This window comes from Pleurodeles waltl, chromosome 1_1, assembly GCF_031143425.1.
Source record: "Pleurodeles waltl isolate 20211129_DDA chromosome 1_1, aPleWal1.hap1.20221129, whole genome shotgun sequence".
In the NCBI taxonomy this organism is placed as follows: Eukaryota; Metazoa; Chordata; class Amphibia; order Caudata; family Salamandridae; genus Pleurodeles; species Pleurodeles waltl.
Window position 1 is genome coordinate 384,741,284 of NC_090436.1, and position 72,089 is coordinate 384,813,372.

Sequence of the window (72,089 nt, forward strand, 5' to 3'; positions counted from 1 at the left end):
TGTGCTTGGGATTGGGGTGGGAGTTGGGATTTGGTGAAAGAGGAAGGGACCATCCAGAAATGCAACCATTTGTTTCTTTTGGCAACTAAGGCCCTGGATGTCTTTCACAATCGCAGTCTGGTCTACAGAGATGCTGCGTAACATGTCAATCACCTCTTTACCGAGTGCAACTGGAGGGACAGGAGCAGGGGTACCTGTGGAAAGGAAGACCCTAGCCTCTTAAGGGGGTGGGTTTGGCCAACTGGGAGGGGGGCAATAGGGAGGGTGGAGATGGGAATCTTGGGGCCGGACAAGGATGTAGATGGTAAAGGTCCTGTAGGGTCCGCAACCACTAGGGACTGGTTGCTTGTGGAGGCCTCTGAAGAAGATAACGAGGTGGTGGCCTCCTTTCCAGTCCCTTCACCCGTCATACCACTGTGTCCATCGTTGTCTGAGGTCTCACCACCTGACACATAGTGGCCAGCTGCTTCCCCACCTTTGTGGTCAATGTCTCCTCCGCCTGCTCCTGAAGATGCTGAAAAGGCAGATACAACATTCTTATTTGATCTGTGCAAATAAAAATGATCATGAGGTTTTTTAACAAAACATTTTCTAATTTTTAAATTTCATCTGCTTCAAGGCTTTCAAACTTAGGTATACTTTACTATCACCAAATGAATGTAGGGAGCATCTTAAGGACCCACTTGCTCACAGTTTTGTAGTTTACCATCATTTCTCCCATTTAATTTTTGATCATTTCTATTAAACATTTTAAGTTTCTCCTCAAATTGTTTAACACCTCTGAATGGTACAGATTGGTTGTTTTGAATAGTGAACTCATGTCACAAAAATGAATATGTAGCAAACAATCTTTGTAACATGTACATTGTCCATATGCAAAAGTCTCTTCTAATACCTCTTGTAGACGGGTCTCGGAGACCGCGTCTTTCCTACCTCGGATCCGCCATCATTCCGCTGGTTCCCTCGATACGGCGTTACGTTCCCCTAGCAACGAGGGGGCGCTACGCCGCGGCAGCAGCGTCAACTTCCTGGTTACGGAAGTTGAAAAGACGACGGACGGCGCTTCTAAGGCACGGAACACCACGGAGAAGACGCCGACCGCAGGAACACTCGCACCGAAGACAGCAAACCCGAAGGCACAGGAGCCCTTCAGCGGAAGGGAAGCTCAGACGTTGGAGGCGGTAGCCGGAGAGCCACAAGAGATGCGAGAACCCCGCCACGACCCCGGAGGGTCGTGTCTTTCGAAGGTACGGTCCCTCCTAGGGACGAGAGGGTCACGGGGAGTCGCGGGCACTGGGGAAGGGCACCAGGGAGGCGGGGAAAAGAGGGTCACTGAGTCACAGAAAGGGGAGGAAAGAATCAAGGAATTGTATAAACACCAAGAACCCCCACCCTTTTCACTGTGACACATCCCCACCGACCCACCCTGCTTGCTCCTTTCCCCGTTTGAGCACAATAACAACACCCCGACCCCGCAGAGGGACTTACCTGTTTCTTTCTTTCCTCCATGCTCCCGGAACCCGAATGAGAGGCCGCACTTCCCACCGTCAGGACAGACCGGAGAGAAAACCTAAGGAAGAAAGAAGAAAATAATTAGAGGAGGAAGAACCGAGTATAACCAGAAAATTATAAATACCGAACAAAGTGAATACCCTGTGAAAACGAAACAGAGAATAAAAACTATACCATAAGACCCGCACACCACATCTCTGTCTCCGTTCCTATATACGCTCGTATACACTAGCCTACCACACCTCTATTTCGTCAATAATGATTTTGTTACACCGCAGCGCTCGCTGCGGCCGCGGGCTCAGGTTGCTGTGGCGCGGCACGTTAATTTTGCCGCGGCCGACGCCCGGGCCGCGGTAGACGCCGAGGCAGACACCCAGGTCGCGGGGGTCGCCGCGGCTCCGGCGAGGGCCATAAAGGCTCCAGGGAGCCGGTCTGGGGGTCACGGCGCTCGCCGCTCCCCCTTTTTCAAGTTCTGCCTTAAAGGCAGACGCGGCAGAGCCTGAAACCCCGAGGGGGTTTCAGGCATGGCCGCACACAGTGCATTATGCGCTTAACATTTATTTCTCTTGCATGTATTCACCTGCCCACCACCACTTACCGATGTTCCTAGGACAAACCGAACCCTTACACTGGGGGTTCTTTATACTTGCCTTTTTTCTCTTCCCAGCATGCTTACCACTTCCTCTCTACCCAGCATGCATTGTCTAACACACATACCTAATTCATTACTGTTTTCTTTTCCCCAATCCAAGATGGCGGTGTTCTACTTCCTGTTTCCTGTTTCCTGTCCAGGGGTATTTAAGGGGATTCCAACTGCCTGTTCATTGCGTTGCAACACTCCTTGGTGATAGTCACGCTCCTATTTGATATCCTTCTGCGAATCCTGTCTGTTCCTGATTTGCTTTGTTTTCCTGCCTTCCTGAACTGCGGTCCTAATACCCTGGTGTCCTCCTTTTCGTTTCAGGGAGTTCCTGTGGAGGTTTTTTACCCTACTGGGGTTTTTCCTCTGGGACTCCTTCTCGAGGGCACGGACTGTAGTGGTTCGCTCATACCAAACAGCACCGTGGCTACCGGAAGGGGTCGCCCCTACCTCGGCCAGAGCAGAACCCGTCGGAACAAGGACCGTTCCCCTACGCCTCTCCGCTGCGAGGGTAAGACCGTTGAGAACCGCGACAGATTTACCATCCGGACATAACAAAGGACACAAAAATGTTGTTTTTGGGTATGTGTTACTCTGGGCCTGCTTTAGATGTAAGCAGATAAGTTACTCTGTCACAGCGATGATAGATAGCCTGTCCACGGGTATATAAATCACATAGGATATACAGTGATTTATATTTTTGGCAGATGGGCTATCGGTCACTATTGTGACAGAGTAACCCGTCTGCCGAAATCTAAATCAGGCACTCTGTCACCAATGTGTACACATTCCTGTATGTTTAATTGAAAAATGTTTCCTACCAAATTCATGTTTGTAAAAGCAGTCCGGCTTACATATTTTTGATATGATTTTATTAAAAAAGTATGCCATTGTTCTCATGTTCCTAGTCATTTTGGATCACATACATAGTATTGTTTGTTTATTATACCAACTCACCAATGTGAAGTTTGGACCATCCACTATATCATAAGTGCATTGTATGCTGTGTCACCTGTAATACAGCCAAGATAACCTTCTCACAACTGTGATGGAGCATCACACCTGACACAATCTTAAATTGTGGCCTGTTTGGTACAACTGTCCTTCATAACATAGAAACAATTCTGGTGCCTCTTTTTTCTTAGGCAGGCATGTGTCTGCTCAAAACAGTCCTTTGGTAGTGTTCAGAAATCTAGTGGTAACCATTTGCAAAAATTAAATTACAAAATGCATCAGTATACACCTTGTGCAAAATTTACACCTTCCAGAGCTCTTCTTGTGCATTGGCCATGTGGCAAACTTTTTGTTGATGCCATAATTATTTGCTGTAAGAAACAATAGTTATTTAACAATAAGAACTCAAAAAGGAACTTACCCCTTTGATGCTGTTGTTGGGCTCTTAACTGCCCTTCAAGCCAGGGATAGGACACCGCAAGTATGGGGCCATTAAGGAGGTCAGTGCACAGCGCACGCACTTCCCACATGTTGTTTATACTTTGTGGGCTTTAACCCACCCAGAGGCTTCTGATTTTCTGGCTTCATCGTGGCTCTCATATTCTTCCTACCCATTTGTCCACAGCTTGCAGGTGTCATGCCTTTAAGTGTGTTTAGCCCTCTCTGAGAGAGGGGACCAATTACTAGTATTCATCAGCAGGTCCCATTTAAGCAAGTGTTCTTGGGACTACTATTTTAATTGATATTGAGCAATTCATACGAGTACTCGCTCCTAGTGCCATTTCTATGGGTGTTTAAAAACGGAGGTAAAATGTCAGACACTGTTTGCCGAGGGCCATTTACTTTTGTTTGTCTGACTTCAAAGCAAGAGGATTTACGTATCTTGACCATTGATTTATAGTATTTGTGTGATCCCGCCATCTTTCACTAGTCTGCTGTTCATTTTAGTCCCTCTTTAGTTTCATAAACCATCAAACCTTCTATTAAATAGCAGGCTGGAAAGTGCCCGAGCAGAGGCTGACACGTTACATTATTATTAGTCATATGTACAGAAAGTATAAAAATGAGAGATCTATCATGTTCTGGGTATGGATGTACACTTGTACCCAAGCCATCACCCCCAAAAAGACGGGCAGGCGGAGAAAACAAACCAGGCAATGGAGCAATACCTGCGCTGTTTCATACTTGACCTTCCCCGTATCACCCCATGGGACATGCCAATACGTTCCACTGTCCTGGCTCTCCAAGACCACCATACGCACCTCCAACATCTCATCTGTACAGTATTATATAATGTAGGTCAAGCCAATAAAACCTTTCAGACTGAGGCAGACCAAAAGCGTAGACTAGAAAAATTCTATGCTCCTTGTGATAAAGTGTGGTTATCCACCAAAAACTTATTCTTACGTGGAAGGAAAACCCTTTTACCAAAATGTATCAGTTCATACGAAATCACCAACATCATCAACCCAGTGGCTGTTCGCCTGCGACTACCACATCCTAGGAAAATTCACCTAGTGTTTCACGTGTCCTTATTAAAACCTGTCCACCCAGATACCCATTTATTATCACCTCCCCCTGCGATACAAGTTGACGATCATGAGGAGTATGAAGTAGCCGCTATCTTAGACTCTAAATGCTCTTATGGGCAATTCTATTACTTAGTAGAATGTAAGGGGTATGGCCCGGAAAGTCGATCTTGGGAACTTTTGGCCAATGTCCACAATGCGCCCTCCTCATTCGAGCATTTCACATTCGTCAACCCACCAAGCCTCGTCCGGTCTCCCTGGTGTCAGGGGTCATTCTCAGAGGGCCCTGCCCAGACATACAGGCCCTCATTATGAGTCTGGCGGTCATGAGACCTCCAGACTTACGGTGGCAGTCCCGCCACCGACGGGCTGGTGGTGTGGACTGCCATATTATGAGTGTGGTGGTTTGGCCTGTACCAAACCACCACTTTCCCATTCCTACCACCAGGGCAGTCGGACCGCCGGGCCAGAGATAAGCATCTTCAACTGGCGGTCTACCTAAGACTGCTGGCGGTATTACGAGTCCCCTTTCTTCCAGAAGACCCTGGTGGAAAGGCTACCGGCGACAGGAATTTGCATTCCTGTCACTGGTAGATGACTCCCTCACCTCCCATACCTTCAAGAGCCCCCCTTCCCTTACATCATTCCCACCCCCCACCACCTTGCTCACCGTACTTACCCCCGGATACACGCACGCACCCAAACGTACACACTTCCGCATACTGACACACACAAACCCACGCGCACACCCTGACACCTACCCACTCACACTCACAACACTCTTACACTTGTGCATAGTTACACACACACACACACACAACAACCTCCCAAATCCATACACACACTCACATGCTCACACGCGCACACACACAACACCCCCTGTTCCCCTTTCGTACGGTCACCTTACCTGGTCGTCAAGATGGTCGTCCGGGAGGGATCGGGTCCTGGCGATTGCACTGCTGCCAGCACCCCACCAACACAACACCGCCATGCCATTTTTGCGAATTGAAATATCACAGGTGGTGTTTTGTTGGTGTGGCGATTTCGGCAGTGCAACTGCCCCTAGACCGCTGACTGCCAGTATGACTGCTGCCAGTTTTTCTGCCCAGAAAATGGCAGAAAGCCACCAGCAGTCGAAATATGGTGGTCTGAGGACCGCCTTGAAGGAGGTCTGTTGGCGGCCCCCAGCATGGCAGCCAGCAGACTTCCCCGCTGAAGTTGTAATGAGCACCATAGTGCCTACGACCAGTGCCTGTGTTTACAGGAGTCAAATGGCGCACAGTCATTGCCCAACCCGGAGCTTGTGTATGCTTTTTGTAAAGGTTTAATCTGTTTAAAACTAAAGACTATCATTGTATGGGTTATGTATGTATTTGGCATTGTCCTCGCTATTGTTGTCACCAGAAATCATGTGCAGCATGTTTTCTGTGTTGGTTCAGGTAGATTTGTTAGTATTGTTCGACCTTTGCTTTAGCTTGTGCCCCATCTGTCAAACACAGCGCACAAGCCCCTCACATGACTTTCCCTGAGTGCCCGCTGGCAATCCACTATTGAAAGCCGCACAAGAGACCAGATGTGCTCACACAGCTTTTCCTGGAGCCACATGCTGCTGTCAAAGCTGTGTGCTGCACACACATGGAGCTGACTCATCGAAGCTGTGTGTAACCTTAATGAGCTTGGGCCCAGTCCTCAGGATCTTATTTAAACTGCACCTGATGTAACTGTTTTGCTTTGCCTCAGGACACCGTGAGGAAGCAGTTCCTGTTTTCTGCAGCCCTGCAATCAGCATTCCAGCATCCAAGACATCATCAAAGAAAGGACAAAACCAAAGATTTACCTGACAGGGATCTGTTTCCAGCCTGCATCATCACAGGTACCTGCAACAGAAAGGTCACAAGATCAAAGAAAGGACACAAGATTAAAGTTACGAGCTAGAAACAAAAAACAGTCCTGCTATTGTAAAGACATTATTTTCATGCTAGAACACTGGAAGTTAATGCAACCGTTTACTTACTCCTTCACTTACTTGCTAAAGTACAGACACCTAAAGTGATGTGAAGCAACATTGGATTTACTAGGTGACACAGGGAAAAAGACCCTTGTAGTAACACAGACTTCGGGTGAAGAAAACAGTAAGTTTTTATTGTAAAAGTAGACTGCTGCAATGTCGCAGCCACTGCCTCTCAACCTTCCTCTCAACTCGTAATGTCTCGAGCGGGCTCGTAATGTCTCAAGAGTGCTATCAAACGTGAGACGTGAGTTGCGAGGACGCGGGCATAATACTACATTATCCTCTTCCCTTGTAAATGAGCAAACAACATTTTTTTTTTAACATTACACATTTCTTATGAAGCAAGCAATCTACAAGAGAACAATAACAAAATAAAATAAAATAAAATAAAAGAATACAGAACATTGCGACAAACAAAACACAAAATCATAACACAACTAATACATTTCATCAGAAATGCAACACAGTGGATGGATTCACAAGGTTAACGGTATCTCAAGGGTTTCACCCTTTGTCTGCCGCTTCTGCGTACATAACGTTCAAGAATAAATTTATCAACATCGCTTGGATTTGTTTCCTCAGCCACGGGTTAACTGTGAGCATTACCACATATTTTGTCATTTGCCATAGGTTCTGAAAACCTCTTTTCTCCTTTCTTCAGGACCATTGCACACAATTCCCCAACACTCAATTCATGCACTCTACAAGGCCATTAGTTTGAGGATGATATAGTGAACTCTTTATATGTTTGACATCACCTTCTAGTAAAAAATTCTTTAAACTCATGACTAACAAATTGCACACCATTGTCAGAGACAATAGCGCAGCAGCAACTATTATTTTCCTCAGGCTCTCCGAGGGAACAAACCTCTCTACCCTCATCAGAATGTAATTTTCAAGGGATATTTCACTTGATACTTTGACGAAAGTTTGGAACTAAATTGGCACGTTTCTCTCTCTAGGCCACCCTTCTTTTACAAATTTTTTAACCTGAGCCAACACCAAATCTTTCTCTCTTCCACTCACATTCACTTATCACACATACATCTTCTATATCAACAGCTGCAATAAAACAGTTATCAACATCATCCTCCTCTTCATCCTCACCAACACCAGCTTCTTCAAGTGTCGAAAAATCTAGATAAAAAATCTGCTCTGACATTCTTGTTACGTGGAACATAACGGACTTCAAAGTCATATTGCAATAGTTTTGTGACTAATCTAGAAATACGAGGTGTTAACTCTCTGATTTTGTTTCCAGTCAAAATAGAAACAAGGGGACTATGATCTGTGCACAACACAAACTTGTTTCCCCAGACATAAGGTTGAAACTTCCTTATAGCCCACCAATATGCCAACAATTCTTTTTCAATAACAGAAAAGTTTAATTCAGACACTCTCAAAACCCTTGATGCATATCCCAAAGTATTTTCCACACCTTCTTTCGCTTGAATCAACACCGCACCCACACCGAAACTGCTCGGATCCACAGTTATAATACACTGCACATCTGGATCAAAAGGTTTCAAAATACTAGGATCAACTAATTGCGACTTGACCCTCTCAAACGCTTCCTGACAATCCTTACTCCAATCAAAAACAATGTTTTTCTTTAACAAACTTGTCAAAGATTTAGTTTTAGCTGCGTAATCACTCATGAATGCTGAATAAAATTCACTCAAACGATTGAAGGCTTCAACCCTGTTTTGTCAGACGGTGGAGATGCATCCATAATCGCTTTGACTAACCCTGGTTTGGGTTAAATTCCTTGTTCGGAAACAACATGTGCTAAATATTCAACTCTATTATGCAAAAATTGGCATTTCTCACTTCTAAGAACCACTCCTCTTTCCTGCATGATCTTTAACACTCTTCTCACAATGTGATCATGCTCCTCTCTGGATGCTGCATGGATCAAAACATCATCTTGAAATACAGTTACCCCTTTTATGTCCTTTAACATCTGAGACATAACTCATTGAAAAACAGCTGCTGCCGAAGCTAACCCAAAAGGCATCCTGCAATACTGAAATGTACCTAAAGGTGAAACAAAAGCAGTAAGATGCCTTGAAGCTGGATCTAAAACAATCTGTTCGTACGCCGCAGCTAGATCCAGCTTGGAAAACCATTTTGATTCACCAATAGTGGCCAGCATCTCCGTAATTTTGGGTAAAGGATGCAAATCTACCCAAATATTTTTATTCAAACTGCGAAGATCAACACAGACTCTCAAATCGCCATTTTTCTTCCTTGCAACAGCCAAAGGGGACAACTATAAAGAGGAATCTATAGGTTCAATGATACCCTTCATACACAAATCTTTCATCTCCTTTTCCAGTTTGTCCCTCACAATGAATGGTACACTCCTGAATTTATGTTTCACTGGAATGGATCCCTCCTTGACTTTTATCACACAAATAAATCCCTCAATGGTAGCCAATTTTTCCGAAGCCCCGACAGGAAATCCTTTATTAGACTGGCTCCATAATCACTTGATTCTTCAACAGATATCTGTTCCTTAGCGTCTGGCCTCAAGACCACTTGAAACAAACCCTGATGAAACCAACCCAATATGTTTAGATCTTTTATCGCTACGTAAATTTCGCCAAAAAGTTTCCTTCCCTTAAACTCAAGTACATCTTCGAAATACCCTGCCAATTCAATCTTTCTCCCTTCATAGGACACTGGTGCTCTGTCAGGAGCACAGAGAGTTCTCTCTCCCCAAACCTCCTTGCATAGTTCTTGGGTAATCATTGTGATCCGAGCCCCAGAGTATACAAAAGGTTTGACCACTTTGTCACCAACACCAATTTCAACGTAAGGATCTACACACATAGTAGGGTCACCAGTCACTATCTGATCCTCTGTGACAATCTTTACCATGTCCCTGAACTCTTCTTGGATTCTGTCTACATCACCATCATCTACCTCCGTAAATTTGCTACCCATGAACTATTTGTATACCTCCCTGAACTCTGTTGAGAACCAGCAATTATTGTGCCACTCTGACACACTTTGGCAAACTGCCCAACTTTGTTGCACTTCCTGCATATGGCATTCTTAGCAAGACAGCCTCTACCACTCTTAAAATGGTTCAGATTACCACACTGAAAACAAATACTGTTTTGCTTAAAAATTGGAAGAAGTCTTAGTTAATTTTAACATTTTTTCATCTTGAGATTTCACCAATCCTATATTTTCTGTTGTCATGGATTCCAATTCCTTTACCAACAATTTAGAGGTCTCAATGCTCTTTTCCAATCATAATGTCTCATCAAGGGACAGATTTTTCATAGAAAGAAGCTTTTGCTGGATAGTTTTATCCGTGCATTTTGCAATAAATTGGTCCCTGACCAGCTGGTCACTGAACGCTTGAAATTGACAGTCAGCTGCAAGTTTCCTCAATGCTGACACAAAAGTATCCACATCTTCACCAGGATTCTGTTCTCTTTTGAAAAACTTGTGTCTGATAACCACTAAAGTGGGTTGTATGTCAAACCTCAGTTCAATTTTTTTTACTGTTTCGGTATTCTCATCAATCTCTTCTCCTTCATCCAGTGCCAAGGCAGGAAGATGCTTAAAAATGGATCTCCCTTCGAATCCTAGGGAATGCAGTAAAATGATTTGTTTTCCTTTCAGGATGGCAGCGTGATGCACAAATTGCTCCTAGGTACATTTAAAATGCATCAAACCAATTTTTCCAGACAATTGGTGGATTACCAGGTGTCTCCACAAAAGGTGGTGGCGGATTCACAGACTACATTCTGATTCAGAGTTCAAGTGCAGAAGGTATGTACTGTCACTGAGTTTGTACTGCAGAAGATAATGAAGGCTGTTGAAACTCAGTAAACAATTTTTCACTTAATCTTCTTTTACTGTGCTAGCTCCTTGCTGCGCATAAAATAAACCAGAACATGAAGATAAACAAATGTCTGTATTAATATAAGGTCAAAACAGATTGTGCACAGCAAGTACTAATAGTTCTGTTCAGTATAAGCAGCCAAGAAGTTTAAATGGGCTTCCAAAATTATATTACACCTAAAAATAGGGTGCAGTACCTTTTTTTCCATGAGATGGCAATGTTGGACTAAAATCCAGTGTACTTGCTTTACCTTCTTCTTCAAAGCAGCAGAAAACGAAAGTAGGTAACCAATCAGGAGCCTTGGTTGACGTTACCAAATATCAGCAGGACTTCCAGAAAGCCATGATGATGAAAACGGGTCCGACGCAGCGGTCTACACACTAGTTGCCAAATTCCTTGTTGTAATACAAACTTCGGGTGAGGAAAACTGTAAGTTTTTATTGTAAAAGTAGACTGCTGCAATGTCGCAGCCACCGCCTCTCAACCGTACTCTCGACTCGTAATGTCTCGAGTGCGCTCGTAATGACTCGAGCGTGCTATCAAACACAAGACAAGAGTTGCGACTCGTGAGGATGCGGGCATAATACTACAACCCTTTGGCAGGTATTACACCATAACGCAGTTCAGTTTGCATATTACACATGGTCCCAGAAGTCATTGTAGTGATACACTCTGTGAAAGTGTTCAAAGACTAAGACATGTGTTTTCGCTATCAGATAGCAATCGACTGTCCCACATGTCTTCACTCATCTATCAAACAAGCTCTGTTACCATCTCCTCTCCACTTGAGGTACCATGGCATCGCTTTCTGACGTTCAACAAGCAAGTTGCCTAGCAGGTATTTACAGAATAAACCGGACGGGGAGGGATTCATGAGAGTGTAGAGAGGTTGCATCATAGTAGGATACGCATAATACACATTATCTTCCACAGGTCCACAACTTACTAGCGAGGACAGTGTCCATTCCAAAGGTCCTTTTCCCTCTCCTTGATCAAGTCTGTAGCTGTGAAACAAACAAGGTATAGGTAAGGTCGAAAGGAGGAATTGGATTCCATATTGTCTCTGCAAGACCATTGCACCTTCCAAAGGGTAGGAGTTGCAACTAATAACTTGTCATTGCCCCCCTCCCCTACCCACACTGCTATTGCTTTTGACTTGTTGCAGGCAGTAATGCAGCCCTCACAACAAACCTGGATTCACAGCAATCAATTTACAACCAGATGTTTCCTGTCAAGCACATTCCTGCTGTACCTTGTGTTGACCCTCCCACTGCTATAATCTCTGCAACGTCCTGTCTTCAAAACATCTGCAAGAATGGCAAAGCTAGTCAACCATATACTTCAAATGTTTATTAAAGTCCAGTGACAAAGCTGATAGTTCTCCAAATGGCGAGACCGAATGGCTTTGCACATGCTTGTTTCTTAAATGCAGAGATATGTACCCAGCGAGAGGTGGAAGACAACAGACTCAAGTTTTTAGACCATTTCCAGGCCTTGCCACTATGGAAGAACGGGATATTATCCAAAAATTCATATTGAATAGGCAAACTATTCTTGATTTATGTCATCAGGTGTAGCCAGATCTTCTGCCTCAAAATAGGAATCCCACTTCAATAACACCAGTAATCAAATTCATGGCAGTGCTATATGTTAGGGCAGAGGTCTTCAAACTGGGGGGCCTCAAGTGATCCCAGGGGGGCGCCAAACTGTGGCCAAAATAAATATTATACAGATAACATGCCTTTGTTTTAAGCAAAAGCATGTTATTACAGTTTTGAAAAGGTAACAGTACTTAACTGCAATGTTTAAATAGGTTTAGACCTATTTAAACATTGCCATCTTTCTAAAATAATTGTGAAAAATTCTGAGGGGGGCCCAATGATTTTTATTTTTCAACTGGGGGGCGCAGCATTAAAATTTTTAAGACCACTGTGTTAGGGCCACAGGAACATTTTAATACACTGGGCAGTACCTGGTGGCTTGTCACAATCAACTTTCAGTGGTGTGCAATAAGAAGTTTTTTCTTCAGTGATGAGACACATCAACAACTTCATCCAGTTTCCATAGAATGAGCATCTTGCCAATGCGAAGGGAGATTTTTATGCTTATGGGGGCTTGCCACATGTGGTTGGAGCAATTGATGGCACACATATTGCCTTAGTGCCACCACATGACAGAGAACAGGTCTACCGCAATCGGAAGAACTTCCATTCAATCAATGTGCAAGTTTCTGCTTACTTGATTTGTACATCACAAGTGTGTGTGTGTTTACCAGCCTCAACACATGATTTATTTGTACGACGAAACAGCAGCATACCTCTGCAAATGTCACAACTTTGACCTGATAGGGCCTGGCTTGTAGGGAAGTACAATCTGTCAGTATAATTATTTGGTTAATTTCTAGTTTAAGGATCTACAACAGGATTATCTATTTTGGCTCATTTTATTTTTCTAGTTCATATAGGAGACTCAGGTTATCCTAAACGACCATGGTTGTTAGCACCGCTGAGGAATCCAACAATGCCCGGGGATGTGTGCTTCAAAAGGGCCAATAGAAGAACACAGAGGCCAGTGGAGTGGGCTTTGGGGCTCTTTAAGGCCAGATTTAGATTACTGGATAAGACTGGTGGGGCTCTCCTCTACTCACCCGATAAGGTGTGCAAAATCACCATGGCCTGCTGCATATTGCACAACATTGCCCTGTGACGGAACAATCTGTACAATAAAGAGGATGGAGACCATGAAGAGCCACCTGGTGAGGGTGTTGAATTGCCAAATGAAGATGATAGTAGTGAGGAGGAAGGAATTGATGTCAAGATGGTATTGACAACTTCTTCACATGAGTGTGAGTATATCTTGTTACATAAAATGTCTAGACATTTTTTAATATAATGAGTGTATAAGTCTGTGCTGGACATTTTTGTGGAATGGGAAGTTAAGGAAACTCCAGGCCAAAAATGTTTGTTGATCAAAGTGTTGATACATTGACTACTGTGTTAATTTACATTGTTTATCTTTCATTGTTTTTATTAAGAGTGTCTTCATAATGTATCATTTGTAACATGTCTGTTTTGTCATGTAATGTCGATGATTTTTTGTTGTCGTTATGTTTTAGGTTCCTTCACCATGTCAACTTCATTTTGGAAATTTCAAAGTTGTGATATTTGCAGTTATATGCTGTTGTTGCAAAGTACAAAGGGAATATGAGTTGATCCTGTAAAAGACACACACACTTTGGATGTACATATCTTGTACAATGACAACGTGCACAGTGACTGAATTGAAGTTTTTAAGATTGCGTTAAATTCGTTGTTTTGTTGACTGTTGCCACCAAGCCAATATGTGCTGCTTAAATTCCTCTAATCACATGTGTAAGTTGACCCAAAGAATACTCATATCCCTCCACATTGGCAAAATCCTAATTTTGTGTTAAGTGTATGAAGCTGTTGCGCCGCAGGCTGCTGCGGCGCATCCCGGCCACACCACGGGGAAGCCGCGGAAGCCCTTTTCTCCGGCCGCGCGCTGTTCTCAGAGCGCGGTGGGGCCGGAGACCCAGAATTGGGTCGCGGTTCTCGCTGCGCACGGTGCGCGTAGTCCACACTGCTCTAGGGTATCTGGGCCTCCCCCCCTAGCTTTACTCACCTGCCACGCGCCTTAAGACTTTCCTCATTCGACATGCATGGTTTTAAAGCATGCCTTCTCCTTCCCAGCATGCTGTGCACTTCCCTTCTTCCCTGCATGCATCTGTTCCTCATGTACAGGGGTATATTTTTTATCTTTAGTTATGGTTTCTTCCCAAACCAAGATGGTGGTGTAACTTCTTCCTGTTTATCACTTCCTGTCTAGGGGTATATAAGGGGAATCCTTTCTTCTTGTCATTGCGTTGCAACACTTCAGCGGTGGTGGTCACGCTCCGGCTGGTTTTCGTTTGAGATGCCAGTCGTTCTTGTTCTGCCTTCAGTCTTCCAGATTTCCAGGATCTTGAGTTCTAATTCCTTGTGTCCTCCTTCTGTTTCAGGGAGTTCCTGTTGGAGGTTTTTTCCCCATTGGGGTTTTTCCTCTGGGACTCCTTCTGGAGGGCACGGACTGTCGTGGCTTACTATTGTCAACAGCACTGTGGCTACCGGAAGGGGTCGCCCCTACCTCGGCCAGAGCAGGACTTGCAGGAACCGGGGCCGCTCACCATCCCTCGCCAGTGTCGACGGTAAGCCCAGGGTGAATCGTGACAGAAGCTGCTTATCTGTCTCATCATTGTATAAACAACTTTTTGCAGCACACCACTTAAAGTTGGTTGTGACATTCCACCAGATGCTGCCACAGTGTATTGGAATGATCCTGTGGCCACAAAATTTAGTACCACAATCAACTTGACTATTGGCGTTATTGATGTGGGATTCCTATTGTGAGGCAGGAGATCTGGCTCCCGCTGATGACATGAATCAAGTTTGTCTTTTGAATCAGATTTTTAGGATTAAATCCCGTTACTCCATAGTGTCAAGGCTGGAACTGTAAATCTAAAAATGGCACAGAGTATTTGGGTTATGCTGAGGGTGTAAATATTTTTTGACAAACAATTCTTTATTACAATTGTATAAAAAATATGACTTTTAGACTTGTTGAGTTTGTTGTAGGTTAATATTTTTGTAAATGTGAGGAAGATTACCTAAATTCATTGTTTGCATTTAAAATGAATGATGGAATGAAAAATAATTAAAAAATAGTACAAGAAATACAAAACTAGTCTTTGACTTTGTTAGTTTTGAATGTATTTTACAGACTGGCAATAAACAAATCAAACAGTTAATCATGGTGAATGAAACTATTATTGTAGAATCAAAATTGTTCAAAATCCAAGGAACAAAATAGAACTTTCATTGAAAATGTAAATGTTTCCAGAAGGTAGTCCATAGAGTGAGTGGTAGTCACACACTGGAGGAAATTAGATTCTGTGTCTCTTGCTGGTGGTGGAGGTCTTGCCCTCCTCTCCTGGTGGTCCAGATGAACGTCCCCTCCTGGGGGAGGCGGATCCGCAAGTGCAGGGACTGAGTTGGTTGCAGGTGTTTCTTCTTGTGGCAGGGTCTCCCTTTTTGTGGCAGTGGCAGGTGTAGTGGGAGAAGACGAAACTCCACGAGGCACATTCCAAAATAGAAACAAGAGCCCTCACACATCCATTGGATGTATTGCTTAATCATAGGGCATGCTCCTCGTCAGACTGGCGCTGCAATATCTGATGTGTCCCTCAAGGGGGCTCTTTGCTGGAGATCTTAAACAGTAGTGCATGCTGTGATAAACTAGGTGTGGGAAAGAAGCTAAACCTACGTCCTGAGAGGAGCTAAAGAAAAAAGAAGATAAAATTGGCTCGAGACGCTCAAAAAACCTAAACTTTATTGGATAGATGGGGTCTCTGTCAAGGCTAAAAAAGACAAACGGGAGTGAAAAGGAAATAATGTTCCAGCACTCAACCAAAAAAGAAAGAGGGGGGTGGGCAAAATTCGAACTTCTTCTTTGAGCATTCCTGCCATAAACCAACAGGATCACAGGGACCTCATCCAACGGCTGTCAACCTCATGGAGCCTTCCTCGGCTACAACCTGCTGCCTTCCCTCACTGAAGATTTTAGACTTTCATTTTTTTAGACTAAGGGCCACATTAAGAGTTTGGTGGACAGAAAACTCTGTCTGCCAAGCTCCTGACACTGTGGCTTCCGCCTTCACTAGCTCCCTCGCAATGTTTGCAACTGTGCTGGGCAGGGGTCTGTGGGTCTCAGATATGCTGCTATTGACGTTAGGTATTCCTGTCCATGGCCTGGTGAGTAGCATTGTGTGTGTGTGTGTGTTTGTGTGTGTGTCGTGTACGCCAACGGTGGTGTTGGAGCAGCCATTGCCCAAGTGTATCCTTTTTCTCTCCCCCCCCTTTTTGTTTTGTCACCCTGCCCTTCTGTGCATTAGCAATATCTGGCGGAGGAGCAGAGGCACCGGCGACGGAGGGAGCTACATCCCACATGGCCCAGGAGGCCGAATCCACCGACGGTGAGAGCACCAGTAAGACGGAGGGCGAGGGGAGCACCACGGCGGAGACAGGAGGGGACAGTTCAGACAGTGATACCTCCTCCAATGGAGGCTCCCTGGTGGTGGCGGACACCTCTGTGGCCACCCCAACTACAGGTCCAGCTGCCACCCCGTACCAGCACCATCCTCCCGGCAGCCCCTCAGCGTGTTTCCCGTGCCCGCTCACCCAGGAGGGTGGGCATCTCCTTCGCCCCAGGCACCTCAGTCCCTGCCCCAGTCAGCCTCTGCTGCCCTGAGTGAGGAGGCTATTGACCTCCTGCGATCCATCTCTGTTGGGCAGTCACCCATTGTGAATGCCACCCAGGGGCTGGCAGCCCATTTGCAACAAACAAATTCATTCCTGGAGGGCATTCACTCTGGCATGGCGGCCCAACAGAGATCAATCCAGGCTCTGGCCTCCTCTCTGATGGTAGCCATTGTCCCTGTTTCTGGCCTCCCCCTCCAACTTCCTCTACCCAGGCCCATTCCCCTCAACCCCAACCTATCCCAAGCACACAGGCAGACCAGCATGCACCCAGGACAACACACAGGATTGGCCCAGCAAACACAAGCACCACACATCATCCCACAGGCACTCACATAAACACCATCCAGATGCAGACACACCAACATCCACTGCCTCCACTGTGGCCCCCTCCTCCTCGTCCTCCACATCCCTCCCAGTAGCGTCTCCACACCTGCATGCACTACATCCTCATCCACTACCTACATCACCAGCACGCCTATCACTACACATCCCTCACTGGCAGTCACCACCCCCACATCCATGCACACGTGCCCTGTGTCCTCTCCCACTGTGTCTGTGCCCCCTCCTCCCAAAGTACATAAACGCAAGCACTCAGACACCCAACAGCCATACACCTCATAACAGCACCCAGCCCATGCACTTGCACCCAAACACAGCAGACTGACACTTCCTACAACCACTTCCTCTTCCTCCACTCCCAAACATTCACCCCCTTCCCGCCCCAATGTCCCTAAGAAGCTTTTCCTCTCCACCGCTGACCTCTTCCCTACCACTCACCGCCCCCGTCCTTCACGTCAGGACAGGGTGGTCAAAACCCAGGCGAGCACCTCAGCCACCCATTCCACGGCAACAGTAGTGTTGACCGCTACTGCAGGTGGGAGAGGATCCAGGGAACCAGCCAGCAGCACTGAAAGTCTGCCTGCACCAGGTGCATCAAGGAAGGGAAAGGAGGCACCTGCAGCAGCATCTAGGAAGGGCACGGTGGCGCCAGCAGCTGTGACAGGGAAGGGCAAGGAGGTACCAGCAGCTGCGACAGGGAAGGGCAAGGAGGCACCACCAGCAGCGTCTACGAAGGGCAAGGAGGCACCACCAGCTGCGAAAGAGAAGGGCAAGGAGGCAGCACCAGCTGCGAAAGGGAAGGGCAAGGAGCCTGCACCTGCAGGCAGGAAGGACAGGAGGCCTGGTGCTGGGACTCATTCTGAGCCCCTACCACCAACCATGGTGGTTCAGCCGTCCGAGGCTGCCAGGGAAGGGCTGGAGACTCCTCCCACCACTGCCACCGCTGCCAGCAGCAGCAGCCCCAGTGGGCAGCCATCCAAGGCTGCAGGGGAAGGGCTTGAGCCTCCGTCCACCACTGCCAGCACTGCCACCAGCACCACTGCTAGCAGCAGCAGCCCCAGTGGGCAGCCGTCCGAGGCTGCAGGGTAAGGGCTGGAGCCTCCCCCCACCACTGCCAGCACCGCTACCAGTACCACTGCCAGCAGCAGCAGCCCCAGTGGGCAGCCATCCGAGGCTGCAGGGGAAGGGCTGGAGCCTACCCCCACCACTGCCAGCCCCGACACCAGCCTGCCACCACTGAGCAGCCGTCACCGCCAGCGGGCAGTGTGTAGTCCTGCCTCCATGGGCTGCAGTGCATCCTGGCCCCTGCTAATCCTGTAGGTGTGACACCCAGGTGAGAGACCAAGATCTGCATCACAGGGCACAATGCCCCCTCCAGAACCAGTGGAAGAAGCCATCCACTCACCTATCCTTCCCAGGATGAAGCACACTGGGCACAAGGCCCCCTCCAGAACTGGTGGAAGAAGCCATCCAGACACCCCATCCTTCCCAGGATGAAGCACACTGGGCACAAGGCCCCCTCCAGAACAGGTGGAAGAAGCCACCCACTCACCCCATCCTTCCCAGGATGAAGAACACTGTGCACAAGGCCCCCTCCAGAACCGGTGACAGAAGCCATCCACTCACCCCATCCTTCCCAGGATAAAGCAGACTGGGCGCAAGGCCCCCTCCAGAACTAGTGGAGAAGCCATCCGCTAGAGAGACTGTGGCCTTGCACTCCCCAGGCCAAGCAGTTGGCAAACCTCCCACTTGAGAGACTGTGGCTTTGCACTCCCCAGGACCAAGCAGTGGTCAAACCACCCACTTGAGAGACTGTGGCCTTGCACTTCCCAGGACCAAGCAATGGGAAAATCACCCACTTGAGAAACTGTGGCCTTGCACTCCCCAGGACCAAGCAGTGGGCAAACCACCCACTTGAGAGACTGTGGCTTTGCACTCCCCAGGAACGAGCAGTGGGCAAACCACCCACTTGAGAGACTTTGACCTTGCACTCCCCAGGACAGCCCACAGGGCATGTAGCCCCCTCCAGGAATAGTGGCGCTTTACCATCTTCCAGCTGAGGTGCCCCCCCATTCCCCGCCCCCCTGAGGTGTATTTTTGACCTGATGCCCCTGCAGTGTTTGCTCCATGTTGTTGCAGGAGTGAGGTTGGGCCTTGGCCTATGTGATGTGGCCCTGTGGCCCACAGACATTGAGGACTGAGCAGTGTCCCTACATTTGTAAATATGTATATACGTTTGTATTTTAATGCACTTATTCATGTTATTTTATCGTATTACACACACTTTATTCCAATCATTTTGTCCTTGCATTATTCCTGAGTGGTACGGGATGTATATGTAATGTTACTGCATCTGGTTGTGTGTATGGTGTTGGGGGTAGGGATGTTACGTGTGTGTGTTACTCTCTTTTTTCTCCCCCTGTTCTGCTTTCCTTCTTATCTCGTAATCAGAGCTTACAGAACATGTCAAGAATGCCCTTCTGAGTTCAAAGAAGACTTTTATTGTTGTTAATTCTTCTAAAACCACAAGTTCGTGAGAGACGAATTATTAGATTTCAAGCACACGTTCAATGAAAACAAAATATATTTCAATTGCAATGTACACAGCAGGTTATATTTATAAGATATTGAATGCAAAGCAAAACAAATACTTCACCGTGTGAGAAACTATTTACAGCTTCATCTTTCTAGGGTCTGCAAGTTGATGACTCCTGGTCAACTGCGAGAAAGAGATAATCTACCCACACGGGAGGCTGGCAACTGGCGCCAAGTTCCAGTCCGAAGTCAGGCAGATTTGAATCTAATTCTCTGAAGCCCTGAGACATCCGTTACAAAGGTGTGCCCCCTCCTCTCAGACTCGGGAAAACTACGCAAGCCTTTGGAGACTGGCCAGATCTCCTAGACTGCTCCTCTTCGCAAGCTCGAGCAGAGAGAAAAACACCCAATGTACCCTCTCTTATCAGGTCTAGTCTACTGTGAGAAGAAAACAGCTGGGTTCACCTTGTGCAAAAACACAGCTTGGAAAAATACAGCTTGGATTCTCAACTGCAATGTCTAACTCCACGTTAAAGGCAACAGGCAGCTAACCTAAATATCAAATGCAATGTCTAGTGTCATGTCAAAGCCAATAGGCAGCTGAGCTGAATACAAAATGCAATGTATAATATCATGTCAAAGCCAATAGGCAGCTGAGCTGAATACAAAATGTAATGTCTAATATCATGTCAAAGCCAATAGGCAGCTGAGCTGAATACAAAATGCAATGTCTAATATCATGTCAAAGCCCATAGGCGGCTAAACTAAATACAGAAAGTAATGGCTAATGCCATGTCAAAGCCCATAGGCGGCTAAACTGAACAAAACATATAATGTGCTACTGATGAACATTGAGCAACTAATATGCGCAGTGGTGAAACACAAAGTCATTGGTCAAACAAAACTAATTGCACCACACCCCCCTCCCTTGTGTGCTAGGCGGCAGTACTCACCGTGGTCGTCTTCGCCGGTGTTGGTGTTCATAATGCAGGAGAAGGTAGACGAGTATTGGAAAAATGTGCAACTCTGGCTCAATGGCGTCGTGGTTGTTCCCTGAGTCTTCAGAGGTGAGTCCTTTGACTTCTGTGTTCTGTTTCCGCCGTGCTTTTGATGTCGTTGGTACCTCCCCGGAAAAGGTGGCGGATAGGCCTGTCGTAATAGTGTGGGTGGAACATGTCTTCCACCTGGCTGTTGGCGTTTACAGCCATGGTGCATGTTGCTACAACGTGGCGGTCGGTGTGTTAAAGTGGCTGGCTGTCTGAGCGGTTTCCGACGTGGTCATAATTAAATTTTTGTTACCGTCAGCCTGTTGGCGGTATTACCGTCACTTTATCACTGACCGCCAGGGTTGTAATGAGGGCCGTAATGCCTATTAAAATCAGGCTGTGTCAGTAAATGCCTGGGCTACAGCTGAGCTGGTATAAAATGATCTGGGTAACATGCTTTGTACACACTTTGTAGTAAAGGGTCTTTAACTGCAAATAGGGGCTAATCGAAAGTGGTAAAAGCCTAAATGGAAGCTCTGGCAGGCCCCTCCACCCTCCTGTGTTGCTTTCAGAATCAGAGCAGAGAGCCAAGAGCAGAAGCCACATCAAAGGAATGTTTTGTTCAAGAGTCCTAGTCCACCGCACGCCAGGCCGGAGACTATTAGGCTCAAGCCTTCAGTGACTTGCCCAACTCTACTGAAATGTTCTGCAAGAAGTAAGCCCTGGGGATATGCACCTGTTATATCTACAGTTGGCAGGTGGCCCCATCACTCTTGTGACATGTTGAACCAGTTGTAGTTTTTTAACCATTTGCAATTTTCAAAAAGTGTATTTTCATCATATGGATTTAAAGTTAAGTGAAACTACAAACCACAGAATGTAACATGTTTGAGTCAAAAAGGCAGCATTAAGCACATCATGAGGCCGATTCGTAATCAGAATATTCAGCTACCCTAAGGACTTGAAATTTAAAAAAATGAAATTTCAAATGGATCTTTTGTCCAAAGTGGTTAGAGCAATGTATGATTTCCTACAGCAGTGTCTTTACGGCTGCATAGGACTCGAAGCAAAACTCAGTTCAAATTGGCGCCATATGATAATGTCTCCCGAGAGCTATGTAATAAGGCATGTAATGCATGTGTTTTTTAAATTCAGTTAATGTCATTGGTGCCTTACTCTGTTCTTCCAAGAGCATGGGATAAAATATGCACCAAATGAACATCATGCTGGGTGGTGGGGTCAGGAGCTCCTCCTATAGAACTCTGGAGATTGAGTGGAGTCATGGAAGCCCTGCTGCCTGCCACCCCACTGCTTCTGAACTACCCAGGGAGCTTGTTCAGTCTCTCAAGAGGGACCTGGGGCCTCTTGACTCTCTTGGAGATTGGAGATTGGAGTTCTCTCCTTGCAGGCTTGGATTGTCTTCCACTGGTGACAATTGTGGTCATCAGTTGTGGCATGCAAGGTCCACTAAGAGCAAAATTGTCCCTGTACTTACAGCTTTGCCGTGCTGTTGTTGTGTGCTCAGTTTTTGGGCTGTGGTACTTTGGGCATGATTGTCCCATTTCACCAGGCACCCGACCACTGGTTGTATTGTCTCGCTTTGCTGTCATATTTGTAGCATCCTTCACACAGGCTGTTGGTTGCTCCATGTTTGTTCCTCCTGATGTGATGCCCCCTGTCGTGGACCATCTTGTCTCCTGTCGGGCTGTCGGAGTCCAGGACCGGAGGCATTTCAGGAGGCCTTGTGCCTTGAGAGAGGAACTTCCATTTGCTTGGAGGATTTCTTTAGACTGCTCCTTGTTGTCTTGTCAGCACAATCTCATCTGCGCCATATTGTAGGTACACCTATTCACTCAGAATGCACCAGGAGCACATAGACTGTCGCTTTTACAACACAGTGATCCCATTTAGATCTATGATCTCCAACATTGTGGTTTGTTCCAGTGGCGTCCCTCCCTTATTGGCTCCAGGGCTACGCCCTCATTATTTGCTGGCCAAGACCAGAGTGAATCAAGAGTGAATAATAACCTATTATTCACTCTTGGTATAATTAAAAAAATGCAAGCCTACTTCAGGTCCAATAACAGTTTGAGGCAGCTAGTATAACTGTCTGATGACTGACAAAGAGCAGTGAAGGCACCTGCACTAGTCATCAGAGAAACTGTCCAGGGATGATGAAATCCCAGCCCTGCCCTGAGGGCCCTATCACACCTGGGTGCCTCCTTCATTTGTGATGTGCTAAATTGTCACTGCTAGGAAGCCATGCATGCTGCAGGCTTAAGCCCTGCAGTGCCTGCGGCTACATGCCAATCTCCTCACACCTCTCCCTTTCCCAACTTATCACACAGTTGGGAAAGTGTGGGGTGAAAAAGGAGAGAGTGAAATCGCAACTCTGTGACTATGCAAGTTTGAGGTTTCAATTTCATGATCCAGTGCTGGTTGAAGGGGGAAGGAGCTGTGTGGCTACCACAAGGGTAAGTGAAACAGCAGAAGTCCAAATGGGACCTGCGTAGGATGCAAGTTAAGTAAAAAAATAAATTAACGTTGTATGTGTATGGGTGAGAGTGTGTCTGTGACAGATAGTGTGTGTATTTGTGAGAGTGTCTGTGTGTCTATATGTGTGTGTGAGAGTGAAAGTGAGAGTCAGTGAAGGAGTGAATCAGAGTAAACGAAAAAGTGAAAGGAAGAGGGAGTAAAAGTGAGTCAGTGAGCGAAAGAGAATGACAGTGAGTGTTACTGAATGCGTCTGAGTCGGAGTGAGTGAAAGCTTGAGTGAGATTGAGTGAGTCAGAGTAAGAATCAGTGAGACTGAGCCAAAGTAAGTGAGAGAGAATGAGTGGGACTGAGTAAGAGCAAGTGAAACTCAGTGAGTCAGTTTGATTAAGTGAATCCGAATGAATGAGAGTGAGACTGGCAGAGAATGAGTGAGACTGAGTGGGTCAGAGTGAGAATGAGTGTGATTGTGTGAGTCAGTAAGACAGAGTAAAACTAAGTGAAACTGAGTGAGTTACGTCAGGGAATGTGATTGAATGAGGTGGAGTGAAAATAAGTGGGAGAGTAGGACTGACTGCAAATATGCAAGAGAACCACCCAAAATCTCCGAAACTAAGTCAAGCTTGCTCACTGGAGGATTACAACCCACCACTTTTGAGGGTCACCAGCTGCAACTGTCTCTCGTTCCCCTTAATGGGGTTTTGGCATTTCAGTGTTATTTTATTTATTAAAATATTCTTTATTATTCCAAATTGGGCTGGGATTTGTACTGTGTTGTGCTTTAACTTTTGGTACTGTTTTGTATGCTATAGTTCGAATAGTGTGCTGCAGTTCGTTTTTGCTGGCTTTAGGACTATGTGCACTTTACCCCTACTGACCATTGTTCCATCATCCCAGCGCATCTGGATTTTCCAAAGCATTATCCCTGGGCGTCACTTTCTCACTGACCCTGCATCGCAGCAAGAAACCAAGGCTGCATGACAGGAAATCAATGCATAACTACTCCCGCGGGGAGATAATCAATGCATCACCTCCCCTGACAGAAAGGAACCAATGCATCACCTCCCTGGCGCAGTAAGCAACAAATGCATAGCCTTGTTTTTCTGGAGTCTCACCTTCTGTGCGGCCCGCATCGTCTTTGATTTTTTACGCATTCTAGGTACCTTGTGGTAAAAAGATTCAACCATTGATTCCTCTGGATTAATGTCAGGAAAACTATTGCCAGCATTGTTAAGTATTCCCTCAGCAAAAATGATTCCCCTTTTCCTTGTACCCACGTTGGTTGCAGCGGCGTCCTCACTCCCGGTGGCTCTTGCGAAAGCTGTTCTTAGAACTAGCTTTTTCAGGTTTAACTGCCACTCAAGATGGTGGCCACAAATCCTTGTGAGGTCAGCGGTCTAGTGTTTCTACCTAAGTCTCATGCTGAAGCTTCCCTCCAGCTGCTTCTCTCTGGGAGCCCTGCACTTTAACTGTCATCCTGAGGAGAATAAACAGTGTTCCTGAGGCGCTTCGTTTCATAGAGAATTCGTCCAGTTTTGAGTAATTATTTATTTTTCTCGTTACGTGTGCACACCAGCTACTTTTTCCCTTTTGAAGAAGCTGAATTTTTTCCTTCTTCCAACAATTGGCTATCGGATTTCTGAGGAGAATTTGTTTTGGCTTAACAGAACTTCAAGCAACTGCAGTAAGTAATCCTTTAGTATGATTTCCAGACTTGCCAATATATATATATGTACATATATCTTCAAGAACTCTGCTTTGCAGACTTGTCAGTCTTATAGACAAACCTCAGTGCTCAGACTAATTCCTAGAGTCTGTTATTGGGAAAACTGAACCTTGAGAAGTAGTTTTCGTTTCCTGTAAAATAAATTAGTAGTTTGTATATTTGTGAACTTTTGAACTGTTCTTCAGGGAAACTTGGAAACCTCTGACTTCTGGAGAAAAGAAGATATTAAGTTAACATTGTTCTCTTAGAGAGAGGCTAGTCTCTCAAAGGTTCCAGGTTAGGAGAACAATAGAATTGGGTGAATGTGAATGGCTGAACTGTTGAATGCACAGTAGGAATGTACTTATCTATGCTCTTATCACCCGCACTCGACTGCAGGTCCTTCCTTTAAAGAAATCCCAATAGGAAGAAAGGTGCAGGTTTTCAGAGACACACACTGAATAATCTATCTTCAAGTGGGAAACACAGACTGGAACTGGATCTGGATCTGGAGGCTGTCTCTCTTTTTCTATTCCCATTCCCCTTTCCCCCTAGCGGATGCAGGGTTCAGATCATCAGTTAAAGTCTGAGCACGCATCTGATGAAGGAAGTTGGGTAAAAGGCATCTGCTCCTGTGGAAGTTTGATTTAATGGGTAATCTTGTGACAATTAAGACTCATTTCAACTTTTGAAAAGAGATATCTTTACTTGTGTATGTTGGATTTTTGTTCTTTTGGTCTTGTTTTATTCAGATAAATACTGGCTATTCTCTAAACTGGTGAGGAGTCATGTTGTAGTGTGTTTACTGGGTTCCTGGGTGTGTGTACAAACACTTTATACATTGCCTCTGAGATAAGCCTGACTGTTCGTGCCAAGGGGGTAAGCAGGGGTTATCTTAGCTGTGTGGCTCCCTTACCCTGACTAGAGTGAGGGTCCCTACTTGGACATGGTGCAAACCACTGCCAGCTAGAGACCACACATCTAATAATTATGCACACTATACATATATCTAACTAGTTATACCTGAGAGATATTCAATTATACACAACAGGAGCACTGAGAGGCTCTGCCCTTAATAATCGTTCCAAATGTTTTAAGAAATTCCCTTATTTTCACACTGAGGACAGGTCTCATCCAAATGCTTTTTTTTCATATCATCCAGAACAATTCCTGGAAAACCTAATAACTACTAATAAACTACTCTATTTAGAGGAGTTCAATCAGAATCCAGACATTCAAAGATATCAGTACTGATAGAAAATATTGATGAAAAAAGTATTGAGGGACTCAAATATTGGCAAATTCAATGGAAAGGAACCCTATTCCGAGCATGCATTATTCTCAGAGAAACAATTTTCTTGAATGACACAATTCAGCTGACTACCTGTCTGGGATTTACAATTTTAAAAGATCTTTAAAAAGCATCCATACCATAAGGTTGACTTAACACAGTTCAACAGTTGGCACTGAAGATAAATATACCAGACACTGCGTTATATAATGTGATCCAAAATATAACTTAAAATTATTTTCTAGTTCCATTCGTACATTTAGCAGTATGGCTTGTTGACTTTAAAACATGCGTGCACTGTTTTCTTTCCCACACTCCTAGTCCAAAAGCTAATTCCCCTGATCGCCAATATAACAGCAGAATACCTTTAGTCATTACTAAGTAGAGTGTGGGAAAGCTGTGCCCGCTAGAACTAAACAATATGCCATTTACGATGATTGGAACAAATATTCTCAAAAACAAGCTGCTGAAAGAGTTTGACAAATGTATAGAGAAAATATGCAAACCGTTTCTAAAGCCCTACAATTTAACAGAAACACGGAAAACAATGGCCGAAAACGAATAATCCTACACCTTGTTAATTATCGAACAAATAGAGGGAACCCCTTTTTCCATGACTAAAAATCCACCTGTCACATGGTTATAGATGTAGTTATTTCACTTCCAATTACAATGTTTCACTTCCATGAGTGCCAGAAATATAAGACATTATAAGTCATTAGGCTGGTACAAAAAAATGCATAATATACATCTGCATCATTCGAGGAATCTGCATTTTTCCCATGTTTTTGAATGAAGATAAAAACCCAGTATTTGTCAGTGTTTCTAGCTGCAGAAATCATCACTCCTGTGCAATTCTATTTCTTTGCATAGAATGCATAACCCTATGAAGCCAGGGTTAAGCTGTGTTTTCTCAGTAACTCCTGTTTCATTTATTCCAACACGTTCATGCACTTTTGAATAATGTTTCATAATTAATGTTAACCAATACCAACTGTTGTGTGTTGGAACCTGGCCAGCCGTATATGATTACAATTTCTAAAACAATACAGTGTTGTGATTTGATCTTGTATCCCCACCTCAACATATAATCAAAGGTGTCCCTTAGCCTAGAATTGATACAAAAGATGTGTTTTGACAAAATCAGTAAACTAGAAGTTCTACTACAAAAAGAGGTGTCTTTAACGTCTGCAGCTAAGACTTACAACTTGGAAACAGCCCAAATTGCCTCTAACATACAGAGGCTGCTACAAAAAAATACCCCACTCGTTTGCAGACATTGTGCAAACAATACAATGGTGGTCATTACAACCCTGGCGGACGGTGCTAAAGCGGCGGTAAGACCGCCAACAGGCCGGAGGTAAACTTTTTGGAATTGCGACCGTGGCGGAAACCGCCAACAAAGACAGCCACTTTAACACTCCGACCGCCACGGCGGTACAAACAAACAGCGCGGCGGTCACCGCCAACAGACAGGCGGGAGACAATGTACCACCCACACTATTATGACAGGCCAATCCGCCACCTTTTCCGGGGCGGATTCACCGCGGATAAAAACACGGCGGAAACAGGCATTTCAAAGGGAAAATGCTCACCTCTACACACTTCCAAGCGGAACGACGACACCATGGAGCCGGAACTCCATATTCTTCCTGCGCTAGTCTTCCTGCTCCTGTACCAGGAGCACCAACGCCAGTGGCGAAGACCACGGTGAGTACTGTACCTACGACATAGGGGAGGGGGGAGGCAAAAAACAGGGACACACACACGCAACTCCCCCACCCCCACCCACTACAACACACACACCAATGCATATCCAAACATTACAGTAACACCCCTCAACCCCCCTGGAAGAATGCAAAGACAAAAGGAAATGAGTGTAACCATTGTAATATATCAAAATAGAGTAAGCAAAAATATACATATATACACTATTAACAAAATATACACCACGAATAGTAGTCCAGGTAATGCACCATTCATAGTCCGTGGACCACTGGGCCCAAAATGCATGGGCGAGGCCCACACAAGATACCCGAACATGACGGAGAGAACACTGCAGGGGCATCAGATAGAAATACAACAGGCACCTCAGGGGGAAGGGAAGGGGGGGGCACCTCAGCCGGATGAGTGCACGACGCCAGATCCACGAGGGGGCTCCATGCCCATTGATGTATCCTGGGGAGTGCAAAGCCACAGTCTCTCAAGTCTCTACAGTGGGTGGGTTGCCCACTGTACCATCCTGGGGAGTGCAAAGCCACAGTCTCTCAAGTCTCTACAGTGGGTGGGTTGCCCACTGTACCATCCTGGGGAGTGCAAAACCACAGTCTCTCAAGTCTCTACAGTGGGTGGTTTGCCCACTGTTACATCCTGGGGAGTGCAAAGCCACAGTCTCTCAAGTCACTCCAGTGGGTGGTTTGCCCACTGCTTTATCCTGGGGAGTGCAAAGCCACAGTCTCTCAAGTCACTCCAGTGGGTGGTTTGCCCACTGCTTTATCCTGGGGAGTGCAAAGCCACAGTCTCTCAAGTGGATAACAGTCTCCACTGGTTCTGGAGGGGGCTTTGTGCCCAGAGTGCTTCATCCTGTGCAGGACAGACGGAGTGGATGCATGTCTCTACTGGTTCTGGAGGGGGCTTTGTGCCCAGAGTGCTTCATCCTGCCAAGGACTGAGGTAGTGGATGTAAATCTCCACTGGTTCTGGAGGGGGCTTTGTGCCCAGAGCGCTTCATCCTGTGCAGGACAGATGGAGTGGATGCATGTCTCCACTGGTTCTGGAGGGGGCTTTGTGCCCAGAGTGCTTCATCCTGCCAAGGACTGAGGTAGTGGATGTAAATCTCCACTGGTTCTGGAGGGGGCTTTGTGCCCAGAGTGCTTCATCCTGTGCAGGACAGACGGAGTGGATGTATGTCTCCACTGGTTCTGGAGGGGGACTGGTGCCCAGAGTGCATCACTCACCCCGTGACGGTCCCTGTTGAGTCACTGCCCCTGCCGCTCATGGGCTAGCGGTGCTTGACTTGGCGGTCCTTGCCCTGTTCATCGGTGCTTGACTTGGCAGTCCTTGCCCTGTTCAGCGGTGCTTGACTTGGCGGTCCTTGCCCTGTTCAGCGGTGCTTGCCCTGTTCAGCGGTGCTTGACTTGGCGGTCCTTGCCCTGTTCAGCGGTGCTTGACTTGGCAGTCCTTGCCCTGTTCAGCGGTGCTTGCCCTGTTCAGCGGTGCTTAACTTGGCGGTCCTTGCCCTGTTCAGCGGTGCTTGACTTGGCGGTCCTTACCCTGTTCAGCGGTGCTTGCCCTGTTCAGCGGTGCTAGACTTGGCGGTCCTTGCCCTGTTCAGCGGTGCTTGCCCTGTTCAGCAGAGCTTGACTTGGCAGTCCTTGCCCTGTTCAGCGGTCCTTGCCCTGTTCAGTGGTGCTTAACTTGGCGGTCCTTTATTGCCCAGCTGGGCTGTGGCTGGCGGTCCTTCATTGCCCAGCTGGGCTGTGGCTGGCGGGGCCCTCCTGGGCAGCTGGGCTGTGGCTGACGGGGTCCTCCTGGGCAGCTGGGCTGTGGCTGGCGGGGTCCTCCTGGGCAGCTGGGCTGTGGCTGGCGGGGCTCTCCTGGGCAGCTGGGCTGTGGCTGGCGGGGCCCTCCTGGGCAGCTGGGCTGTGGCTGGTGGGGTCCTACTGGACAGCGACGAATGGGCTGGCGGTGGCCTCCTGGCCAGCGGGGATGATGGCGGTCTTCTCTGCCGTGCTGCTCCACCCAGACTTTGCGGGTTTCTTCTGCCCCTTCCCCACCTTGGGAGGAGTCACAGCTGAGTCCACACTCCCCCGGGACCCCTGTGAGCGGCTTGGGTGGCTGGAGTCTTCCCCCTCTCCCGCCGGGCACTGCCCAACTTCTGGTGCTTCACAGCGGGGGGACTGGCTGTGCTCTGGCTCCAAGATACACTGGCTGGCCTGGTGGCTGGTGCACTCCACATACCTGTGACAACAGGCACCACTGGTCCTGGTGATTTAGTGGCTGAGGTGCTAGTACGTGACCTATGAGTTGGACGGGGGGGTGGTGGGAAATAGGTTAAGGGTGGACATGAAAAGTTGTTTGGAGACACTGGGACGGGTAGCTGGAGGGGGTTTGGGAGTGGAGGAAGAGGTGGTGGTTGTAGGAGGTGTAACTTTTGTGGATTTGGGTGCAGGTGCATGCGCTGGAGGCTGTTGTGAGGTGGATGGCTGTTGGTTGGGTGTGTGCCTGCGTTTGTGTACCTTGGGAGGGGGTGTCACAGACACACTGGGAGAGGACACAGGGGACGTGTGAATGGTAGTGGGGGTGGTGAGTGCACATGAGCGGGGTGTGGTGGTGGGTGTGCTGGAGAGGGACGTAGTGGCTGTAGAGGTAGTGCATGCAGGTGTGAGTGTAGACGAGGCTGGGAGGGAGGAGGGAGACGAGGAGGAGAGTGACACAGTGGAGGCAGTAGATGTTGGTGTGTCTGTATGTGTGTGATGCTTGCGTGAGTGCCTATGGGATGTGTGGTGCTTATGTTTGCATGACCTTCCCTTGTGTGCTGAGGTGTGTGCAGGCTGGTCTGATGGTGTGCTTGGGATAGACAGAGGTACAGGGGATTGGGTCTGGGTGGAGGAAGTTGGAGGGGGGAGGCTAGACACGGGGACAATGGCTGCCATCAGTGCTGAGGCCAGAGTTTGAACGGTTCGATGAAGGGCAGCCTGACCAGAATGAATGCCCTCCAGGAATGCATTTGTGTGTTGCAACTCCCTTTCTACACCCTGGATGGCATTCAAAATGGTGGACTACCCAACAGTGAGGGACCTGAGGAGGTCAATGGCCTCCTCACTGAGGGCAGCAGAGGTGACAGGGGCAGGGGCTGAGGTGCCTGGGGCGAAGGTGATGCCCACTCTCCTGGGTGAGCGGGCACGGGGCGAAGGCTGAGGGGCTGCTGGGAGGGCGGTGCTGGTAGGGGGGGGTGGCGGCTGTACCTGTTGAAGTGGGGGGCACAGATGTTGCCGCCACCACAAGGGAGCTCCCATCGGAGGACGAGTCTGTGTCGCTGGTTGCAGATCCTGTGACTGCCGTGGTGCTCCCCTCACCCTCCGTCCCACTGGTGTATTCAGAGTCCGTAGTGTGGGCCTCCATGCCCATGTGGGATGCAGCTCCCTCGTGCTCCGGTGCCACTGCACCTCTGCCTGATGATGCTAATGCACACAAGAACAGGGAGACCGCAAACAAAGGGGGGGCGAAACAGAAGAAAGACAGGTTGAGTGCATGGCTTACCGTTGGCGGACAAGACAGACACAGCAGCCCCTGCACTAGGTCGCGCTGTTGGGCTCTACAGTGCAATTCCTGGGAAATGGCCTACAAGGCTATGTACAACATCTGCACACATAGATGACACAGGTGCATGAATAGCTGTAGGTGCCACTCTACAGAGGTGGGGTGGGGGGCCACAGGGCCATGCCTTACGAAGGGGCCTAGCCTACGGAACTCACCCTGGCCCAGGGAAACCCACAGCCCTCCTCCCCCACCCAGACCCCTCCACTGCGCGGTAGTGCAGAATGAGAGTGTACTCACCCCCTTGTGTCTGCTGTGATGCCCTCAAGTGCCCATCCAACTCAGGGTAGGCCACCGCCAGGATCCGGAACATCAGGGGGGTCATGGTTCGACGGGCACCCCTCCCACGTTGGGAGGCCATCCCCAGCTGAGCCTCCGCCGTCTTCTTGCTCCAGCGGCGAATGTCCTCCCATCTCTTCCGGCAGTGGGTGCTTTGTCTGTGGTGGACCCCCAGGGTCCGGACGTCCTTGGCGATGGCACGCCAAATATCCTTCTTCTGGTGGGCGCTGACCTACATGAAATGTACAGGGGAAGAAGAGAAGTCATTAACAACTGCACCGTCAAAGTGAGTGGCTCCCATCCCTACCCTTGCCATGTGGCACATGCCCCCACCGTCTTTCATGCACGCAGAACTCTGCCACCTTCCCTCTTACAACCAGCCCTCTCCACACAGGCATAGCCCATACAACATGCTCCCTGTGTACTTACCTGTTGGTCTGTAGGACCGTAGAGTAGCGTGTACTGGGGGAGGACCCCGTCGACGAGCTTCTCCAACTCCTCCGATGTGAAGGCAGGGGCCCTTTCCCCAGACGCACAAGCCATTGTCTCTTCCAGACCGAGGTCACAGCAGCACTTGCAGTGTAGGTCCTCTCCTGTCGAAGATCAGGTATCGAGTGATTCAACAGCTAGAAAATGGCGGTCACGTCCGCGGCGGTGCGTACCATCACCGCCGGCGTACATCGTCATTGGCTCCTGGGACCCATAGGGTCCAATGTTAACCAATGCAGCATTGCGCCGCGGTCTTCGTCCGCCTACCGCGACGGTGTACAACGCCAGCGCAGTTACCTCACATCCCATTGTCCCGCTTTAGAGGTCAGGCAGCCGCCATTTCAGGGGCCCACCTGGCCTAATTACCAACTGCGTCACACATACACATACAGGCCAGATTTTGTGTATGAATCGTGTTCTGTGTAGACTGTGGGTACATACCTCTGACTTGTTTGACTCTCTGGTCGCTGTTGTCCTTCATAGGCACCGTCCGCTGGGACATGTGAGGAGATGGCGGAATCCTCCGGTGTACCGACCGCTGGTGGACCTGTCGACAATTGAGGAAAGAAATTTGATCATCACCTACAGGTTTGACCGTGCCACAATCCAGGAACTGTGTACCCAGTTGGAGCCAGACCTGATGTCAGCAATCCGCCATCCCACAGGAATCCCCCCTCAAGTGCAGGTGCTATCAGAGCTCCATTTCCTTGCAAGTGGATCTTTTCAAACCACTGTGGCCATGGCATCAGGTATGTCCCAGCCTATGTTTTCCAACGTGTTGTCCAGAGTGTTGTCTGCCCTGCTGAAACACATGAGGAGCTACATCGTTTTCCCTCAGGTGGAGGAGTTGCCTACAGTGAAAGGTGACTTCTATGCCCTTGGACATATCCCCAACATCATAGGTGTCATTGATGGGACCCATGTGGCTTTGGTCCCCCCCCACAGGAGTGAACAGGTGTACAGGAACCGGAAGAGTTATCATTCAATTAATGTACAGATGGTATGTTTGGCAGACCAGTACATCTCCCATGTGAATGCCGTGTTCCCTGGCTCAGTGCATGACGCCTACATCATGCGGAATAGCAGCATCCCTTATGTGATGGGTCAACTACAGAGGCACCGGGAGTGGCTGTTAGGTGACTCTGGTTACCCCAACCTGTCATGGCTACTGACCCCAGTGAGGAATCCCAGGACCAGGGCAGAGGAACGCCACAATGAGGCCCATGGGCGGACAAGGAGGGTGATCGAACGCACCTTCGGCCTCCTGAAGGCCAGGTTTAGGTGCCTTCATATGACAGGTGGATCCCTATTCTACTCACCAAAGAAGGTGTGCCAGATCATCGTGGCCTGCTGAATGCTTCATAACTTGGCTTTGCGACAACAGGTGCCTTTTCTGCAGGAGGATGGTCCAGATGGCGGGTTGTGGCAGCTGTGGAGCCTGTGGACAGTGATGAGGAGGAAGCAGAGGAAGAAGACATTGACAACAGGGACTCAGTCATTCAGCAATATTTCCAGTGAAACACAGGTGAGAATACATTCCTGCCTACTACAAGTACTTTTACACTTCTACCTCTATCCTGTCTGTCGATTTCACCCAGTGTATGGTCACTGAGTTGTCACTTTCCCTTACGGTTTCACAGGTGTGGGTCCCAACGTGTGTCATCTGCTTAGATTCCTCATGGACTAGAGCTGTGTGACATAGGTATGTTGACATTACTATTTCCTGGAAATTTTGCAACTGTAATTGCAAATACACTATTTCAAAATCACAGACAGACTCCAGATCTTTTTGTGCTTTAGGTGTGTTTATTTACATACAAAATATTGGAGGGGGAAGTTAAATGGTGAGGGGTGATGGCGGAGGAGTGTCCATGGCAGAGTCCAGTCTATTTGTCTCATAGGTGCATTGCCCATATGGGCATAGGAAGTGGAGATGGGGCAGTTCCAATATGGACAGGGTGACAAAGTGGGACAGTGGGTTGACAATCAGGGTGGTCTCATTTCTTGGCGGGGGTCTTGACATCGTGCTCTGTCTTGTTCCTGTATCTCAGGGACCGCTTGCAGGGTGGTTCTCCATCTGCAGGGGGTGGGGTGCTGGTGTGGTGGTCCTGTGATGGTGCCTCCTGTCCACTAGCACCGGTGGAGGTGGTGGGCAGTTCATCGTCCATGCTAGTGTCAGGGGCCCCTTGGAGTGCCACTGTGTCTCTCCTGGTGTTGAGTATTTCCTTCAGCACCCCTACGATGGTGCCCAGGGCGGAGCCGATGGTTCTGAGTTCCTCCCTGAAGCCCAAATATGTTCCTCCTGCATGCACTGGGTCTCCTGAAACTTGGCCAGGACCGTTGCCATCCTCTCCTGGGAGTGGTGGTATGCTCCCATGATGGAGGAGAGGGCCTCATGGAGAGTGGGTTCCCTTGGCCTGTCTGCCCCCTGTCGCACAGCAGCCCTCCCAGTTCCCCTGTGTTCCTGGGCCTCCGTCCCCTGGACCGTGTGCCCACTACCACTGCCCCCAGGTCCCTGTTGTTGTTGGGGTGGTGGGTTATCCTGGGTTCCCTGTAGTGGTGGACACACAGCTGATTGACGTGTCCTGGGCACGGAGGTATGTGCCCGCTGAGTGGGTGCTGTGCTGGTGTTACCAGAGGGTGGAAGGTCTGTGGTGGCCTTTGCCTGTGTGAGGGGAACCGACTGTCCCGAGGCCCACGATGGTCCGGGCTGGTCATCTAGATCCAGTTGGACAGAGCTGCTGTCATCACTGTGGGCCTCTTCTGTGGGTGGGGTGGAGATGTCTGGACCCTCCTGTCTGGTGACGTTGGGTAGTGATCCTGCAGGGGTGGAAAAGCATGATTATTGCATCTGTGTGTGTCATGGTGTGCAATGGGTGGGTGACCGTGTACCCCAGTGCTGGCATTCCTGTGTGGGGGCTTGTGTGATGATGGTTTAGGGGGGTGTATGGGTATGTGCAGTGGCCATGCTTTAGTGATGGGTGTCCATGCGTTGGTGTTGCATGCAGGGCTTGGTTTTGGGATGTGTGGTTTGTGATATTGGTACATTTGTGAGGAGTTGGAGTGATAGGGGAGGGGGAGAGGGTGGGGGTATGTGATAGCATGCAGGTAGGGTGGGGGATATGGTAGTTAAAGGTTTGACTTACCAAAGTCCATTCCTCCACCGACTCCTGCGAGGCCCTCAGGATGCAGAATCACCAAGACCTGCTCCTCCCATGTTGTCAGTTGTGGGTGAGGAGGTGGGGGTCCGCCGCCAGTCCGCTGGACCGCCAGATGGTGTCTGGAGACCATGGAACGCACATTCCCCCGTAGGTCGTTCCACCTCTTCCTGATGTCATCCTTATTTCTTGGGAGTTGTCCCACTGCGTTGACCCTGTCGACTATTCTTCACCATAGCTCCATCTTCCTTGCAATTGAGGTGTGCTGCACCTGTGCTCCAAATAGCTGTGGCTATACCCGGATGAGTTCCTCCACCATGACCCTGAGCTCCTCCTCCAAGAACCTGGGGTGTCTTTGCCGTGCCATGGGGTGGTGTAGGTGATGTGTGGGGTGGTGTGTGTGGTGATAAGTGTGGTGATATGTAGTGGTGTGTGGTGTTTTGTGCGTGGAAGTTGTGTGGGTAATGGTGTTGAGTGCCTGTGGCTGCTAGTTTGTGGATGGTGGTGTCTCTCTCTGGCCTTCTCTCTGTAATAGTGGTCGTAGGGGTTTGTGGGTGATGTGGGTGTGTGTTTTATATTGTAATGTGTGTGTGGGAGTGGTGTGTGTATTTGTATCAGGTGTGTGTATTTCAAATTGTCCAATGTGGCGGTGTTTTGTAGAAGTGTGTGTATTTTGAGCGTGGCGGTGTGTACCGCCAATGGAATACCGCGGTTGAAAGACCGCTGCGTGGATTCGTGGGTCATGATAGCGTGGGCGTATTTCTGTTGGCGTGACGGTGGAGGGTTTTTTCCGCCAGTTTATCACTGACCTTTGGTGTGGCGGACTTGTGTGGGTGTCTGAATTTTGTCGGATTTCGAGATGTGGGTCATAATAGCTGTGGCGGAATTCCGCGGCGGTGTGTTGGCGGTCTTCTGCACGGCGGTAAGCGGCTTTTACCGCCAATATGTGTTAAGTATAACTGTTATTGTGCAGTTTTTCACAATAATTGGAAAATTGGACCAGATTTAAAGAGTGTTTGGACTAATAACCTTGTTTTTTCACTTGTTTTTTTCAAGTCTTTTAGGAGGATTGCCCACCATCCTTCTAATCATCTGTTGTATTATCAGCAAAGTCTAAAAAATCTTTAAGAAAACATGAACATGTATATACTGAGAAAAAGTACAGAGAAACATGAGCATACTATGTAGGACACTAATTGCTTTCTGAAATAAGTGAGCGCTGGATTTTGTCCTTTTACAAAATGGATGCTCTGCAAGTGAGACCAATCTTTTGATATACAAACTGCACATTTGAAATCATCATGAATGTTACATCTGGAACAACCCGCAAAGGCTTTCATAGACTTGGAAAGGTTCCTGCAATGACTGCAGTCACACCAGAAGTACTGCTGAGCAATGCACCTGCCTATGCTGCAAAATGATGGACCAGCTTCACCCTTTAAATTGCTCCCTAATGATTGGCTTGCACCTATAATGTCATTTCAACCACCGATCGAAGCACTTTCACCACCTCTCAAGACATTGAAACCACAAAATCTGTTCCAGCATTCTTGTCCATCATCTTCACAAGCAGCTGGTGCCATGACTATGGTACCAATTAATTAAATTTATCATTCATATTTGCCCATGATCCTGCTGCAAAACAGCTTCCATAGACAATTAAAGTTGGTTATCCTACAATTCGACAGAGAAAAAGGACGTAATCAGATGTTGAATGAAAGATTCTGTTATTGGTATCCTGCATCCCAAAGAAAAAAAATGTAATCAGACTTTTCATTTTTCTTCAATTTTTCAGCAAGCCACATTTTTTTTAACTGGCCCATTAAAGTATCATGTCTGGTCTGCTTAATAGTCAAATCGTATCTCTTCATTAGCTTTTATGACTGCTGTATCGTTGTAACAAAATTCTTGTATTGTGAAATAATGATTTTTGGTATTAATGCTTGAAATGTGCAAGGGTTGAAAGAAAAGTAGTTATGAAATGAGTAATGCATCATTTTATGTTGTTGTGTTTACACATGAAGCTTGAACATATATCAATTCTTACTGATTGTATTAGTTTCTTTTCAGTGTGAAGTTTTATAGCTCCTTCTAAGAGCATGGATTTTACAAACGGGAAAAGATAACAACATGAAAGTGGTAATGAAACTTATACTGAATGCTATGGTTGATCTATACTTAAGCTCAAATTGTCTACTGTGGTGGTCTGTCACCAAATGTATTACCCTGTAATTGTCCACTGCTGTGCCAACCTGCTTTACTTAAATTTCTTTTCTATGCTTTATAAAACAATAAAAAATTGTTTATCAAAAAAAAGAGCATGGATTTTACTTAGTTTCAAGCAGTCTATTCATATGAGATAGAAATGTATTTTTTCCTAAAATGACGTCACCTACTAGTATTCAATTAAGTCACCCGCAGACATACAAGCCGGAGGTGTTGTGAACTCCCAAGTCAAACGCCATTATGAAAACTTTGACCTAGCCTGTCTGCCTTTAGTCTGCATTCAACATGTCATTATCTTTCATAGAGCATGTTAAAGTGTAATTTCATCAAAAAAATTATTTGTTATACAATCAGGTGACGTCTGCCACAAACTAAAGAATATTTACATTTCAAGGTTTAACAGTAGATATGTAAGATAAGCATGTAGTCTGAGTTGGCGTATTTTCATCTTGCTGATTTAAAACATTTGCATCTCGTCCCTGTTGGAGCGGAAAAGCCCTCTACATAGTAAAAGATGTATACCCGTAATTACCCTGAGTGCCCAACTGTACTGTTGTTCGGATACTTAATGCTGATTTTCGTGTCATAGGTAAACATGGATCATTCATGTACACCATCACATATGCCTGTGTCATTGACTTCGGTCTTGGTTAACTGAGCGGAACCCAAACACCACCCTTATAGTGGTGGAAGCCTACTGCCTTCACCAAGTTGTAAGCAGCTCGAGCGCCGTTGCGGTAGCATAACTGGTAGTGATCAGTAGAAGTTAACAGGTCCTTTTTACCCTGTGTCACTAGATTGAGACCTACAGTCTTATTTGCCTTTTTAAAAGTTCAGCTGCTGTGTGCTTAATTCACCCTTGGGCCACACCGGGTAGATGTGGAGTACTGGGCAGTACAGAAGTAGTGACTCTGCGCTGGATGTATGTGTGCCTGGAAGGGTACAGTACAGGGAGAGAGTAGTACTGTGTGGTATGCATGGTTAGTGCATGTACTGAGTGTATGAATGTCTGCGAGGAATACATTACATGAGAGATGTAATGCTGTGCAGGGCGTGTGCTGAGAAAGCATGTGCTGGGTGTAAGAGTATGGGGATGAAGTACATTACATGAAGGGTGAAGTGTTGTGCAGCACGCACAAGGTGAGTGTGTGTGCTGGCAAAGTGTGTGTTTGCAAATAGCACAGCCTGGTAAAATACAGAAAAGCTACAGTACTGAACAGTGGACATAGATTGAATGTGTGTGCTGAATGCATGTGTTTCTGTAGTGGCACAATGAATAGAGCTGACAGTCCTGGAAAGTAAGTGCACTGTGAATACACACTGTTTGCAAGTGTGCCTGCAATGGTACATTACATGGAGGACTTGGGTTCGTTTTTTGGGAAATCCAGGCATGCCTGGCAAAGACATGCATTTCCCTAAACAGATGTGTGTATTGCTGTATTCCCATAAACTAGGTGGGACACATACTGGAGGAAGGAGGGAGAGACTCCACCTGCACATTTCAAAACGATGCTCTGTGATTCAGTGACAGATTGCTAGGAAGTGGCCTGGACACATCTGAGGAAGGAGAAGGGGGTGATAAGGGAATTATAAAGAGTAAGGCTGGGAGCCCAGGATTAACATTTTATTGCACAAATCACTGTGGCTGCCATCAAGGTGTGAACTCTGGTCACCCACATGAACTGGGATGTGGGTCTATCAACTTCAGACTCTTTCCTACTGTGACAGACAGCCTTTCAAGTGGAAAGAAGAAAAGAAAAATGTACATTTCAAAAGAAGCAGAATCCCCAACATAAAACTTCAAAGGCTAAGACCCTAAATTACAGTTGGTGTCTGGAAAGGTAAAGTAAGAAGGGGAGGTTGAGACCCCAAATATTGTAATCTGCCAAAGAGCCAGATTGGCTGCGTGAGAAGGGGAAGTTCAGAAAGACTTCTGCCTGTAGCCAGGACTTGAGGCAAAAGCCTGCTAGCCTTCCCAAGGGTGCATCACCCATGAAACCAAGATCACCTGCCCGGGAGCCTGGAGCACCAGCGCCTGCCTGCTTTCCAAGACCAGTGTGCCCTGTGAGGAAGAGGAGAGTGTTGGAGTGAACAAGATCCAGTGTGGAGACTACCATAAGGACTCCCTGTGTGAGAGAACGGCTGTGCACCGATCAGGTCACTGCCCATGTTCAGAAGCGATCCAGTGACCCCTGTATGCCAGGAGAGGGCTGCTGTGACCTGACCAGGGTTACGAGTGCTGTGCGGGAAATGCCAGGCCTGCACTGCCTCATTGTGGTGAACCCTGGGTCAGAAGGGGCAACTGTTGAACTATTTGTTGCCAGAGCATTGAGACTTGTATTGGACTGGACATGAATTTATTGTTTGTACTGTGTGAACTTTGAGTTATGCGTTGTGTTCACTGACCTGAATCTACACTCCCCCACCCGAAGGAAACTTTGACTGCTTGTCCACTGCTCCCACTGAGAGTCAACTGCAGAAGGGGTACTTGACCCAGATGCTCAGGATCCATAGTAGGTCGGGCCTAGGGACATTAGGAGTTAAAGGCCTCCACCACCACAGTTGGGCCCAGTAGCCCCTGCAGGCCCGGTGGTCCTTTGAAAGGGTCCTGACAGTCCCCGCTACATTTTGCAATGTAGGATAAAAGTCAGTGGTCAATATCCTATATAAAACCCTTGACTTGACAACTGCACTGGAGAGGCATTCACATAAGGTTATGTATTGCAAGGGGCCCTGCCAGAATGCTGGAGAATCCACCCTTATAACTAGAGTTGATTTGTTAATGAGTCCAGCTGACTGTGTGTTTTTCCTTCTGAAGGAACACTCTCTCCTGGCTCAAATCTGATAAACACTGCTGATCTAGTGTGAACACATATGAAGTGCACCGGGCCTCAAGAAACTATATAAGAAATGTAGCTATTCCATGCTCTCATTCTTAAAATGTTAGAACTGCTCATTTTATTCTTGCTGCTTACAACATGCAGAAGTACTGTTTTAATTATAGTCTGTGTGGTTATTATTCCTTTCCTTTTTATTACTTTATTGTGGCTCGAAGAACCACAAAGTACATTAAAAATATACATTTGCATAATATACATAATTCATTTCACTATCATAATAGGTTAATTTAAGACATACATTTTAAAATATATTTCAGTCCATAGTACGATTAAGATTTAAACAAGTTCCATCCAGCATGGTTTAAAACACAATGGAATACCACTGAGAGCATAAAAATAAACATAAAATATTGTTACAACAATACAGAGTGTGGAAATACCTTTTCTGAAAGCATCAAGTTAAAAATAAGGATCTAGATACAGCCAATACAATAGTTTGGTGAGTATCAGTTTTTAGAGTTCTAGGTGCTTCAAAACAATGCAATGTTCCTTTTGATCTAAGCCATTTTGATCTAAGTTTCTTGTAAACTGGACAGAAAAAAAGCATGAGCCTCTGTTTTCACTGCTAGGCTACAAGAGAGACAGCCTGGTCCAGAACATGCCCCCCATTGCTCCAGTAGCTGGTAAATGTGCGCAAAGGAAGAGATCTATGCCTAAACTGCAGACAGAGATAGATGTCCTTAGGGCCTAAAAATCGTAGGGTCAGATAACCTAAGGAGGAATTCATTAGAAGGGATGACAGCCTATGTGCCTTATAGCATTTGGTAAGATCCATTTTAGAGATGGTCAAGCAGGCCTCAGCAGGATTATCCCACAGGCTAGCATTACCCATGCTTTTTAGGGTTTCCCTAATGTGAAAAAGCCATTGCAGTCTCCCAGCACTCAATAATTCTAAAATCTCCTGTAAAGCCAATCTATAGGAGATCAATTTGGGTGTAACCCAAGTTCTTCTTCAGAAAAGGAGAGGCCTACGGCGAATTCCCTCTGAGATAGGCCTAATACCAAAGTCTAATCTGAGGGGCAACAATGGAGCAGTAGGGTGGGACTAATTGGCTTTAAAAAAGACCTCCTTAATACCCTGAAGAGCCCGTCAGTATGCTGTGCCAGTCTGAGTCTTTGCCTGGCAATATGTAACGACCAATCCATGCGTTCGCTAAGCGTTATCCCTAAATAATTGAAGAGGAAGCCTTCTCTAGTGGGATCCCATTCAAAATTTGGGTTTGGGCAGGACGAATGGGATAGATTAAAAACAATAAATTTAGTTTTATTATTGTTAATTTCTATGCCCCTCAAATTACAGAAATATTGAACTATTGAGAACCCTTTGGATATCCATCGGCGTCTTTGAAAGGAGAAGGGTATCATGAGCTGAAGCCAACCTAGGGGAATCATTATTTATGGTGTTCAGTGAGTCGATGAGGCCATTGATATACAAAGTAAATAATGTTGGTGCCAACACCCTTCCTTGTTTAACGCCCTTTCAAGCAGGAAAGGGTTTAGAGTTACCTCAACTTACCACAATGTGCCTGCCAAAAGTTCCTCTCCTGGAGCTTTTGAATAATATGGCACAGGTAAGGTGGGACCCCCCATATCTGCCAGAACCTGCCATAGAGAATCCCTAGAGACAAAGTTGAACGCTGACCTTAAATCTACAAAGATCAAATAGAGGCTGCCACCCTCTAGGACCACTGTTTTTCAATATAAGAGTTGGAGTCTGAAGACTTGGTCTATGGTAGAGGTATGTTGCCGAAAGCCTGCTTGAAAGGGGCTAAGGACCCTTTTGTCCTCCGTCCAGTCCTGAACCTTCCTAATAGCACTCTGGAACATATGTTTTGCATTGTGTCTATCAAGCTTATAGGTCTATAGTTAACAGGCAACAATAGGGAACCTTTCTTGTAAATGGGGATAATTTCTGCCCCTGCCCAAGTATGAGGAATGGGCATCCCCTCCATAATAGCAAGACAATCCAAAGGCATGGACCCCAAACGTCCAGTGCTGAGAGATAGAGATCCCCTGGTATTTTATTGATGCAAGGTACCTTGCGAGGGATGATCTTATTAAAAGCCCTAAGCACTTCCTCAAGGGTGATTATAGGATATTCCTTGGAGTCATGGGAAGGGAGTTCCCTGCTTGGCATACCAGTAGTAATATTTCCATCCAAAGGATCACTCGGATCCTTTGGCGTGCCATACAAGGACCAAAAGTGCTTGTTCCACATGTCAGCAGAGATGTTACGCTCTATACTAACAATAATCTCAGGATCTCCTGTCGTGACTATGCTCCAAAATGCCTTATAATCCTTGCACTCAGTGGCGCAGAGTAAAGATTCCCATTTAGCTAATTCCCACTCTTTTTTTAGAAAAATTGAGAATGTGTTTCGGATAAGAACGCTATCTTTGGTTTTTATAGCCTTTAACAGGGCTATTTTGGCAAATCAACACTGTTTGCCAAACCATGAAGGTGATTTTTTCCTAGTGCCCCTAGGCTGTGCTTCTACAAAGAATAAATCTTTGAATGCGCCAACTAGTGTTATGTGAATCTTAGTCACTCTTGCCCATTGGCTGAAATTACCCTCAATTCTGTCAAAGATGTACCTACTGCCTTATAGAGTGTTTCAATTGAGTCAGGGGCTGCTCCAGCACACTCCATTTGAGGGCCAAACTGAGACTTACATCCAGGTTGTCTGGTTGTGTGGCAGTAGCGCCAAATTTGGAGCACTGGATCGAGATAAAGAGCATTGTAGTCGCTGTCATGGCTAAGCAGGACTTCCATGTCTTCTACTGAGGGCCATAACCTCACATTAACAAGGATGTAATCTATCAATGATCAACATCCTACTCATTTGAGCGTGTGTGACCCCTAGCTGTCTGATTTGGTACATCTATTGCAGGTACATAAAGAGTGATTTAGAGAAGCACATTATTTAGGAGTGCCAGGAGACCATTTCTTAATAAGGGGTATGGGCAACACTGGAATAGCCCTCAACCTGTCTTCAATGCATAGCATGTCATCATAGGTGGCTTTAAGGAGCTCAAAATGGCAATTAAATTCGCCACAAAGCCCCTTTACAACACTCTCCTATAACGTAGACAGGAGGGTGGATAAATGCTCCACCAAATCGGATTCATGACCAGTGCTAACTGGTCTAGAATAAATGTTGACAAAGTAGAGAGTTCCATTGGGGGGGAAAGTAAGTAGGAGACATTAGATGTCATCAGTGGGTGGTGAGGGTCTCTACTGTCTTAACCGTACATCTCAAATGAGTGGCTACCCACGTAGTCAACCCCCAGACAGTCTGCCCCTACCCTCCTCAATTGTTGCCTTAGAATAATATGCGTAGCCTGAACACTAGACTCCCTTGGTCATCCAGGATTCTTGAAGTAAACAGATATCATATTGATCTATAAATGAATCCCAGTATGTACAGTCCAATTTGCCCATCAGGCCAGCAACATTCCATGACACCACTTTGATTGTATTTATGGGTTCTGGCGTGCCCGTTGTTTCCATTACACCATCCAGATCATTAAGCGATCCCAACTGTGTAGCCACCTGATTCGACCCCCCTGCCATAGAATTCATAACACAGTTGTTAGGCACATCAAAACCAAGCTCCATATCCACTTCAGTATCGCCACTATCATCAGGGCTACTATCTGAACTATGGGACATTTGGCTAGGTATAAAACACCCTACAAGCCAGCCCTCAAAGCCTGTCCATTTGGTAAATCGACAGGGGCTGTTGTGCAGACTCAACCATGATTATTAATACCTAGAGAGAGGGACCTGACCAAAAAAGAAGTACTGTGGCCTCTACAATTGTTGGGTTTTACCTGCTACAAACTCCTCCCATCCACAGAGAATTTGGATTTACCCTCAATAGACCAGCCCTAAAGACATTAAGTTAGTCCACCCCCTCCAGTACATCATGGCCCTCATTTCAACATTGGTGGTAACTGCCGCCTACCGCCACAGCGACGGCCGCCAACATACTGTCGCCGTGGCTACCAGCCACCCACCCACATTATGACCCTCAACGGAATTCTGTCAGAAGGCTAGTGGAATACCGCCGACGGTCATGGCGGGTGACAGCGGTAAGGTGGCGCTGCTGTCAGCAGCAGCGCCACGCCAGCAAAATACCGCCTACCATATCATGAGCAATGATACGGCCTGGCAGTGTTTTGCTGGCGGACGCTGCTGCTGACAGCAGCGTCGCGTCCCGTCTCCAGGCGGAGGCGCCTCTGCAAGCAGGTAAGTCGGGTTCTCCAACAGGAGAGGTGGGTGGGGGGTGTTTTGTGCATGTGTGAGGGTGTTGTGTGTGTGGGGAGGTGTTGTGTGTGTTTGTGTGGGGGTGTCTGTTTATGAATGCGTGCATGCGGGTGTGAGTCGCATTGAATGAGTGCCTGAAAGCCTGAATGTGAGTGTACGTGTATGTTGTGTGTTGTGAATGCATGTGTGCGGCAAAGTATGTTAGTGTGTGTTCCCGTGTGTGGGTATGTATGTGTGCATGCGTGGGTGGATGTGGGTATGCGTGTGTGTATGTGTGTGTGCGTGTGGGGAAATGTGCGGGGGCAGGAGAGGGAGGGGGAGGGTGAGGGAGGACTCTAGGGAAGGGGAGGGGGTGGGGAGACCACGATCAGTGCCAGGGAAGGAATTCCCTGGCACTAATAGTGCCTACTGCCATGGTTTTTGTGGTGGTACGCTTCCCACGAAAACCATGGCGGTAGGCGGGGTCATAATCCCGAGGGTGGGATTGTGATGGCTGCCAAACTGGAGACTGAAGCCTCCACCCCAGCGGCCGTTAACACCCTGGCAGACGGAGTGGTACATTGGCGGTTTGGCTTGAGCCAAATCGCCAATGTCATAATTTGGGAAAAGGCAGCCTGTTGGCAGTACCTTTACCCAAATTAACGCTGACCGCCAGGGTCATAATGAGGGCCCATATCTGTTAGCTACAGGTACCTTGTATTTCAGAGCATTTGAATCCTGGTAATTACAATGTCTGTGCATAGGGGCTGTGTTCAGTGCATTGGGGGCCAGGCAATTGGATTTGCCAAAAAGTGGGGGTCTATAGAAATAGCCCAAAGGTAGAATAGTTATGGCAGAGCCTAGCTCCTGCATTTATGATTCACATGCCAAAGGTTTTTAGGCCAACTTTGGGCTTCTAAAGTTAATAATGACACAATCACCAGACTGATCAATGGGACCCTGCCCTATGCAGGTCACCTTTCGGGTTAGAAGAATGCCACCAGCCTATGCGGGAACAATTAATACGTCTTGGGAGCCAGTGCAGACATTTATTAGTTAAATCTTCCTGTGTCTCCCTTTATCCCAGTTTTAATTCTGGAACCCCTGATAAGATCACAACATAGGAACAGTAAGCTGGTGGTAAGTTGATGATAGTAGGTTCTGAATTGCTGGCAATAACTGACTCCAAAGGAGATCCCTCTTGTCTAACCACAAATTGACTCCTTCAAGGGATTGTAGACAGTTTCCCCTGGTTCAGACCAACTGGCTAAATATGGCTGGCACGGGTGCCCTGTGACATCCTCCTCCCAATTGAGCTTATAATACTAGCCCTGGGTGGGGCATAAAAAGTCAGGATCTGTCTGACTATCTTTTTCCATTGCACCCTTTGGCCCCAATGGAGCTGAATATAAAACATCCCAACACATATGTTCCACTATTGCCAAACGATCTACCAACGGTGAGAGTTTTGCAAATAAGACAGATTATCTTGATCTAAAATGTTCCTCACCAGAGCTATTACCCAGAGTGGCTGATGGTCTTCCCTGTTGTATCGCTCAGGGGCGGTTTTGTTCGTGGGACAAAATGGCACAAGATCGTCTCCAACTCCTCTAATAGGCTTGTGGGTACGCTGGGCCTAATGCATCTTCTTGGCTGCCAAATTAGGATCTCCAAACTGATCCTTTATCGTGGAGTGATCATTATCGGGGGCCAACCACAAGCCATCAATTCCAATCTGACCAAGTGCCAAGGAAGTCCTATTCACAGAGTTCTCTAGACTACCGTAAGAGAGAGTCTGAGAACCCATTGTAGAACAGCGTGCATCATGGTTCAGCAAGAGCCGTCTTTACGTTAATTCAATTTCTGCAGCCACAACCCCAATAGCCCTCTGTAACATCCTATCAATTGATGTGGGTTTTGGGAAAGGTAATGGTGACTGAGCTCTACCAGGGCACTTCCGCCTCCCCATCGCTCAAAACTCGGCGCCAGCTTGAGCAGGCGGAGGCCCAGAAACAGAGCAAGTGGCTCTAGACTGAGTTACTGCACACCAGTCACTCCATGGGCCTCCCCGGTGCAGGCAATAAAAGAGCAATAGAAGAATTTCAATAATGGAAATAGGTCAAATTCAGGAGCCACTCACCCCATCAACACCTGAATCACTGATCTATAGCCAATTGAACTATAGACAAAAGAGCTGAGGCCCAGCCCAGCCTTGTGCAGCCGCAGACAGGTGCAGACTAGCCCGCCTTTGGCTCAGGCTTTGTACAGGCACGGCCCGCGTTGCAGAGTCTCCATGTAGCTGAGGGAATGAACAGGAACCTGGGACAGAGAGTCCCACCAGGGTCAATGCAGAAACTTGGCCCCAAACAAGCAGAGCGTCCGCGCTACGGAGTAGGAGGAAGTGCTATAAGCGCAGTGGCAACACTTCCCTCTCCTCGCAGCTGGGGCAGTAAACAGGACCCTGAGACAGTGAGTCCCAGCAGGGTCAATGCAGAAACTTGGCCCCAAAACAGCAGAGCATCCCCATATTCTTATACTAAGCAAAATAATGAATCTATTGAAATAAACAATTTTAAATATATAGCGTATTTCCTGTGCTTGAGTGTGCTACTCCAAGAAGAAAACTGGGTTTGAATTACCACTGCATCCTTGATTCCCTTATGGTACTTTTAGTAACCCAGAAAGTACAATTACTACACCCGCCGAAATGCTTAGTGGGTTGGGTGGGGCTGCAGTAACCTGGACTTCCTTACTCAGTGATGGTGCACTGAACGAAGTCCTTGAACTGAGTGTGAGGAATCAAAACCCTGTAAACCTGGTCCCTAGTCCTCATCATACGCAATACACTGGGACCTCGTCCAATGGCTATCTGGCCTCATGGAGCCCTTCTCACTTATAGACTACTGCATTTCCCTGCTGAAGACTTAGGACTTACATTTTTGAGCCTTTGGGCCTGACTTAGAGTTTGACGGGGGTTACTCCATCACAAACATCCACCGTATTCCAATTATATTATAACCTATGCAACTTGTAATACATTGGACAGGATATCCGTCATGTTTGTGATGGAGTAAATTGTCCTCCAAACTCTAAATCAGGCCCTAAATCCCAAGGTAAAACCTCTGACCGGATTGGACCTGGTTCCTGTATCCGACCTGTGCTCCATTGCGGTTGGCCTCAAATCGTGCCTAGGTCCCAGTCTACCGCGACCAGTTGATTGTTTTTGGCACTTAAGTCTTTTGGTTGCTATTTTCAAGTAAAACTTCATATCTCTGATTCCCCTTATAATACGTTTGTTGTTTTGGTGTCATTTTATTTAGTAAAATATTCTCTATTTTTCTAAATTGGTTTGGTATTTTTATTGTGTTTGTGTTTTAGCTGTATTTCTCATTTGGTGTTGCATAAATGATTTACACATTGCTTCTAAGTGAAGCCTGTCTGCTCTGTGCCATAGCTACGAGGGTGTTGAACTCAGGTTAATTAATTGACTTTACTCGTTCATCTTGACAATGATTGTATTTATTAGCTCAGGTGGGTAGTTTTAAGGAAATGCTTTCCTTGGCATGGTTACCCCCTAACTTTTTGCCTTTTGTTGATGCCAGTTATGATTGAAAGTGTGCTGGTACCCTGCTAACCAGGCCCCAGCACCGGTGTTCTTTCCCTAAACTGTACCTTTGTCCCCGCAATTGGCACAGCCCTGGCACACAGATAAGTCCCTTGCAGATGGTACCCCTAGTACCAAGGGCCCTGTTGCCAGGGAAGGTCTCTAAGCGCTGCAGCATGTGTTATGCCACCCTGGGTACTCCTCACTCAGCACATGCACACTGCCTCACAGCTTGTGTGTGCTGGTGGGGAGAAAATGACAAAGTCGACATGGCACTCCTCTCAGAGTGCCATGCCCACCTCTCACTGCCTATGGCATAGATAAGCCACCCCTCTAGCAGGCCCTACAGCCCTAGGGCAGGGTGCACTATACCACAGGTGAGGGCATAAATGCATGAGCACTATGCCCCTACAGTGTCTAAGCAAAATCTTAGACATTGTAAGTGCAGGGTAGCAATGAAGAGTATATGGTCTGGGGGTTTGTCAAACACGAACTCCACAGTTCCATAATCGCTACACTGAAATCTGGGAAGTTTGGTATCAAACTTCTCAGCACAATAAATACACACTGATGCCAGTGTGGAATTTATTGTAAAATACACCCAGAGGGCATCTTAGAGATGCCCCCTGAATACCAGTCCGACTCCTAGTGCTAGGCTGACCAGTTTCTGCCAGCCTGCCACAACCAGACGAGTTTCTGCCCACATCGGGAGAGTGCCTTTGTCACTCTGTGTCCCGGAACAAAGCTTGTACTGGGTGGAGGTGCTTCTCACCTCCCCTGCAGGAACTGTAACACCTGGCGGTGAGCCTCAAAGGCTCATGCCTTTTGTTACAGCGCCCCAGGGCATCCCAGCTAGTGGAGATGCCCGCCCCTCCCGCCACTGCCCCTACTTCTGGCGGCAAGTCTAGAGGAGATAATGAGGAAAACAAGGAGGAGTCACCCACCAGTCAGGACTGCCCCTAAGGTGCCCTAAGCTGAGGTGACCCCTGCCTTTAGAAATCCTCCATCTTGAGATTGGAGGATTCCCCCAATAGGACTAGGGATGTGCCCCCTCCCCTCAGGGAGGAGGCACAAAGAGGGTGTAGCTACCCTCCAGGACAGTAGCCATTGGCTACTGCCCCCCAGACCTAAACACACCCCTACATTTTGTATTTAGGGGAGACCCTGAACCCAGGAAATCAGATTCCTGCAACCTAGACAAAGAAGAAGGACTGCTGACCTGAAAGCCCAGCAGAGACGACGGAGACACCAACTGACTTGGCCCCAGCCCTACCGGCCTCCATCCAGACTCAAAGAACCTGCACAGCGACGCATCTGACAGGGACCAGTGACCTCTGAGGACTCAGAGGACTGCCCTGAACCCGAAGGACCAAAAAACTCCTGAGAACAACGGCACTGTTCAAAAACAGCAACATCCTTGCAACAAAGAAACAACTTTTAAAGAACTCTCTCTTCCCGCCGGAAGCGTGGGACTTCTCACTCTGCAACCGACGCCCCAGGCTTGAGTTCAGGAGAACTACCACTGTAAAGAGGACACCCAGGCGACTATGACGACAGTGGGCTGCCTATGCTGAGGAAACTGACTGTGTCAGTGCTTTACTTACCTGAGAAACTTAACAATGCTTGCCTCCCCCAGGATCTGTAAATTTTTGTACTGTGTCCACTTTTAACATTTCCATACTTACCTGTGTGAAGTACCTTGCATTTTATGTACTTACCTCAAATCTTAAATCTTGTGGTTCTAAAATAAATTAAGAAAATATATTTTTCTATATAAAAACTATTGGCCTGGAGTTAAGTCTTTGAGTGTGTGTTCCTCATTTATTGCCTTTGTGTGTACAACAAATGCTTAACACTACCCTCTGATAAGCCAACTGCTCGACCACACTACCACAAAATAGAGCATTAGAATGATCTAATTTTGCCACTATCAACCTCTAAGGGGAACCCTTGGACTCTGTGCACACTATCTCTCACTTTGAGATGGTATATACAGAGCCAACTTCCTACAGTAGTCACCTCCTTTTTACTAATAACCCAATTCCCTACACTGAGCAATAACACTTTCAATGGCTTCTGAGTCTAATAAGGCTGTTTTCCCAAAATATTGTTCGTTTGGTTACTCTAACTGCATTAGTGTATCCGCACAACCATCTGTCACTAGAGTTTGCATTTTGTTGATCATCTAATTGTTTGGACTCTTATTCTTTGCCCTAGAATCTTCCACAAAATGGACACCATGGCCACACTTTGTTTCTTTCTTCTGAACTTGTCTTATTTGTGAGCTCGAGGAGTACCTTACTTTCTCTTTTTGTCTTGTCCGCCACCCTTCCTTGCAGTCTATGGTCTAGTTGGATGGTAAGCTTGATTAGTACCTCACTCGAGTCTGATAAATTGACCACCTGGGCACGGACATCTTTTAGTTTGCTTCTCTAACCCTGATAAAAGATGGATGCCCTTTTTTCCTGTAACCGCTCAGTTTCTATCACCACCCATTTAAGCGTTGTTGTATGTCAATAAATCTTGTGAAGGTCTGCAACTGTTTATCTATTCATAAATCACGAGTCTGTCAAACAATTTTCTCTGAAAATGACTCAAAATTATATAAAATATGTCTTTGTCTATAATAGATATTGACAAATTTGCTGCCTTTCCTCCTAAATATGGAAATAGAAAGGTCGACTTGGTTTGCACATCAGGGAAGGTGGTTGGCTTGCAGAATAAATGCCACATATATTGACTTATAAATACCCCAAACTTCTTGGGAGCCCAATAAAACTGTGTGGCGGAGCCAGCAATATTATGGAATGTTGGACCACTTGACCCTGGGGAATTGAGTTTACAGTTACTAGCTTGGTGGGACAACACTTCCACCTAATTACACTGATGTGGGTGATGACTTGCCAGAGTGCGAAGTTACTCTAGTTCTACAAGCTGATGGGGGGAAAGTCCAAGGTTTCATATCTGACCAAAACATTTCAGCGGAGGGACCCTGTGGCAGTATTGCTTTTTCCAAACCAATAATTCCTGCTACTTATTTTTGAACTGCCACAAATTCTTTTCTTAGAGCATTATTTTCAGTGCATGAAGAATGAACCTCTTGCTAGGTAATGGTCTCTTAAATGGTTGCTAACACTCTGTCAGTATCCTTTGCTCAGACTGTGAATAAAACGTGATGGGCAGCAGTTTTAGCAAATTATATTTGAACAAGAGTGACCAGTCTTCCCATTGGCAATCCAGCAGGAGCGATGGATAGCCACATTCACCTGGCTCCATCCACTGGCTCAATTGTTGTTCAGAGCACTCAAGCCTAGTTTGCATAGGAGGGGAGTGGGGCAGGGAAAGAGAGAGAGAGAGAGAGAGAGAGAGAGAGAGAGAGAGAGAGAGAGAGATTGAGAGAGAAAAGGGGATAGGGAGAGAGAGCCTTAACCACCATTGTCTTAGTTAGACTCCTCACCTTTTAGAATTACTGCATTTTTTCCTTATAGCACTTTTCTCTCATCTGGTTAGTCATCATTCTGCCAAAACGATAACCATATTCAGTAATCACTGAACTCTGATCTCAACAAAATAATACTTTTTCACTCTTTCTGTGCCTGTTCTGATTTAACTTGTCACAGAGGTTTTACATGTTGCAAATATATTTGCCAATTTTTGTTCAGGCGTTTTCCTTTTCAAACGAAAATGACACAGTTCCATTGAGCTGTCTCATTTTTAACAATTTGCATCACTTTTATCGAGTTTTGATTCGAGTGTAGTGTTATTAGCGTGTAATTTGCCAGAAACAAAAATTACCCATTTGTGTCATTCGGACACAATGCAGGCCAGAGGAGGAAACTAATATAGCATTGAGTATTTTAGAGTGTCTCAGTCACACATTAGGGACCATATTTATACTTTTTGACGCAAAACTGCGCCAGCGCAGTTTTGCGTCAAAAATATTACCGCCGGCTAAGTCCGCTGGTGGAAGTCATTTTTTTGTATGCATACCACAGCGTCAAGTCGTAAAGCAAAACGACGTTAACGCGGCAGAAACGACTGTGGGTCAATTTATGACACCGCAAACTGGAAATGCAGCGTTTTTTGACATGTAACTGGTCACTGACATACACCTGCACAGTCAGAGGAGGAAATAGGACACTGCTACGACTATAAGGGCAATCCAATGTACCACACATTCCCCAACATCAGCTGTACACATTACCAATGCCAACATCCATATTGTGCCATAACAATGCTATGCATAGGATACGCTACATTTCAACTACATATAAGTGGATGTGAAAGATCAGAGACTGGGGCAGGTCCAGATTGTTAAGTGTGCTGCTACTGCCATCAGAACACCCACAGCCAGTGAAAGGTCTCACCATGAGAATGGATGTAGATGGAGGCTTGAGTAGGACAAGAAGGTGGCAATTCATTATTTGGCCTAAAACAACACTAGAGGAGATGATGCTGACAAGTCTAATAACTTAATACAATACATGTGACATGCAGGTGGGCCATAGGCCTGGGAGACTGCCCATCTGAAGGACTGGAGCAATGAACAGGAAACAAGATCACAATGTGAAATCATCACAAGGCAGGCATGTCACATCACAAAAGCCACAATACAGACACACTAATTGTACCCTATTTCATTGCAGAGGACGATGGATCTCCTGCGGATATGCCTGTCCAGGAATCCCCTGATGACATGGATGACGAGCTGACAAACATCCCCCAGCAGACCATCCAAGATGTCCTTGGAACCCTCCAGACCCCACCTTCAGTCACAAGGAGAAGCACAGAACAAGCAGCCATCGCAGAGGATCCACCCCAATTGTAAGACCTGCCAGCTCCAATACAGCTGAGGACTCAGACGACAAAGGCACCAGCTTTGAGAGAACTGTAGTTGGAGTACAGCGAGAGCTGGCCAATGAGGTGCGGGTGGGGATGCAAACTATGGCAGCCAGCCTAGAGGGGGTGCGTTCGTGCATGATGCCAACTGAAGAACAGGCAGCCGCAATGCAAGGGCGAACAACTATCTTGCAGGAAGTAGAAAAAAGGCTGAAGAAAATCAGCACAGCTGTAATACAGTTGACTCAACACATACAACAGCAATCCTGTGCACGAATGCAACATTGAACCCCTCAGGGCCGACCTGGCTGCCTACCATCGTGATGTGGATGCTATTCTTAAGAATCAGCAGATCCTTCTTGCAGCAGTACTGCCCTTAAGACCTTCACAGGTAGCAGCGACCGGGATGTCTGACTCCATGTCTTCTAACACTGAGGTGTGTGTTGCCCCTTTACAACCACCACCACCAAGAACAGAGGAGGCAACACACACATCAGAAGAAGAAGACATGGAACAGAGCACCTTCACACGGAAAAGTACCCGGAAGCACTAGTCCCTGCCACATGGCCAACTATTACCAAGGTCCAGCGCTTTGTAACATACCAGTCTTACAACAACTGTACTCAATGACTGTTCTGTAAACCACTGTATGTCTTGTCAGCCTGCCCAGTGATTGTCTCTCACTTAGTCATTGGCAAATCCTGTCCCTCTGCACTGTCTGACACATCACCCCAGCATGTCAAAAGCATTTTCCTTTACCACTTGTGTAGGATCACAATGGAAGATGTCACTATAATGGACTCACAATCATAGACAATGTACATATAGCACTACAGCACTTTTCAATAAATAGCACTTACACAACAAATTTGTCTCTGTGTAATGTGACACATCAACTGTGCAGTAGAGAACTGAAATGTGCCTCATGTCAAATTACGTAGCTTGTCAATACAACTGTCCTGAAATTATGTAGTCAGTTAACTTTGCACAGTGGCCAGGATTGTATCATACTCTGCCCTTCCTGTGGGTAATATCTGATGAAGTGAGAAAACATACACTATTATGCTGTGTTGGACAGAATAATGCTTCCTCAGGGGATATCTAAGTCATCAAATAGTGGCAGCAAAATGTTGTCACCATGCAATACTAACACATATAACAGTGCCTACAAATCTAAGCAAACACTCCAAAAACTGCATGAATGAAGGTGTCTGAGTTTCCATCCAAATAAGTATTCATGCTGAACAGTGTCATAAATGATGTCTGTGAGTCATGAAGACGATACTACAAGAGTGCTTACGACCACTCACCTTATAATGGTGTCCTTGAACATCACACTGCAGTCAGACCTAAAACAGTTCCCCCAATACCAAATCTGGAAGCACTGTTTGTGACTTTGAAAACATACTTATTGAAAAAAACACGTTGGGATCCATATTAACTGTGATTGGTGGTTGCAATGAATGGTGGAATCTTTGCAAGGTAGCTCTGGGGTAGCTGGCAATCTTACAACTCAGTTGGGATTTGTTCGTAGAATAGGACACAAATGTAACAGAACAAACTTCATGTACACTTATGTTATGTTATGTTATGTTATTTTTTATTTGTACCGCGCACAGCTGCCCCAGCAAAGGGGCGTCCCGGCGCTTTGAGAAGGTAAACACAACACAGCACTAAAAGCGGGCAAAAGAAAACAAAACACAACAGATAAGCTTAGACAAATAAAAAGGTCTTAATAGCCCGCCTAAACTGAAGGAGCTCATCAATGGCCCGGATTTGTGGAGGAAGAGAATTCCACAAACTCGCTGCCAGGACTCGAAAGGAGCGGCCCCCAATTCTGCTCAGCTTAAAGCGCGGAACCACTGCTAAGTTCTGGCCTAACGATCTAAGAGTGCGAGAGGGAACATAAGGAATCAGCAATTTCTCCATAATTTGCGGGGAAGTACCCTTTAAGATTTTAAATGCAAAACAGAGAACCTTAAATCTAATCCTCTGCTGCACAGGGAGCCAGTGGAGAGAGCGCAGAGTATTGGACACCGAACATCGCCTGGGGAGACCAGTCACCAGTCGGACCGCAGCGTTTTGAACCCGCTGGAGCCGCCGAAATTCTGACTGCTTTATCCCCGACTTATGCCAAGGCCCCGATCAACAAGCATTTAACACATACTGTAAAGGGTTAGCTATATATTTATTAAACGGTAATGACAGAAGAGGAAACTCGGGGAAAAGTCTTACCTACCCTAATCTACCCTAACTACTCATTACCCACAACTGTCCCTAACTAACCTAAGCTAAATATACTTATCACATGTAACGAAATGTTCTAAACATCAACCCCCACCCACCATATGAGACGGGACACATGGAGGACAACCGATACTAACCTAAACACATACTATACTATCCTAAACAAATATATATTTTTTTGTATTTTTTTATATTTAATTTTTATTTTTTTTGTAAAAACACAAGAACCCCAACATAGCCCCCCACTCACTCAAAAAGAAAAAATAGAAATAACCAGGACCCCCCACTCACTAACACTCACTAAACTAACAGCCTATACTAACCTAACACTAAGCCCGCTAAGCCCACTAAGTATAAGAACAAGGAAAGGGGAGGGAGGGGAGGGAGAGGAGGGAATCATGTCCATTTTTAAAAGTCTAGAGGTTGGCCCTACGGAGGGTCCGCTTTATGGACCGCACACACTTGTTCATATGGCGAACATCCAGCTGCAGCTGCCTAATTTTCCGGGGACACGGTCCATGTTTCTTTCCATTACCTGAAAAGCTGCAGGGTCAACTGTAGCAGCTGGGGCAGTCTGGGTACCAGCTGAGGATGTGTGTGGGCGTGTAGAGTCTATGCCTGTGGGCTGCCCTGAAGGTATTCCACTGCCTGGGCCTGGAGCAACTGCAGACATTAGGACAACAATCCCAGCTGTGGTTGGTGCCACCTGGGTGGAAGTGGTGGTTGTGCTGGTGGTGGCTGTGGTGTGCAAAGTAGGGTCACCCTGTGGGAAAGCCCTCCATGCTCCGGAGGCTCGTTCGTTCCGGTATCTTCGGGCCATCCGTCTGAACCCCGACTCTACCAGTAGGATATGCTGGTACCTCATTGCCCGCCTCTGGAACTCACAGACCTGGATGGGTGTCATGTTCGCAGCTGTGAAGACAAAGGCAAACAATTTACATTAGGAACTGCATTGTGTGAAATGGCACAAGAAGTAAATCAGACAGTACATCTACTGCACTTGGAACAGCTCATATCATCATACAGATCATTGAATGTCCCTGAGGAAGTACATGGCAGGGCAGCCTACAAAGGTCAGATCACACACAGCACATCCAAACCCTATAAGATGGATAACAACTGGCATTAATTTGGCATCAGAGTTCTGCCAGTTGTCAGTTAACAATCATGCTGCACATCCTCCGCCAATGCCAGGGCTACAAATGTCAGTGTATGGGATGGAAATCTAAAGCCACATGATCTGCAAGTTGTAAATGGACTTGCTAGTGTAGTACTCAGGTGCTATACCTGAGTGTCTATACTAGGTTCTGACCAAATATTCACTGATTTACATGTTTGTGTAACATACTGGTAGCATCAGTCCTAGGCACATTATTCACAAACCCATGCCTGTGTTTGAGGGTGGTGGGGGGGGGGGGGGGGTGGAGAAACAACTAACAATTCCAAACAACATGGACACCCAGGAGTCTATAGAAAGCTGAACATGTGTTTGGCTCTACACACACACCACAGGTAAGGTCTATCAACAAATAGGAGGCAGCAAACCCTTAACCAATCCTAGCGCCACACATGTCAGGAAATGCAGACCGTTGTCCACATTATATACTTCCAGTAAGGCATGACTTACAACAGACACAGAGTTGCAAGAACACCCATGGTCATGATTTGCATGCACACCTAGGCCATTGCACTCAAGTGCCACATACTTGTAGCATTACATGTGGAGCTACATGCTGCTAGGAAGTTCAATCTACATTTTAATAAGTACTTTGGTGATTAGGGAAGCAGAAGTCTGTGGGTAAGCATTTAGCAGTCCCATTCTGGGAGAATGTGTGTCTGACAGGCAGACTAAATCTGAGAAGATTTACAGTGTGACTCTTGTTGATACAAGTGTTATCCACATGACTCACCCCAGTTCTCATTGCGGGCCTACAGGAATGACCTACAATCCCTAGATAATACAATAGGATAAGCATTGGCCAACTAAAAAATGGTGAGAAAATGAAATCCCACTCATGGAACAAGACAAATGATGGGCCAGTGCTTCATACCTTGCTATGTGTTCAACACACAGGAGTCCATCACACATCACCAGCAAACACAACACATAACAGAGATATCAACACTTACTGGAGTTGTCTGGGTCCTCAAATGAAGCCACCTCTCCCACAGTGTAGGGTGCCGGTCCACCTGTAAGGCATGGAAGGAAGAAATGTGCTCAAAATCTGTGCACTGACCAACAATTCCAAAGACAAAAACTATGTGTAAGATGACATAAGTAATTAAAGCCATTCAGACATGATGATACTGCATCCGATATAGCACAGCTAACATGTACATAGCATGGGTCTCCTGTGACAATTACACACATATCTGCACACATGCATTGGCCCTAACTATCATGTGGTGGCAAACATGCTCCTTCATTAGTGAGCAGAAATAATAATGGAGTGTAATCGTCTCATCATGTGCATCCAAGAGAGACATCCAAAGCCTGGTTACTTGAGGACTGCATTACCAGTCAAAAAGCCTATGTGGCCATGACACATTTATGACACATAGGTACAATGTACAGAGGGGCAGGGATTTTTGTAAGCCCTCATGTTGTTACAGTTTCTTCATTTCATGTGGCCCAGCAATGGTGATTTGCACGAAACATAGAGATATGAACTCATGTGCATACCTTTGGACTGCCATCCCTAATTGGAATGTGGCACTACAAACTCCAAATACCAGTGTAATATGTTAGCTGAGGGTACCTTGCACCTTTTCCCGATGTTTTCAAATCCAGATCTGACATGTATCCAAAATGATGAAGGACCACAATAATCCCTAACATTCATAGAACTTCCAAAAACGCTTTCCTTACACACTCACCAGACACACATGAGACATATGTCTGGGCCACATTGCTATCATCAATTGACGTGAAGCCAGCACTCATTTTCTGCATCATGTAGTGTTTTTAAAGTCAGTCTAGCTATTGCATCAACAAAGGTTGCCAATATTTTAGTAAATCTATACTTCACTGGCAAATGTGACCTATATAGACATGATTGGCTCCTATTTTGTTTTGCTGTCTGACACAAAGGCGGCACCAAATTACATTAAGCAAAAGTATTCTGTAAGTTTGCAGAGCACGTGCTTCCTCACAGCTAGCAATTGTGGTCCTTCACATAGTCCATCAATGACCCTGTATGTTTCCGCAGCATTCCACACAGTCAGCAACTTAGCCGGCAGATATTGTACAAATCATCTGATGTCACTACAGAGCTTTTAATTGTGCCGATTTACATGATTTGTACTCACCAACAGGGCCACCAATCACTATTCCCAGGTGGTCCAGCGGATCTTGCTCCCTGGTGATGAGGTCAGCCCAGCGGTGCTTCAGCTGGTGGTCATTCCTCTGGCTCCCATACACACGCTGCAAGTGATGCAGCACCTTTCCCCGCCGGATTTGTCGCGCCTCAGTGTGATACCCCTGTATCACCCTGCCCCCTGCCTCGATCATCAGTGGGAGGAAATGGCACACCAGCCATATAAACCCCCCAAGCTCCTCCTCACCCATCCTGCCAAGATGTGGCCTACCCAACATCTTAGCACCGAAAAGGGGAATAGGGGATTAAGAAGAAGAAAGGAGAAAAGGGGGAAAGTAGGAGTACAAAAAATAAGTAAACTTAACAACTAAAAGAGCCCAACTATCCCCAAACTATCACTACCCACAACAGACTCCCACAAACAACAAATACAATACAATACCGGACAATTGTAAACAAAACATACTCAGACATTATTCAACAACAATATTTATTTCACAAATAGTCTTTACAATTATTTGGATGCGGCCTAATTTATTTTCACTCCTGTGCGTCGAAAAATATGACGCACATACTGTATGCGTGAAAAAATATGATGCATAACGATAAAAACGCCAAAATTTCAGGGCATGAACTGGTTTTGGGTATTTTTTCCATTTTAATGTAATGTTACATTTGGGACACAACTGAGATAGGCTGATTGCACCCACTTTGGTGTTGATGGTGTATGTTCACATGTGAGACATCATACTGCAACGGACCATGACCCGCTACTTCCTGAACAGGATTTTGACACTTGGCTGACGCACTTGATGGCCATATGTGTGGCCTACATATACGTATTGCACAATTTGGGCATGTTTTGCATTAGGAGAGGATAGCAAGGTGATGTACATGAGTACAATACCTCAATGCCTATGGCTCAATGTGTGTGCAGTGGCTACTAATGTATTAGTCGACCCAGTGTGTGTGCATCACAAGATGCATTTTTGCAAATATGCTTGTATGAATGTGAAGTCAATGTGTCCAAACCTTAGATGCAAGTTATTGTGGAAATGAGAGAGGACATGTACTAATCATACATGTAGCAACATCTGTTGTGTGCACTTCCAAGATTTTGGGTAATGTAGACACCAGAAATGACAAAGCATGCACCAGATAGATGGCAGATGCTGGTTCATGTCAATGTTCCACAAGTTGCCCATCCCTTGTCCTAGATTTTTGGTAACTGCTTCCTAGGCACTTGTTGGTGAACCCACAGTGAGTCAGGCACATGCATAGACGAAGTGGGTACCATGTCATTGGCCCAGACAGCCAAAGGTGAACCACAAATGTAATATGACGCCACAGTTGTGGTCATATGACGGAGCCACAACTCTCCAGTGGCTGTGGTGGACCAGCAGACGAGGCAGCACGTGTCCACATTTTTCCAGTGATCAATTGCACAGAGGTGTCTTGTTCATGTGTGTGGTCCAATGCTGATCCTGTATATTTTTAGGGGTGTATATTGTCACAGTTACATCCAGGTCTCATCGTGAGTCAGTGGCAGCTATTCCTGTATCTACTGAGTATCCTTCGGAGATCAATTTGAGTAAAGTCGATGAGGACATGAGAACCTACATGGGTATGGTCCCACCCTGTCACTAAAGACGTGTTATGAGGCTGTCAACAGGGCAACCTTGGTTTGCTGAGTGAGATAATGTCTCAGGTGTCATGTTCCGGCAGTTGTCATTACAACATTTGTACACAGGTTGGCCTCTAAAATTCCCACTGCATCTGGGAACATCATAGCCTCTGTGCTGATTATTCTCGCAGCTATTCACCACGCACGGCCCCTCAAGATGTTGTGAGCAACGTGGTTCAGCGTGTGAACTGTCAGGGTCCTAACATATGTGGACTTTTCATGGACATTATCAGAGGTAGCTGGTTCTGCTGGAGGCACCGTACCCAATCCCTGCATACGGCCCTGGTACACTGTCACACTTTGTCGTTCATGCATAGATGAGACCCAGACAAGGGATGGGCCATGATTTTGGTATTCAAAGAAAAGTTTACAAATATGGTACAATTAAAAGGCAGATGATGCTATACAATGTATTTGGGTATGCATTGATGAAGCACATGACAAAATACCCTCTGAGGAATCTGAGGTTTGTTAAAGCAAGTGTGATACATATGTAGCCACAAGGAATCTTTAGGGTAACGCACAGACAGGTGCCAGTCAGGCTGACAGGATGCACGGCATATCTGGATCCAGCAATTTCACAAGTTACATAATCAGTGGTCTGACTAAGACTGGTCGGAGGAAGAACAAGACAGTTGACATGGAAAACTGTGTATGTCCTGTGTTTTTGAAGGTGACACATGAACCCAAGGGCTGTGTTACACGGCTTAATTACTAGCAATGCATAATGGTGTATTTGACAAGATGGCAACTTCTATGCTGTTCCAGGCATCAGCAGGGGCAGTGCATGTTCAAATGGGTGGTGTGTATGGAGGTGCTCACAGGTGTGTGCTGCATCTGTTTCTCACAAGTCATGTATGTGAGTATTGAATTCAAATGGCCAACAGTACCTTTCACATGGGAAGCAATCTACAGGTGCTAGCAGGGCTTAGTAAATACGAGCCAGTGTATTAATTGACCTGACGTCCATGCAGTCAGATGTACTATGACAATGGCATGACATAGGAAAGGGTGTAGCACACAGGATTACTATTGTTTGTCTGTGTGTGTAGAGGAAGGAATATCGGGGTACACATATTACTATTCCAGGGACCTCTTCAGACAGGTGGGTTGTGACCAGGAGCATGGGTGTGTCAGGAGTTAGGAAATGGGCTGACATGTACATGGAATGTCATGTGCGCAATGCTTGTCATATGTGTGGCACTTGTGCTGTCTATGTTCTGCTTATATGGAACTCTAGTCACAGATAGTCCTTGCAAAGATTGGATGCAGTTGGACTTACTGCTGTCAAGGGTCTGGTCATAGCTTCCAGTTACCAATGCAATAGCACATCAACTGCCTCATGTATGAGGCTTGTTTTCCCCTTATTGAGTGATGGTGTCTTAGTTGTGTGCCATATGCTGCGATGAACCATGTTTCCAACATGTATGTGTGAAATAGGTGTGGTCCTCTGCTATTGCCCTTCAAAGGTGAAATGTACAGGATATATGTCATTTACAATGTTTGTGTATGTGACTGTTGTATGATACGCATCACAATTGCTCTGGGATTTTCTGTGTCCTGATCGGTATATCAGCTATGCTCCATGAGGCTACACTCTTATTCTGATAGTAAGAGATAAAGGTGAGCAAAAATTAGCCAGACCATGATATGTTGATTATTATCAGTATTTATTTACATTAGTTAAAACAGTGGTGATGGTGATTATTTTTAAAAGAAATTGTTCACAATATGTTGGCGCCTACGCCATCCAGCAGCCATGTTTGTTTGTTCCCCCTCATGTTGCAGGCCACCATCCTCCTCTTCCTCTTCTTCAGGCATGTGTGGCTCTGGTTCCAAGAGGGGAATGTTCCTTCTTATGCAAATGTTGTGCAGGATGGCACATGTTAGAATAATCTTACAGACCATTTTAGGGGAATATAGGAGGCTACCACCAGTGATGTCGAGGCACCTGAATCTCGACTTGAGGATGCCGAAGGTCCTCTCGACTATGCTGCGTGTCTTCCTCTGTGCGTCATTGTAGGCACGCTCTGCTGCAGTGCTTGGGTTGCCAAATGGTGTCTTTATCCATGGCTTGATCCCATACCCCTGATCAGCTGAAAGAGAAAATGATTGGGATCATGTTGATGTAGCTTGCCCCATTGAAATCACCTTGCATGGCAGTAGTTGTCTTGTGTTGTCTGTGACTCTTTTGTGTTATTGTGTTGCTTCATAGGCTTGTAGGATGTACCATCTGCATTGTGTTGTTTCCTTGGCTGACTGAATGTTTGGCTGCTGACCGGTTGTCAGCAGTATGTTTTGGGATTTTCAGTACAGTGTGCTCTCCCTGGCACTGTGGCTTGTGATACAGGTGTCCCTGTGTCTTCACTGGAGGTGAGATGATAGTTCCATACACAGATTCATTTTGACAGTGTTGTTAACACATTCACATCTATGTACCCTGGACATCCCATACCTTTAGACTTATGCAATGGATTAATTTAAATATAATTGAGACGCTTACATTTTGCAAAGTGATAACTAGGCAAACCACTCCAAACGTTGTGATCATTGACGTCTTAACATTAGACTGTACACTCAATTCAGATGTGTGACAGGTTCAATGCTGACCTATGAAACATGACTAGTGATGTCACAACCTCAGTGTGTTCCTGTCGACATATTGCTGTTGTGGTGTATGTGTTGTGTGTCCTAGAGGGTTGCTGTGCTGTGTGTATATAAGTAGGTTTCTGTACTTACCAACAAGTAGTCCATTGCCATACCGTCCATCCTGGAAGTGATGATTGATGGTAGAGTGACGGAAGATGAATGAGTCATGGACACTCCCAGGATATTTTGCCACGATGTTGGTGATCAATCCTTGGTGATCGACAATGACCTGCACATTGATGGAATGTGTGTGCTTCCTGTTGCGGTAGAGGTGTTCAGTTGCAGCAGGTGGCACAAAGCGTACATGTGTGCGGTCGATTGCACCAAGGACATGTGGGAAGCCACTAATGAGGTAAAACCCCTGTTTTGTTTCCTGCTGCTTCTGCAGTGTGTTAGGGAAGCAGATGTGGCGGGTGTGAGTCCAATGATGGCATCCAGTACTTTGGGCAAAAAGGCAGATAATGATGGCTGTGATATTCCGGCAACCAGGGCACCAGTTGTTTGAAAAGAGCCACTTGCCAGCATGTGAAGTACGGCAAGCAGCTTGGTTTCTGTCGGGATGGTGCGGGGTGTCAGCAAGGTGGGTGCCAACTGTACTCTTTGTTTCGCAGCAGCTGCTGAATGGCCTGCCAGTTCAACCTGTACCTCTGGATGATGTCATGTTCCCTGAGGCCATGAAGGGTTGTTCTGGTGCGGAATATCCTCTCCTGCCTTCTGCGCTGCATTTGGGGTCCCTGCTGATGTTGTGGTAGCTGGTGTTGGTGTTGCTGGGCTCTGCGTCTGCGTGCATGCTGGATGAGAAGCACCTCCATGTCTCCCTTTTGCTGCTCTGCTGTTCTGCTTCTGTTGCTTCTGTGTGTTCTGATTAAATACAGGTGTGTTTGCCCCATTTTAACGCCTGCTCTGACCCAGGCGTTAATTTTTGACGCAAATCGGGCTGTGAGTCATTTTCCGGCTCGGCATCCCGGCCGTGCGTCATTTTTGCCCGAAAGCATAATTACGATGCACGCCCGTTTAAGTCATTTTTTTTTACGGGAACGCCTACCTTGAATATGATTAACGCAAGGCGGGTTGCCGCATCCAAAAAATTATGCACACGGTGGGATTTTGACGGGCTCGGGCGTCAAAGTTTAAATATGGGGCAAGGTTTGCGCTGAATGTGCGTCAAAATTTTTGACGCACATTCGGCGCAGACATAGTATAAATATGCCCCTAGGCTTTCTTTGATAAGTTTCTCTATTTCTTTTATCTCCCTCGATTAAATAGCAAGGTGTATCTTACACTGGATGGGATATTTATACCCTTGTGAATCAAAATGGCTGCTGAGATTTCCGAACTCTGACATGACTAAAACAGCAGCTTCCACAATCTTACAATGAGAACCCATTGTGAACTGGCATTCAAGTTTAAAGCATTAGTATATTCAATGTGGTATTTCTTTAGACACCATGAACGCTGCGTGAAACGTCTTTTAGAATAGATCTCCATGTCCCGGCTTTTACATTATGCTTCTAGTTAAGTGAAAGATGATTTTCCTGTAGGTATTAGCTAATTAGACAGGAAGTCACATGTTTAAATGTATGAAGCGAACAAATATAGCTGGTGGACATGACAGCAAATATCTACTTTTGCACCAAAATCTTGCCAATGATAGGAGCTTCTTAAATGGCACACATACATACCTACCCATGATATTCTTATTTTTACAGTCTGTTGCCTGCCCAAAGGCAAGGTCAGTCTTCCTTTTTTTTTTTACGCCATTATCAAGTGAGACAAATAGCGATGAAGGAATGTGACCTTGGCAGACTGGCGTAGATGATCCTCCTCCTGGAATGTCTGAAGCTCCCACCTTGTAGAGAAGCTCTTGAACAGGCTTTATATATATACCCATTTCTACATTATTTCGAGAATATCGAACCCGGTGATGTATGATGTAGTTTATAAATAGATGCGTGTGTGTTACTTTGTACAGTCATATAAAACTATTGTGCTTTTCTTTAAATGTTTCCCTACACAAATATATAACATGAATTAAAAACACACTACCAACAATAAGAAACAGTGTTATATTGTGAATACATATAAGTGAAATAGCATACAGCAATTATACATTATGAAGGCCTTTGATGCAGAAATAAAGCAATTCAAATGACAGAGCCTTTCATGAGTATTTACTTTCTTTTTTCACACAAATTTATGAGCTTGGAAAAATTGCACTGTTTTCTGATGACAAAATGCTAGTCGCATACTCATAAATGCTCATGAATGTTTGCGAACTTGCAAGTATACTGTCCTGTTATTGCAGTCTTCTCATTTTTCTCAACTCTAGCTACCAATCTACTAACCTTTGTAGCCTAGAATGAGTCATCAGGTCTCCCCTTTTCTATGTATTTTTTTTCCAAGATGCGAAACTCACATTTTTTTGCGAGTTCCAATTTCAAGGAGGATTAAAAAAAAATAGTTAAGCTATTCATGAGCAGTCACACATTTGAAAACTTCAAATGTGAGTTCTAGACCCAGCTATTTATAGCTCTCAAGTATAGAAATGTCTCTAAATTTTAACACTCCTATGTCCATGACACATTTTTCAAAAGCCAATATTTCAAAAACTACTAAACATATTTAAACCAAATTAAAAACAACCCACTTTCTGAGTGAAGTTCTAATTGCATGCCAAGTATCTGTAGCCAAGAGCATTTTTTCCTATCACAGATTGAATGGGAAATGCAAATCTTTTGACCCACTCCTCCTTTAACGTTATGCTACTGCAAGGCTCTGCCTGAAATTTGGCACGCTGAACTTGAGGCACCGGGTGTGGTAATTTGGGGGCTCGATTCATCAAACATAACCAAATGTACTACCAACCCAAAAGAATGCATTTTCAGTGGACAATGTGATTGACCATAACTACAGTCACAATAGCCAATGTTGTAATGAGTATTCTAAATTTACCCTAGTTGCAGTTGTTATCAACTGTGGCTATGTTGCCAGTCCTTTAAGCCATTTTAGCCGCCTGAAGTATCCCAGTGTCGTTGAAGAATAACAATTGTCACCCATTTAATAGTGACAAAGTTTACAGATTTGTACAATACCTGGGTCAGAATTACTTAAGATTAAACGTTTTATTGCTCCAGTCATGATGGGCATTATCAAGAAAGCTATTAAGAAAGCAAAGGTTGCCAAGATCTCAATTAGACAGGCATTATGAAAAGTTTCCCAGAGAACCTACCAAAAACCTTTGCATAGCTCCACAGGTAAGGACCCTGCTGATGTAGTATTTGGGCAGATGATGCAAACATGCCTTCACCAGGTGGAACCAAATGCTCAAAAGGAACATTAGGTTCCACTCTGGCACAGCTATGATGGAATGCTGTTTTGTGTTCTGTTGCCATGCGAGATAGAATATTCTGTTTAGAATGCTGGGATTGTACAGCGACAGCAGTTAACTGTCAGACAGTGTGCCGCCAGCAGCTCAAGACGGTAACTCAGTAAACTACAGCACAATACTGGTGATTAGTGGAGCTGCTGACATGAACCTGTGAAGTCCAGGGAGGTGGATCATTGATTCATTTTGAAGTTGATGTCCTCCCCAAATTTGGCTGCAGTCTGTTCCAGTCCAGGATTGAAAGCTGACCCATGTTTGACATTTTAGTTGGTTTTAGGCATTCCAGCATTTCCTTTGTTATGGCCGGAGCATACTGCATTGGTGGTTTACATGCGTTCCAGTGCTGATGTGGGTGTGGAATGCAGATGCAACAGCTCTTTAGAGTCTTTTCTTTAATGTGCAGGAAAGGGGTTCATGTAATCAGGAGTCTGCGTTTAACACTGAAGTAAGAGTAAAGAAGTAACAGCAGCAAGCATTCTTTCACGTGTGCCATGTTTTACGAATGTGGGAGTCAATGCCACTTCATTGGGTTGTGGGGTAGGATGGCGCAGTAAGAAGTGCAAACAAACAGGATGTTCCCAAAGTTCCTCTGTCATGCAGCCTGGCAGCCGTCGGTTTCATTATCCGAAAGGGCAGCGATGCTGCCCCTCGGATAATGATCCCTTAGCCTCCAGCCTTTCCCTCGCAGGTTTTTCTGCCAGGGAAAGGCTGGTGGAAGGGGTGCACCAGGGCACCCCTGGGGGCCCCTGCACTGCCCATGCACCTGGCATGGGCAGTGCAGGGGCCCCTGTGCAGTGCTCCATCGCGCAGGTCACTGCCCGATTTATGGGCAGTGATCTGTGCGATGGGTGCAGCTGCACCCGCCACACAGAGGCATTGGCGGCGGCTCCATGTGGAGCAGCCGTCAATGTCCCGGCCAGGCATTCCTCTGGGCTAGCGGGTGAAAACAATGTTTCCAGTACGGCCAGCGGGGTTCAGGGGGAGCTGGCGGTCGCTAGAAAGACCGCCAGCATGAACACAGCGGTTTCGACCTCCGTGTTCATTATGAGGGCCAATGTCTTGATTTATGCTTCAGATCAGGGTACTCATGATAAGATCGTAGATGAGGTATCAAAGAGGTTTCAGTCCTATGGAGCTGAATTTGATTTCACTCCAGAGAATATACCTGGAAAGAAGAATGTATGTGCTGACTTCCTCTCTAGTTTTCCTTCTCAAGGTGTGGAACTTGAGGAAGTTGTTAATTACAATAGGGTAGATTGTATTGTAGCTGCTATTGAATTTTCTTGTTAGTACTTTCACTAAAGAAGACTGCTGTTCAGCTTTAGAGGATGATACCACGCTTCAATCTGTGTTGGGTTTTGCTAAGTCAAATTGGCCTAAAGAAAAAAATCTTGAAGTATGCTTACAACTGCATGCCAAGGTTTCAGATGATGTGACAGTGGAAGAAAGTTTGCTGATGAGAGAAGAGAGATTTGTACCATTGGTATAGCTGAGGAATGAAACTGTTGCCAAGGCTTATGATGGACATTTAGGCTCAACCATGACAAAAAGGCATGTTAGATCATATTTTGGTGGCTTTCCGTGGACAGAGAAATTGATCTTGTATGGCCATTTATATTATTTGTTCCAGCTGTGACAAGTCTATGAAACGTAGCTCTCCTCCTTTGTCTCCTATTGATTTTGCATCTTCTCCATGGGAGAAAGTTGGTAGAGATAGAGTTGGGCCATTCAATCTGTTGGACCCTAAGTCATGTTTTGCTTTGGTTATATTGGACTATTATAGTAAGTGGCCTGAAGTAAACTTTGTAAGCGAAGTCACATCTAGAGCAGTTATAGAATTTCCTAAGGATATATTTTTAGAAGGATTTCCGGCCACTATTGTATCTGATAATGGTGTCCAATTTGTGGCAAAAGAAGTGAGTGAGTTCTTATGTACTGGTGGTGTTGTTCATCTTAAGAGTTCCTTGTACTATCCTCAAATGAATGGGTTAGTGGAACGGGTGGACAAAGTTTTAGGAGAATGTATTCAGTGGGCAGTTACAAATGGCTATGTGGTGAGTAATGCCATTAGGTCCATGCTTTGGTTTTATCGCACTGCACTGCATTCACCTTTTGAGTTACTGCGTGGAAGGAAAGCCTTTATTAATTTCTCACCTGCATGGATGGCAAAGTGGGTTAAGGGTAGTCTACCATTATATACAGATGGAAGTGTGAGAAAGTGGGTGGAGTCTGTTCAAATAAAGCAGAAAGAGTACCATTGTAAAAAGAAAAGGGTGAAAGAGATGAAGTTTGAAGTGGGCAATGTTTCACATGTGTTAGACCTACTAAAGCCAAATCTAAATTTGTTCCACCAGTCAAAATTATTGATGTTAAAGGAAGTGCTATCAGAGTGTGAGGTGAACAGTGGTGGAACAGTAAACGAGTGGTGAAGGTTAGAGGCAAAAGCAATGGAAGGAGTTGTGCATCTTTCCCACTTTGTGAGCCCATTGTGTCTAAGGCTTTAGCATTGGATGGACTGAGGCGAACCCTATGGATATGATGTCCCCAATGTCTTCCAAGTCAGCATTAGTTCTGAGACATAGTAGAAGAAAAACATATTTGCCTCAGAAGTATAGGTACTATTTCTTTTAAAATATGTTTTTAGCATTTTGTGTTCATTTTCTTCCAGAAAAAATCTTTGCTATCTATTCAAGCTTCACTTATTTGCAATTGTATAGGTCATGTTCTTGTAGAGATGTGTTTTTAGGCAGTGTTTTTTAGTTTTGTGTAAAAAGGAAAAGCAATGTAGTATCCACTATGGCTAAGCTATGATGGAATGCTGTGTTTGTGTTCTGTCGCCATGCTAGAATATTCAGTTTAGAATGCTCAGTTTGTGCAGCATCTGCAGTTGACTATTAACCGGTGTGCCGCCAACAGCTCAAAACAGGAACTTAATAAACTTACCTTCATTAGTCTTTTTCTGTGTTGTTTCTTCTACAAGACTACAGCAAACAAGCTGCTGCAGGTCACAGTGCAAAGTCCAAGATGAAGAACTATGTTGATCAGACCAAGGGAGCAGTGGCCATATTATGTCAGTTTCATTGCAGGAAAAGGGAACCCATTTCAGAGATCCTCTGATGCAAGCCATGCAGGTCCATCTGAGTTGTGAGACTTTGCTGTTACCATCCTGCAGTATTTCTCTCTTCTCCTTGTGTATACATTTCTGGAAAGAGGCTTGATTATACCTTTCCAAATTATATTTAGGGTTCACTTTGCAATTGGCATTGAAGGTGTGCTGTGCCAGTTACCCCAAACTTGACAAAGGGTCGAAATCTGGTGGTACCTTTGTATTACAGATTATGGGAGATCTCATATTACAGAAAGGTACAGGTTATGGGAGATTTGATATGACAGAAAGGTACAAGTTACAAAAGGTATTTTAGGAAGTGCTATTTCAGGTCCATTTTAAAAGCAGGGATTGATGTGACTAGTCACATATGTTTCAGTATAACATTCAAGATCCTCAGTGCATTTCCAGAGTGGGACTGTTTTAGAGTGGATGACTTTTTGAATATAGGAGAGCCCAGGTTGAGCCCTGCTCGGCTTCTTAAAGTTCTGTGTATGCCAGAAAGCTAATGTTTTTGATGTAATTATTCAGGTTTGTTCATATGAATCACCTTGTAGCTGAGATAGATTAAGTGATAGTTTTGGTATGTTTTTGAGTTTAGCTGACAACTCAACTGGAAAGGGGAGTCCTTTGTTTAGAAGAGGAGAAAAGATTTAGGGGGTCATTATGACCCCAGCAGTTGGTGATAATGTGGCGGTAGTACTGCCAACAGACTGGCGGTACATACTGCCACATTATGACATTGGCAGGTTGGCTGCTGCCAACCTGCCAATTTACTATTCCGACCGCCATGGCGGTAGTAGCCGCCTGGCCGTAGATAAGAATCTCCAGCCCGACAGCTGCTATCGTACCACCAGCGACATCATGCCCTGCCTACCGCCATGTTTTCCGTGGTGTTCGCAATGCCACAAAAACCATGGCAGTAGGCCCTACCAGTGAAAGGGAATTCCTTCCCTGTCACTGGTAGGAGGCTCACCCCACCAAACACTCCCCAGACGAACCCCCACCCCCCTCCATCCACGCCCCCCCTTCCAATCCCTCACCCACCCATTCACACACACTCGCAGATATGCACCACGCATACACACACTCACTCACTCACTCACACAGGCATACACGCATTCATTCATGCATGCATCCATTCATTCTCGCACACATCCGTCCACACATCCACACTGACATGCAGACACGCATTCATATTTCCATTCATACACGCATTCTCACACATGCATACAAACACGCAAACAACACTTCAAACACATTCGCATTCATGCATACACTCACACATTCATGCACACAACCCTACACACACACACACAACACCCCCCACCCCTCCCCTGTCGGAAATCCAACTTACCTGCATCCAGGGGGTCTTCCGGCAGGGAACGGGACGGATGTTAGCCACAGCGATGGTCTTTTGGCGGCCGTCGCCGCAGCGGTAGGTGACATTTACCGCCAATGTCTTAATGAGGGCATTAGTCTTCTGTGGCTCTAAACTTAGTTTTATGTTTTGCATCCAGTTTTGAATGTATGGAATAGAGGAGGTGAGGGTCTTGGGGCTTTTGCATCATACAATTTTAGTTTTATAGTTGATTTTATCACATCATCTAGTGATTCCACATATGTACTAAGCATACGAGGTGAAGATGGAGCTCTGAGGTATTGTGCAAAGGACTTTGATAGGGAAGGAGAAAAATCTCTCTGTTTTGATGAGTTTTATTTTGTCAGACGGATAGGATCGGTATAATGTTAGCATTATTCCTCCAATACTCGTTCTTTTATCTCAGGATTTTGAGTAGGGTATTGCGATAATCAGTATGAAAGACTGCCAACAGGTCGAGGAAAACTGGGAGGTAGAAAGTTTCTTCATCAAAGAGACATAACGTGTAACATTCATCAAATGTTTGAACAGTAAATAGCAATCTGTTTATGCATAGTGTATCAGCTATCCAATAACTACTGTGCGGACTGGTATTGATTCGTTCATTGCCATGCAAAAATGAGCAAAGATTCAACATAGAACAATAGATGAAAGGCTCATTTACACTAAACGTTTAAAGGAATATAAAAACAAATTACAAAACATACAGCAGTTACAAAAGATGTGAGCCAGCCGTGTAGACACAGAAGCTATGAAAGAAATGTGCCATGGCTGGTATTGCATAATCTTTTTTTAAGAATCTTTTAATTGGCATTTTCAGCTTATAACATACAGTGCATTTTCCTTACACGACTGCAGATAGCAGAGCTTCTCACCTTTATGACATCATCAAGGTGAGCAGCCAGGCACCGCACCTGGGTCTTCAAAAGTAGTAAGACAGGGTCAGCAGATTGTACAGTATGAGTCAAGTACTCCAGAGTACTTATCTACTCTACGTTTTCTAGGAGTCCTCTTGGATAAGGCCAAGTTACACGGAAATAAAGTCAATCTTGCTCTCCAAACATTCCCCAGAATGATTGATCATAGCC